At 42.5% G+C, this 72,089-nt stretch overlaps 1 protein-coding gene and 1 non-coding gene across 2 annotated transcripts; both read left to right on the forward strand.

Annotated features, from left to right (window-relative positions):
* The first annotated feature begins 14,311 nt into the window (after positions 1 to 14,311).
* On the forward strand, positions 14,312 to 14,383 carry TRNAY-GUA (transfer RNA tyrosine (anticodon GUA)). Its single transcript has one exon. It is a non-coding gene; the product is annotated as a tRNA-Tyr (tRNA).
* Positions 14,384 to 14,558: 175 nt separating this feature from the next.
* LOC128052799 (60S ribosomal protein L9-like) lies at positions 14,559 to 15,128 on the forward strand. Its single transcript, XM_052645357.1, has one exon. It carries the CDS (start codon positions 14,580 to 14,582, stop codon positions 15,126 to 15,128), a length of 549 nt encoding a protein of 182 aa, XP_052501317.1. The 5' UTR covers positions 14,559 to 14,579.
* The last annotated feature ends 56,961 nt before the right edge of the window (positions 15,129 to 72,089 follow it).

A 72,089-nucleotide genomic window follows, 5' to 3' on the forward strand; every position in this document is an offset into this window, starting at 1 on the left:
TTTCTTTATGAGTTTCCTTTAATACCCATATTTCTACCAATGGTCTTTTCAGGCCAATCTAGGTTTCTTTCTATCATGTACCCTAAGATTCTTCACCCATTACCCAATTCCAAAGCTACTTTCATATTTTCAGGTGTTTGTATAGCGGCTCCTCAGTTATAGGTAACAAAATGTACATTAGTTTTTTAAAGCTGCCATAACAATCTGGGTGGCTTAAACAACAGAAGTTTATTATTTCACAGTTCTAGAGGCTAGAAATTTGAAATCAAGGTGCTGGCAGGGCTGGTTCCTCCTGGGGCCTATGAAAACGTGATCTATTCCAGGTTTTGTTCTTTCGCCTGTAGAGGACTGTGTCCTGTGTCTTCATGCAGCTCTCTCCTTGTCTGCATATGTGTGTCCAGATTTCCTTTCTGATAAGGACACTAGTCCTGCAGGATTAGGTTCTCACCCTACTCCAGCATGACCTCATCTTATCTTAACAAATCACTGCAATGACCTACCTCCAAATAAGGTCACATTCTGAAGGTCATAGGACTTCAACATATGAATTGTGAGGGCATGCAATTTGACCTACAATCCCTATTTCATTCTGGTACCAGCTGATTGGGCCAGGATTACTATTTACAGTTGGTCACATTTGTCTAGAATGTTGCTTATATGGAAATTTCACTCTTGGGTATTTGGCTTGTGAGATAATCTATCTAGAGATAATCAGGCAGTTTGCAGGAAGAGCTGAACATAAAAGAAACACACAGAGAGTCCCTGAGGCAGCAGGGGCCCCCGAGCAAGCCAGTTACATGAGGGCAGCTGCTCTGACTTTAGAATAAGCCGAGTTCTCTGGTTAGAATAAGAATATAGGGCAGAGAGATGCCAGACACGGGGACTCAATAAGCCAGACAAGAAGAGCAGGAAGAGAGAGCAGTGGAACTCTGGGAAGGTGGAGGACTAGAGAAAAAATGAATGAGACCTTTCTGCTGAGATCCCCAAGGACAGCTAGGATTTGGGTCCAGGCTTCATGAGACCACGTCTTGCTGTGGCTCTTGGAGTCCTGTTTGGTCTCTGCCTCCATCTTATTTCCTGCCTGCCTTCCTCCCCAACCCACAAAAACCTAAAGCTAAAAAAACAAAAGCTACCTGACCCAGTTCAGTTCAGTTCAGTTCAGTCGCTCAGTCGTGTCTGACTCTTTGTGATCCCATGAATCGCAGCACGCCAGGCCTCCCTGTCCATCACCAACTCCCGGAGTTCACTCAGACTCACGCCCATCGAGTCACTGATGCCATCCAGCCGTCTCATCCTCTGTCGTCCCCTTCTCCTCCTGCCCCCAATCCCTCCCAGCATCAGAATCTTTTCCAATGAGTCAGCTCTTCGCATGAGGTGGCCAAAGTACTGGAGTTTCAGCTTTAGCATCATTCCTTCCAAAGAAATCCAGGGCTGATCTCCTTCAGAATGGACTGGTTGGATCTCCTTGCAGTCAGCCCAGGTCCAATTCTAAAAGCCCAATTAAACTAGCACCCAGTTAAGGCATGGCACAAAGTTGGTCCTCAGCACTGCAGTTTCCATTCTTCTCCATCAGCCAATAACTGGGTCAAGATCCTGGGGGCACAAAGATAGCAGGCTAATTGAGCAATGGACCTTCCAGAATTACTGGTGCCTGGACCTCTTTTGCTGCTATATGGGTTTTGATGAGTTAAGACATCGTTAGAACTTAACTTCTTTTAGTAACAATCCTTCTGATTGTACAAACCTTGGTGCCAGCATTACAGACCATCACATTTCAACAACCCTCATTTTCCTGTTTATGAACGGAGAAGAGGAGGTCATCGTAGAGCAGCAGCTCTCCTTCCCTTTAGTTTGAATGCAAAGGTGGGAGAGGAAACTAATGAGAGAAAGGAGATGGCTGACTGTTGCTAAGCAACCTTTGTTGGCAAGATATACAAAAGCAAGACTCAGAGAACCTCTAATTGGGCAAATATCTTAGAGAATATTTATAATTCCTGAGAGATTTGTTTTCAGACCATCCCTTTTATAATTGAAGCACTTAATCACTTATTTTAGAGATGATTGTCATAATTACATAAAATTTTATCACTTAAAGCTAATTTTGGAGTGTCACTGATTGAGTTCCAAGTATTTGAAGGAGATGCTTTACATATCTTTAATTTAAATAAGCCTCAGAGTGTATATAGTATACACATGAATGCCATGGCTCTCCATATCTGTAGCCAAATAAAGCATCTCCCTGGAGTTAGAATAACACTGGAAATGGAAGCATGGCCCCTAAGCTAACTATTGACATAATTATGGTCTCTGACCACTATAATGGCTCAGACTGTAAAGAATCTGCCTGTAATGCAGGAGACCCAGATTCAGTCCCTGGGTCAGGAAGATGCCCTGGAAAAGGGAATGGCAACCCAGTCCAGTATTCTTGCCTGGAGAATCCCATGGACAGAGGACCCTGGCAGGCTACAGTCCATGGAGTCGCAAAAAGTCAGACACAGCTGAATGACAACACTTTCATGGTCTCTGACCAATTCATCTTGAGTTGCCCAGAGTTTTCCAATTTTGGTAGTGAAAGTTTTATGTCTCAGGGACTCCTTTAGTCCTAGGCACACCGTGGTAGTTGGCCAGCCTCTCTCTGATTTTATTATCTCACCAGAGATGGTTGGATCACATTTAGGCTGGACACTGGGGCTAGAATGGTCTTGGAAGATGTTTTCTGGGCATAGATGACCTTCATATCTGGGTGTTCCCCTGGGAAGTTGGCTGGTTTGGACTTGGTGGGGTGTTAATCAGCTTAGTGGACTCCCAAGAGAGGGGAGTTTGGTAAAATGCATTGAAATTCCTTGGCAGTAAAGGGAAAGTAACCTCTTTCTCCTCCATTTCAGTTTTTAAGATATTTTCTTGGCCCATATTCTAGTATTTCAAATTCTTTTAGACCCCCAGATGGTTTATGTATGTAAGAAGTTCCCATCCGTGAAAGTGAAAGTCTCTTAGTCATGTCTGACTCTTTGAAACCTGCCATTATACAAAGTGATTCCAAGTGGCATGGATGTAGTGAGGGTTTGGCATGAAGGAGGGGCAGCAGTAGAGTGTGTGTGATGCGGAAGAGAAACCCCCCTGGGATGTTCTTGTATAGTTCCCAGGGAAGGGCAACTATTCCCTCAATGGGGCAGTTACATTCTTTCACACAAATATTAAGAATTCTACAAAACCACCTTGGCCTCTGATGACATGCACAGTAAGTTGACCATTTATCTACCTATTCCTGAGAGTCCAGGTATATAGTTTAGTTGGCTATGTGACCAACTGACCTGTGTCCCATTGTTTAGATCACAGACTTTGAGGTAGCCATTTGCTTATGGATCGCTGCAGATCAAGTGCGGCATGGAGGCCCTTGAAAGAGGTATCCACGGTGAATAAATGGAAGAGAAATAAAACAGCCAGCACAGGGGTAATCTAACCTAGTGAAAACAAGACTGAAGGGTCATAATCAGTGCTCATGTAGATAAGGATTCTCTCAGGTAAGGGTCATCTCTTTCACTGAAAGAAAACAAACAGGAAAAATTGTGTGTAATCCAAATACACCAAATTAGGTGAGATATCCTGACATCCAACATGTAACGATGCTATTGCATGCCATCTGGCAATATGGAGATGCACCTTGTCTGAGATTAACAAAGGATTACCCAAGGTTGGCCCAAGTTCTTTGCATTATCAGCTTATACACTACATGGAAGAGCCTCGTGAATGTGCCACACATGTGTCCCTCAAACTAATACCCATGGTCACACTCACTCCTTGAATGAATACCAGGAAGATGTATGGTGACGTGTGTGTGTGTGTGTGTGTGTGTGTGCGTGTGTGTGTAAGCTGATGGCTACGAGGTTGATAGATGAAATAAGGATGCAAATTTAGCAGCAACCTAACTACAGTCAGGTTATAAACATGCGAAAGGAAGCGCAGTTGACAGCAATTAATATACCACTCAGTCAAATGAATAAAATTATTTTTTTGACTGGTACTAAAGAGTGACAGTGGTGTTGCATTTTAAAAGAACAAATGCTGAGGGAATTATAAGTGCATTTAAAAGAAGATATGGGGTTTTTGCAGGTGGAAAAATGTAGATAGAAGCTGTGAGAGAAAGAAAATAACAAAGACTCCCCAGCGCATTCTATTCCAGTAAAACAGGATGCCAGCTTTCCAATTGTCTTACGAGTGCAATTCATGTACTGTGTCCCTTATTGCTGAAAGAAGAGATGCTGCTATGAGTACCAAAAAAAAGGTGATAATCAGTGAGTCAAACAAATGCACAGAATTATAAATTTCTGAGTTTAGTTTTTGGGCTCAAGGGATAAGCCTACCCATACACATTGATTCAATAAGGGGTGAGTGTGAGGGTTGGTATGCAGCAGGGGAACTTGGTGGAGATTCAAAAGTAGATTTTCATGCCATCCACCTGTCCCTAGGTTCATCCTCAGACACATGGACTTCACCCTGGATTCTTGGGGGCTGCCTGCTGGTTAAGCACTCAGTCAGCAGAGCCCGGCCCTCCTGACCATCTCCCTCATACCACACATACACACATACACATACACTTGCTCCCTTTAAGCCTTTTCATTACCTGCTCCTCATTCCTCAGGTCCTGACTTTTATCTGATCCCCAGTGTAATAAGCCAGCCATCCTTTGCTCCATGTGAGGCTGCGTGGTGGGGACATGCATCTTCAGATCCTGACTTGGGATGTCCCTACAAATACAGTGCCTCCTAGGACATCCTCTGGGATAAGCTATAACCCCGTCTTGCTAACAGAGAGCTTCTCTCCCAGACTTGAGATACATCAAAGCCTTCGTTCTATCGCTCAGCCTCAGGAGCCACCAGGTTCCAGAAAAGGGAAACGTGTCCTGCCATGAAAGCATTTGAGCTTTATCATGCTTAGTGCGCTTGCTCCTTGGTGCATCAGAGAAGGGAGTTGGAGCCACTGATTCAGGAAGCAAAGGTTTGGGGCAGGGAGGAAGAAAAGGAAAGACGAGCAAGGGAAACAAAGGAGAAGGCAAGACAGCACTTTTTTCTGCTGGGCTGGTGGAATGACTCTACATCACGGGCTGTAAAACAGCGGGGCAGGTGTTATAGAAAGACCTCTCAGGACTTTCGCCATTGCTGTTCCTTAATCTTGGAAAGCTCTTCCACCAGATTCATGTGACCTGCTCCCTTGCTCTCTTTAGCCTCTGTGTATAGAATGCAAGTCCAAGAGTAAAAGCTAATGTAGAATATACACTTTAGCTAATAATAAGATATCAACAGTGACTCATCCATTGCAGCAGATCCACCACTCTAATGCAAGATGGTGCTAACAGAGGAAACTGGATATTGAGTTGGGTTGGAATAAGATTTGGGAATCCTGTGTACTTTTGCTCATTTTTCTATAACTCCAAAACCACTAAAAGAAATAAGCCTATTATTTTAAAGACAAAAACAAAGATCACCTTGCTCAAAGAGACATTTCCTGATGACCTTGGCCCTCTTAGGCGGCTTTATTCTTCATTCTACAGACTTGTCACTGCCTGCCACATTCTGTAGTTATCTGTTTATTGTCAATTTCCATGCCCCAGCCCTGCAGCTGCTGACACTAAAATGCAAACTCAGCATAAGCACAGACTTGCCCATTTTGTTCAGTGATATCCCCAGAGCAGTTCCTGGCAACATCACAGCAGCTCCATAAATATTTGTTGAATGAAAATTAGAGATGTATATTTCTGTGGAGCTTTACTGAAGCCTCTAGGATTCACCCTATTGGCTAAAGCACTCAAGTTGGGGACTGAGGTATTAGGGCTCTGATGTGTGGTCTTCAGCTAAAATAAAAAACATCACAGCTAAGTAAGCCAGGCACCTCATGATTTGTAGACCACCAGATGCTTCCTGGCAGATCCATTTCCTTCCTATTATCATAAGCAATGGAGAACACCTATTGCTTGGAGTGTGAATGACCAAAGGCTGTTCTTTCAGACACTGTGAGCCTTTGGATGGGTAGGAGTTCTTAGAAAACGCTAGTTAGATGCACTTAAGGCAAAGCAACCAGGAGCCCTGTTCTCTGGGCCCCATCCCTTAATATTCATTTCCAGATAAGTGAATGTCTCAGTTTGACTGGTAGCAAAGCACTTTTAAGTTTCTGCAGTAACATGAACAGAAAAGTCTGTGCTCAAAAAGAGCTTTGAGACCCCAAAATAGAGAACAGATGACCCCAAAGCAGACAGAATAGAGAACAGATAAACCAAGATCAGACAAATGAGAGTACAGTTGTGGGAGAGTCAATTAATTCAAGTGGAAAATCCCACTTGGGGGTTTGGTTTCAACTGCAAAACACCTTGCTTGTTCCATCTGCTGTAATTCTCCACCCACCACTCCCCCCCACCCCCAACTACTGCAGAGAACTTGCATTTTATCCAAAATAAATATTCCAATAGATGAAATCCCAGCAGACCACATGAGCACTACAGAGCTGAGTTCTAATGGGTTTCTCCCATGCCGGGATCTGACATTTTGTGATGGAGGAGGAGAGTTGAGAAGGTGGAACTGTATTTTTGAAACAAGCAGCATTCTGTCTCTCTAAATTGATTGTTAATGGATCTACACCTCCAACCCAGTTATGTTAGGCTGAGAAATAAAAATTTTCCTTTCAAATAGTCTTCCCCCACCCCCGACCGCCTGATATAGGAATTTGGGCCTTTTTCTAGCTGGTTGTATCCTTTTTCTACTCTATTTGCACGATTGGATATGCATCTTACCCCTGTCAATAACCTGCAAGATTTTCATGTTTTTTCCTTAAACTTGATGGACACCTGAGGGAGATTGGGTGACTCTGATGCTCTCCCTCTCAAGAAAGTCATGTCTAAGCCAGAGGGGTCACCCAAACCAAAGATGAGCTCAATAGCTGGCAGAGAAAGTCAGTGACTTCAGAATAGCTTCGCATTTTATTTTTAAAAATTTACTCTTTGCGTAGAGTCAAGTGTGTGCTAAATTACTGTTGCGTCTGAATCTTTGCAGGCCCATGGACTGTAGCCCATGGGATTTTCCGGCAAGAACACTGGAGAGGGGTGCCATTTCCTACTCAAGGGGATCTTCCCAATCTAGGGATCAAATCCTCATCTCTTGTGTGTCTTGCCTTGGCAGGAGGATTCTTTACCACTAGTACCACCTGGGAAGCCAAGGTCAAGGAGAAAAGCTGATCTTTCTGTGCAAATCCAGAGCATCCTCTTTGTGCAAAGCCCAAGGACCACAGGACTGAAACATTTCCATCACTGTTTCTGCCCCAGGTTTGAGTTGGAACTTTTCCCTGAGCCCCTGCTCCATGCCTAGGATTCTGTTGTGTGATAGAGGCTGGATTTCAGAGGAAGAGAAGATAGGACACAATCTCTTGACATTTTCCCAGTGGCTTTAGTACGGGGGGACTGCTTATGAATGCCCTAAAATACCTGTTCCCAGCATAGTCTTGCTTCCTCTGATCTGCTCCCCACACAGCAGTACAAACAACCACCAAAAAACAGTTGGATAGGGGCCATCATCCTGCCTGAAACCCTCCAGTGTTCTGTACCATGTAACATAGGATGCAGTCAGACATTTTTTAAAGAATAATTATTTGTTTGTCTGTGCCGGCTGTTAGTTGCAGCATGCAGGACCTTTGATCTTCTTGCAGCTGCAGGATCCTTTTTAGTTGGGACATGTGGGATCTAGTTCCCTGACCAGGGATTGAGCCCGGGCTGTCTGCCTTGGGAGAACAGAGTCTTAGCCACTGGACCACCAGGGAAGTCCCCAGTCCAGCATTTTTAATATGACTTAACCATGACTTCCTCTCCAGCTCCATCTCTCTCCTCTCTCTTGGAGCTCTACCTGTAAGCAACAGTCCACCTTTCTCAAACGCACCTGACCCCTTACTCTCAGACTCTTCAACCTTCATCTCTGGGCCTTTGCATACATTGTTTCCTTTGCCTTGCCCTCCTAACCTACTTCTTCCCTTGCCCTTCATCACCTGAGCAACGCTTTCATTTTTAATTCTTCAGACCAGGTTAGGTCCTCTGCCCTGGGCTTCCATTCAAGACTCTTCAATTCAGATGTGATTGGGTACAGGACAGGTGAGCCACTGGGGACAGGACGTTGGGGACAGGACAGGACAGGACAGGGTGAAACTGGCCACATCTGAGACAATTAGGAGTGGTGGAGAGCGTGGTAAATGGGAGGGCATGCTTTTCTACCAGAATTCCGTGTATGTAGTGCGTATGTATGTATAGGATAGCCACTTCTCAGTTCTAGAAAGTGTTGCCACTGGGGTACACAAGCCTACTTTTGCCATCTTTTCTGAGTTTTAAAGAGAAGTTAGAAATCCAAGTTTTTAATGGGAAATATCCTGATGTTTAACATGCTGTGTGGGTCAAAATGTGGCCTGAGGATCATCAGATGAGGCCCCTGTTGAGTTATCTTAGTCATCTTCTCTGCTGGGCTATCACAGACAAGACCCTATCTTGGGTTTTAAAATTTTATTTTATTGAAGTATCACTGATTTACAGTGTTGTGTTAATTTCTGTTGTACAGCAAAGTCATTCCATTATGGTTTATCACAGGATATTGAATACAGTTCCCTGTGCTATGCAGTAGGATCTTATTTATTCATTCTACATCTAATAGTCTGCATCTGCTAATCTCAAACTTTCAGTTGATCTCTTCCCCTCCTTTGAAACCGCACGTACGTTCTCTATGTCTGTGAATTTGTTTCTGTTTCATAGATAAATTCCTCTGTGTCATATTTTAGGTTCCACATATTAGTGATGTCATATTTGTCTTTCTCTTTCTGACTTCACTTTGTATGAAAACCCCTAGGTCCATCTATCTTGCTGCAAATGAGCCTATCTTGTTAATTGCTCCACAGAGCTTACAATGCCTAGCCTGGGATCTAGCATATAATAGGCACTCAAAAACTGCTGGTTGAATGAACAAATGGCTAAACTGAAATGTCAGATCTGGTCTCTTTTGCAAGCTGCTGCCTCTCCAGTCGCAATCCCAGCACCAAGGATCTGTCTGGAAGAAGTTGAGAGGAACTGACCCCTTCTACTACCACCACTCCCTCCCAAATTCCCTCTTGTTTTCATTTTCTGGAAGTGACATTTATCCCTGACTCACTGCACGGCACTGACTTAGGTACAATTGTACGGGTCTAAGGAATTGTATCTTCACTTCTGACCAATTTAGATTTTCCCAGAATCAACTTTCCAAGGAAAGAGGTAGAAATTTCATAGCAGACTGAAGCTCAGGAGATGAACTGTGGGCAGAACAGGGATCCCTTGGCTCCTCCTGAGCTTTCCTCTCCTGGGTCTCCATGTCAAGGCATCTCCATATTCATGAAGGCATGCACACCTGGGTGGTAAAAAAAAAAAAAACAAAGTCTTCTTACATGAACAGGTTGGAGTCTAGCTGGAAGATAGCCCTGTAGGGGATTCCACACTGAAGATGAGGAAACCACCTTTTATAAACCAGATTATTTAGTTGTAAACTGCTGCTGCTGCTGCTTAGTCAGTTCAGTCGTGTCCGACTCTGTGCGACCCTTTGGACTGCAGCCTGCCAGGCTCCTCTGTCCATGGGATTCTCCAGGCAAGAATACTGGAGTGGGTTGCCATGCCCTCCTCCAGGGGATCTTCCTGACCCAGGGATTCAAAGCCAGGTCTCCGGCATTTCAGCAAATTCTTTACCAAATTTCAGCAAATTCAACTAAATGTTGCAAGCTATTCTCTGCTTGTTTACTTTTTTCCTTCCCAAAGCCTTTAGCACAGCCTTGTTGAAATGTTCCAGCCTTGTTTGGAAGGGGAGATGTGAGTAAAAGCAATAAATGGGGACTAGCACCTCTAAAAGGCTACCCAGTGGCAACAGCAACAATGAGGAAGGGCATCTGAAGTGTGGTCCTGCAGGTACTTGTTAGAAGAGCAGATGCCCAGGCATTCTGCCCTTCCCCAGACTCCCCCTCAGTCCCAGAGGAACGAGGAGTGAGGCCTGAATCTATGCATTTTGAAGATGAGCTCACTACAGTTTGAGAAACACTGCCTAAAGGGAAGGGTTAAGCAGAGTTAGAGCTTTCCCTCCTTCATGGCTACCTTGCCTGCTCAGGGTTTGATCTGATTAAAAAGATGGCAGTTTCCTTTCCAAGGCACAGGTAATATCTGTTTCCTGATTGTGTTATCTTTCGTGGCATGGTTTAATGAAGACGCATCTGTCTAAACATTTCCAATGAGTGGGACCTTTGCCATAGCCACCACTTCAGCTCAACTCTGCTCTCCTGAGGCTCTAGCGGGCTTATTTTTGTCCATGAAGACATGGATCAAACCCCTTTAAGGGACTAGTTTACAGTCATCCCTCTTGCCTGTTGTCCTAGAAGCCAGCTGCTGGAACGGACTGTTCAAGAGCATGAAAAGAGACACAGAGTGACACTCAGCAGGGAAGCAGGTCTTGTCTAAATAGGCAGCCTCATTGTTTCCCTGCTCTGTGTTGTGTTTACAGCGTGGGAAGCTGACTAGCTCAGCTGACTCAGAAATAGAAAGAAAGAGGAAGGACCGGGGAGCTGGGAAGTTGGCCCTGTTCCTGACTCGCTGCATGGTCTGTGGTGAAATTATCAGCAGCCCCACCGCCTCCCAACTCCCATAAACAGAAGGAACCCACAGGACCCAACTCTGTCAGCCGAGGATGATAGAATCTCAGATTCTGGTTGCTCAAAAGCAGTTTGCAGGTTCCAAAGTGGGATGTGTCTGCTGTTTGGGAGTGGAGGCAAAGAAGGGGCCATGGGCTGCTGTTGAGCCACCTGTGATACTGTCGGAAAATACTGCCCTGGAGTCAGACCAAGTTTTCAGTCTTGGCTTTGATATCAGCTTAACTGTGTGATGCTAAGCAAGTCACCTGATCTCAGGGAGGCCATCTGACCTTGGACAATCACCTGCCTTGGGCAAAGCACCCAATCTCACTGCCCCTCACTTTCCTTAATGCTAAATGAGGGAGGGATGTCAGATGACCTCTAGGGGCCTCTTGATGGTTCCAGCCCTGTCTCTGAGTTAATGAGAGGAAATCCACCTTTGCTCAGAAGCACCATTTCTTGCTCTGACTTTCTTCAAGGGCCTGTCAGAGGTGGGTTAGCCTCTGAGAAGACATCACACAGCAGGACTGGCTGGACTAACCTCTCTGGTGTGCCTTCACAGATAATTTAAAATGAAAACACTATGAAACTATAAAGCAAATTTAAGAAGTGCAATTAAGTTCTCATTTTTCCTACAATGACTGTTGACATTTTTTTTGGAAATAGTAACCAAATTCTTTAAAAACATTTTTTTTTTAATGCCCTTGACTTGCAGGAGGCAAGAATGTGTTGATTCTGCTTCCTGGTTAACTCAACAGTAGAAAGATGGACTTGCTATTTCTGCAAAGATCCTGCTGGTAATAGATCCTTCCACAAAGAGATAACTCTGCTCAGGGGAAAGGAATTGGGATGTGAGGTGTGGTGTAAAAAGGAATTCTGAGGAAAAAAAACAGTAACCACAAACACCCAATGGTAAACTGAACCCCATGGTCCCAGCTCGAGTTCGGATATCCTGTGCTTGTTTGGATCCAGGCCACTGGGAAGGAACAGTCATCTAACTCATGGGCTCTCTTAGTCCTCGCCCAAACCCAAACTGGCTGATTAACAAGGTGTTCTGAACTGTGATGAGAAGAATTCTGAGTTTCAGGGATGCTTCTGTCCTCACTAGGAGCATTCTGATCTATTAGGATGCAGGATTCTTTGGAGGAACAGAACAGAGCAAGGAAGGCTGTCTGTTCACTGGAGACCCACCCTTTCAGATATAGCCTCCGAGTTCCTCTCCTCTTCCCCTTGTCTTTCTCTTCCCTTGGAAGGTGTGTCACTGCCTGCCCCGGCTCCTCTGCCTCCTGGCTGGGGGCCCCACCCTGCCCTCCTAAGCAGAGAACAAGCTGCAGCTCAGCCCTCTGCCAAGACCCAACCAATGGCCAAGAACTTGTCACTTCATTATGTTCCTAGTTTCTACTGTTTAGAAACAAGGGACAAAGGGTCAGATGATCTCCCCCAAGTGATGACACAAATTATATTGATTATTTGTTAAGTCTGGGTGGTGAGCTGGGACCAGGGGTATGGAAAGCTTTCTCTTTTTCTTGGAATGGAGACACATTGAATAGTTTTAAACAGGAAGATAGAAGATCAGATTGTGTTTTAGAAAAATCACACAGTGATCAAAACATTACAAGGCATCAAAGTGATGGTGGGGAGATGTAATGGTGGCTGGAACTTAGTAATGGGAGTGAGAATGGAGAGAAGCATACAGGCTGAGAGCGGGCGTTGACCGGTCTTGGTGTTCTATTGGACGTGGGGGGCTGGGAATATGGGAGAGGGAGGAAAAGCTGGGTTTCTGGTTTGGATAAATGGTTGATACTGAAACCATCCACTTAAATTGGGAACACAGATGGAGGAACAGTTTTTTGGGGGGAAGGGCAGGAGAAGGAGGAGGCATTGAAATGATGGATTTAATTTTGAGTAAATGATTCGAAGGTATCTATGGGACATTCAGATTCAGATGTTTATTAGACAGTAGCATATATTTGTCTGAAATTTAGGAAAGAGGTTAGAGCTAGAGCAAACTATGGGGACAGTTGAGATTGTCTGGGGAGGGGATGCAAGTGAAGAATAACAGAGGTCCCAGGACTACACCTTAGGAGCTCATGCTGGAGGAAGTAAACTGAGAAGGCTGAGTCTGAGAGGGAAGAAGAGAATCGGGAGATTTTGAAGGAGGAGTGCGTAACAGTATCAAGTGTGGCTAAAAAGGTAAGAAGGATGCAAGTGAAGAGCAGCAGAAAGAGAGCTGTGGCCTTCTTTAAAGGCAGTTTTATAGGTTTGGCAGGGCTGAAACTCCAGTGTGGGTTGAGGAAGGGGTGAAGTAGAACACATAAGGGAATGACTGTTTCAAAAAATTCGGTTACAAAGAGGAGGGAGATGGGAAAGGCTGTGAAGTCAAAGCAGGTTTATTCATCTATTTATTTTGTTTCATTGTATAGTCACTTAAGGTGAAAGATTGGTTTAGTAGTGGAAGAGAAAAGAAAGAAAAATAGCCATCATATACATGTAGCAACATAAATGAATTTCAAAAGCATCATGCTAAATGAAAGAAGCCAGATATGATAGACTTCAAATGGTTTGATTCTATTTATGTGAAATTCTAGAAGAGGCAAACCTATAGTGACAGAGAGCAGATCAGTGTTTGCCGGGACCTGGGGGTTGGGGTGGGCATGAACTACAGATGGGTATCAGGGAGCTATCTGGGGGGGGGTTGGAAATGTTCAATACAGGCAGTCCTCAATGTGTGTGCTTTCAGTGATCACCATTTAGTTAAAAAACACCAGACTCCATTAGCTTCCCATGTGGCTCAGTGGTAAAGAAGCCACCTGCCAAAGCAGGAGATGCAGTTTTGATCCCTGGATTGGGAAGATCCTCTGGAGAAGGAAACGGCAACCCACTTCAGTATTCTTGACTAGAATATCGCATGGACAGAGGAGCCTGGCAGGCTACAGTCCATGGGGTCACAAAAGAGTTGGACACCACTGAGTGACTGAACAACAACTCCGCAACAGAGTTCAAATTTCAGTATCTTAACTGTAAGTGCTTAAGTTAAAACTTTGGCAGCTAGCTCCCCAGTCCACAGACCACGATGTGAGAAGCAGGAATGCATTGTGATCAGTGATGGACCACATCGCTCCTTTCAGTCTGCTGATTGTTGGTCACCAGCTACCTGTTCTCCAGTTCACAGACACCTTTGTGTTCCTGCCTTGTCTCCCAGTGATAACCCACGTGACATTTACCAAAGTGGATGATGGAGAGAAGGAACTGGCCAACAAAGATGTGCAGCAGATAAATGAAAAATGATAATGTTGGAAGTGAAATTGAAATCAAATGAAAATCAAGTTATAAAAGAAATAGGCAAACAGGGGAATGCTGACATGGCCACCATTCAAGAGATTCTAGATGAACAGTGGAGAAACTCAGTGAAGGTGAACTTATTGTGCACATAAATGAGGAAAATGGCTGTGATTAAAAGGATGAAGAGGCGTGACAGTGGTAAGAAAAAAAACCCACATTAACCCTGTCACTCTCAGAGAGATGGTTCATGAGCTGTGTGATACTGAAAGTGGGGAAGATTCAACACTGGAAGCTGATCCAGACTTAGAAAGGAGCACAACGATCTGCCAAGGTGTAGAAAAGATGCTCACTCTGCATTAAACTGGCTTCCCTGGTGGCTCAGAGGTTAAAGCATCTGCCTGTAATGCGGGAGACCCAGGTTCGATCCCTGGGTCGGGAAGATCCCCTGGAGAAGGAAATGCCAACCAACTCCATTACTCTTGCCTGGAAAAATCCCATGGAGGGAGGAGCTCGCTAGGCTACAGTCCATGGGATCGCAAAGAGTCGGACATGACTGAGTGACTTCACTTTCACTTTCTGCATTAAACTACACAACAAGAAAAGGGCAAGCTCTCTTTGCTGCATCTACTGCGAGAATGAAGACCATTCTCAGCAATCAGACTGTCGACATCCCAGAAAATGTCAACATTAACTTGAAGGGACGGACAGTTATTGTGAAGGGCCCCAGAGGCACCCTGCGGAGGGACTTCAATCACATCAATGTAGAACTCAGTCTCCTTGGAAAGAAAAAGAAGAGGCTCCGTGTTGACAAATGGTGGGGAAACAGAAAGGAACTGGCCGCTGTTCGCACAATCTGTAGTCACGTACAGAACATGATCAAGGGTGTTACACTGGGCTTCCGTTACAAGATGAGGTCGGTGTATGCCCACTTCCCCATCAACGTTGTTATTCAGGAGAATGGTTCTCTTGTGGAAATCCGAAATTTTTTGGGTGAAAAATACATACGCAGGGTTCGAATGAGGCCAGGGGTTGCCTGTTCAGTATCTCAAGCCCAGAAAGATGAGTTGATTCTTGAAGGAAATGACATTGAACTTGTGTCAAATTCAGCTGCTTTGATTCAGCAAGCCACCACAGTTAAAAACAAGGATATCAGAAAATTTTTGGATGGTATCTATAAAGAATAAAATACTTAGAAATATATCTACCCAAAGAAACTAAAGACCTATATATAGAAAACTATAAAACACTGATGAAAGAAATCAAAGAGGACACTAATAGATGGAGAAATATACCATGTTCATGGATCGGAAGAATCAATATAGTGAAAATGAGTATACTACACAAAGCAATTTACAAATTCAATGCAATCCCTATCAAGCTACCAGCCATATTTTTCACAGAACTAGAACAAATCATTTCAAGATTTGTATGGAAATACAAAAAACCTCGAATTGCCAAAGCAATCTTGAGAAAGAAGAATGGAACTGGAGGAATCAACTTGCCTGACTTCAGGCTCTACTACAAAGCCACAGTCATCAAAACAGTATGGTACTGGCACAAAGACAGACATATAGATCAATGGAACAAAATAGAAAGCCCAGAGATAAATCCACACACATATGGACAGCTTATCTTTGACAAAGGAGGCAAGAATATACAATGGAGTAAAGACAATCTCTTTAACAAGTGGTGCTGGGAAAACTGGTCAACCACTTGTAAAAGAATGAAACTAGATCACTTTCTAACACCACACACAAAAATAAACTCAAAATGGATTAAAGATCTAAATGTAAGACCAGAAACTATAAAACTCCTAGAGGAGAACATAGGCAAAACACTCTCAGACATAAATCACAGCAGGATCCTCTATGATCCACCTCCCAGAATTCTGGAAATAAAAGCAAAAATAAACAAATGGGATCTAATTAAAATTAAAAGCTTCTGCACAACAAAGGAAAATATCAGCAAGGTGAAAAGACAGCCTTCTGAATGGGAGAAAATAATAGCAAATGAAGCAACTGACAAACAACTAATCTCAAAAATATACAAGCAACTTATGCAGCTCAATTCCAGAAAAATAAACGACCCAATCAAAAAATGGGCCAAAGAACTAAATAGACATTTCTCCAAAGAAGACATACGGATGGCTAACAAACACATGAAAAGATGCTCAACATCACTCATTATCAGAGAAATGCAAATCAAAACCTCAATGAGGTACCACTTCACACCAGTCAGAATGGCCGCGATCCAAAAATCTGCAAGCAATAAATGCTGGAGAGGGTGTGGAGAAAAGGGAACCCTCCTACACTGTTGGTGGGAATGCAAACTAGTACAGCCACTATGGAGAACAGTGTGGAGATTCCTTAAAAAATTGCAAATAGAACTCCCTTATGACCCAGCAATCCCACTGCTGGGCATACACACCGAGGAAACCAGAATTGAAAGAGACACATGTACCCCAATGTTCATCACAGCACTGTTTATAATAGCCAGGACATGGAAACAACCTAGATGTCCATCAGCAGATGAATGGATAAGGAAGCTGTGGTACATATACACAATGGAGTATTACTCAGCCGTTAAAAAGAATTCATTTGAATCAGTTCTGATGAGATGGACGAAACTGGAGCCGATTATACAGAGTGAAGTAAGCCAGAAAGAAAAACACCAATACAGTATACTAACACATATATATGGAATTTAGAAAGATGGCAATGACGACCCTGTATGCAAGACAGGAAAAAAGACGCAGCTGTCTATAACGGACTTTTGGACTCAGAGGGAGAGGGAGAGGGTGGGATGATATGGGAGAATGGCATTCTATCATGTATACTATCATGTAAGAATTGAATCGCTAGTCTATGTCTGACACAGGATACAGCATGCTTGGGGCTGGTGCATGGGGATGACCCACAGAGATGTTATGGGGAGGGAGGTGGGAGGGGGGTTCATGTTTGGGAACACATGTAAGAATTAAAGATTTTAAAATTAAAAAATAAAAAAAAAATTAAAAAAAAAAAAGAAAGAAAAGGGCAAGTGCTGTTCAAACTACTCTTGATAAGCTTTGTAAGAGTAAATAAAAACCTTAGTTCTCAATTTCTTAGATATTTAAAATTACAGAGTACAAAGCATTTCTTTTACTGTTTTTCTAAATTTCTCTATTCATTTATAACTGATAGCAAGATAGTTTTTTAAAAAATATTTTGCAAACGTTTTTGAAGGTCATGGGATAATCAAAATCTTCCCCATTTTTTTAATTAAGATTACTTTGCACAGTCATTTTTTTAGTTCCATATTACTGTGGAAAGCAAGGACTACCTAAGTCATGATTGAGGGGTGGTTACAAGGCTATATATAATTGTTAAAACTCATCAGATTTTACATTTAAAAGAGATGACATTAAATAAAATGATTTGGAATCATTCAGTGAAACTGTTATAAATAGCTGTTATATATTGAAATTGCTGTTTAACTGACATTTGACACATATGGAATCTTGCAGCAACCCTGCAGGTAGTTACTTTTATCCCAACTTACAGATAAAAGAATGAAGCCTCAGAAAAATGGTGTGACTTACCCAGGCCGTTCAGGAGGCAAGTACCAGAGCTATCACCAAGCCCTCCCTGTACCAGTGGTTCTCAAACTTAACTGCTAATTTTTAGAATCACTGGAGGAGATTTTTTAAAAGTCTTGATGTCTACGCCACCCCTTCCCCAGGTTGGGGAACCAATGCTTATATCATTCTTGTCTTCCATCGGCCAGCAGAAGACAATATGTGATGACTTGTTACATGAAAATACACATATTTTTTAGTGGGGGGGAGTATCTAATATCTGTAAAAAATAAATAGTGATGGTTCAATACAGTGTTCCTATATAGAGACACAAACTACAAACTGAACTTTATTTATACAATTTATAATGTTCTCTAGTGTTAGTCGCTCCATCGAGTCCAACTTTTTGTGACCCCATGGACTTTAGCCCCCAGGCTCCTCTGTCCATGGGATTTTCCAGGCAAGAATACTGGAACGGGTTGCCATTTCCTTCTCCAGGGGATCTTCCCAACCCAGGGATCAAACTTGTGTCTCCTGCATTGCAGGCAGATTCTTTACCATCTGAGCCACCAGACTGACCAAAAACAAAAATAGGTATAATTGAGATCTTCTTTGCAGGTAGGAGATCTGGGGTCTGAAAGACTTTTTGGTTGCAGTTAAGACTTTATGTTTTACAGTAGTTTTAAGTCGACAGCAAAATGGAGCAGAAGGTACAGAGATTCCCCACATATCCCCTACCCCCACACATCCCTAGCCTCCCCCAAGATCAACATCCCCACCAGAGTGGTCCATTATTTACAGTTGTTGAACCTACATTGACATATCCTTATCAAGGAGAGTCCATAGTTTATATAACAATTCACTCTTGGTGTTGTAGTAAAAGTCTGTTAAATCTCAGTTTTAGCTGATTTTTCAGTCCTGCATTTTCAGCAGTTACTGAGTGCCTATTCTGGGCTGGGCAGTTGTGAAGGGCTTTTTTTATATCATTTCATTTGTTCCTCAAATAACCCCATTATCCTCGTTTTACAGTTGAGATTCAGATTAGTTAATTTATTCAAGGTCTTACAGTTAGAAAGTAGAAAAGCCTAGATCTAAACCCACATCTGACTCTGAAGCCTGTGCTTTTCTGGGCCTTTCTTGCTAAGTCTGTGTCTGACTCTTTGAGACTCCATTGGACTATATCCTGCCATGCTCCTCTGTCCATGGGATTTTCCAGGCTAGCTTACTGGAGTGGGTTGCCTTTTCCTTCTCTGGGAGATCTTCCTGATCCAGGGATATAACTCGAGTCTCCTGCTTGGCAGGCGGATTCTTTACCACTGAGCCGCCAGGGAAGCCCTCTTTCTGTGCTTTGTATGTGTGTGCACGCACTCAGCCATAGTCTGATTCTTTGCGACCCCATGGCCTATAACTCACCAAGCTGTTAAACTGTTAATATGTTATATTACCTAGACAATCTGTCTAGAAAGTTTCTTGGTGCATAGACAGAGCTCAGCAACCATGAATCCCCTTCCCTGAGGATTCTGTCATCAATGTTGGGAGGAATTTCCTGGGGCCCAGCAGGTAGAAACCTCAGGTGGCCTGAACACTGCAGGTTGTGAGTGGGACTCCAGGCAAGTGACAGTGAGGCAGGTGAAGAAGTCTGTGCCTTTGATGGCTAAGGGGCAGGCTGGGCTGGTGGGAAATGATCATGTGACGTGAGTCTACATGCTGGGCTTATGGTAGGCTTCACTAGGCTGACACCTAGGTAGGCAAAAGGCAGGATGCCCATTGAACTGTTAGGATGCACAGGATAGCTGCTTAGCTTAGGTTTGTTTTCTTTGGGAAAAGCCTCTTTGAAGTAGGTTGATATTTGTTTCTTAAAGATTTCACTGGCCATAAATCATATGAGTTAAAAGCCTGGTGGTGAAATGCATGTGCTTCGGCGTCAAGCGTACCTGAGGCTGAATCCAGACCTGACCACTTATTAACTGCGTGACCTTGATGAAGTTGTCATCTTACTTGTAAAAAGGAGACAAAATGCCTAGGACTTAACTTTATTGTAATAATTGAGTTGGTGAATGTAAAGCAGTTAACACAATGCATAGCATACAGGAAGTTCTCAATAAGCGTTAGCTATTTTTTTCAGTTTTATTGAGATATAAGTGACATATATTAGTTTTAGGCGTGCAATGTGATGATTTAATATGGATATATATTGCAAAATGATTACCACCACAAGTTTTGTTATCATCCATCACCTCATATAGTTATACTTTTTTTCTTGTGATAAGAACTTTTAAGATCTAGTCTCTCAGCAATTGTCAAATACATGACATATTATTAGTAGCTATTATCACTGATGAAACACACAAGCAGTTAAGAGGATAATGCTCTTTTATCTCTTGTTTTCTTTCTGTACAATTGTTCTTTTTTGAAGGTCAACTATTAGAGTATAATGAGATGACAGCTGACATTCACAGTAAATTCTAAGATAGACCATTCATACCTTTCCCTACATGTTCCTTAAAGCACGATTCATGTGTTAACTTATCTGCAACGCAGTTCTTCCTTGCTTTATGGTTCCTTAGCTTGCTTTAAAAATTTTATTTCACCTTTATTGTGACACTTCACATGCTGTTTCCTGCAAAAATAATAGTATTGGGACCTATATTAAGCTTCAAGGGGCATATGCTTATCCTTGGAGAAAGTATTGGTTCTAGCATCTTTAAAAACATGAATATTTAAATAAACAAATTGAAAGTGACATCCTAAGTTTGTTAATGCCAGAATAAACCAACTATGTTCCTCACCATTTGGAATAGGCGACCATAAATAAATCAGAAAAAAGTTTAATCGAAACTGGAAATAATACCTAATGCAACTCCCCAGACTACAAGCTATGAAATGAGAGAATAATAGAAAACAGTTGTGGTTTGAATAAGGGTCAATAGCAATTTGCAGAATCCAGGATGGGACCAAAAATGAAGAAATGAATACATATTAATCTTCTGTAGTGTATATAGAAAATAATATCCAATTATTAAGGAGGGGTTGATCTAAATATTGAAGAGTATCAAGATGTTGGATATGGTCGGGTTAAGAAAAACAAAATTAAAAAGAAAATATAACAAACAGGAGAAGGGACAAGAAGAATGAGATGAGGAGAGAAAGGGAGAGAGTTGGATTTTAGATTTTACATAAAGAAGAATTCCCCCAGAGAAGAGGATAAAGTTTGTGAAACGGATGGAACTATCTCCTTGACTGCTTTGAAGGTCAAGTTCAAAATTAAGCATGGATATAAAAGGACCTCAGTTGCTTCGAGTGCTATAATTCCATGAGACTCGGCTTTCTGGCTTGCGCCCCTGGACTCACTGTGTTTCTAAAAATCAAAACCTTAAACTTTGCAGCTTACATGGCTGGTGCATCATTCAGGGAACTCAAATCAGATTTCTGGCTTTCTCATTCTGTGGTTATCAACTCAATTACATCTGTTAAGCAGCCAACCAGACCCTGTAAGAGTAGAAACAATGGGTCAGCTGAAATAGAAACAAAGATCTCTACAACCAGTTAAGACTTCACATCAGGTTCCAGATGATTTGGAGGGTAATCTGTGCACAGCGGAAGATGCTCTGCTTGTTGTTCTGCTGCTTCTTTACAGGAGCCCAAGGATGTACGTTCACCTTAAAGTTTTGTGTGGCATTATCTTTCATTCTATCTGTGTCCAATGAGTAGCCCCCGATGGGCCCCAGGACAGAATACTGGGATGGGAGCACATAACCAGTGTGAGGAATGGGACATGACTCAGTTGTGAGATGTTGAAGGGTCAATATTTCTGGCTAGGGATGGTTCCTGCATCCTTGGAATGGGAAGTACGATTTACTGGCACATCTTGGGAGGAAAACTTACAGAAACGAAGTTGCAGGATTGGATTCATAATTACCCGCTTGTTTTATTAGAATGGATGGTCCCACACTGCATGCCCAGGTACCAGCAGTGCCAATGAGGTCATAAAGAAATCTAGCATGTTATCTTCAACAACACCCCTAGGGTGCAATGCAACAACCCAAGGCACTGTGCTTCTGAAAAAACGTGATTCCAGCTGTGACTGAGAAGTTGCTGCCACATAAAAACTTCCCTGATATTAATTGAAAAAATAATCTGTAACCCCACTCGGTAAAATTGTATTAAAAAAAAAATTTCCGCTGTGCTTTGGCCACCTGATGCGAAGAGTTGACTCATTGGAAAAGACTCTGATGCTGGGAGGGATTGGGGGCAGGAGAAGGGGATGACCCAGGATGAGATGGCTGGATGGCATCACGGACTCGATGGACGTGAGTCTGAGTGAACTGCGGGAGATGGTGATGGACAGGGAGGCCTGGCGTGATGCGATTCATCGGGTTGCAAAGAGTTGGACACGACTGAGTGACTGAACTGAACTGAACTGTGCTTAAGAATCTCATTTTCCTGCTACCAAGCTCAGGAGTTGCCTTCCCTCTTGTTCTCTTCATCTGCACCTCTTTCCCCGGCCCCACAACTTCACAAATACCATTTTCCTTTACCAGCGGCTCCATGGTTTCATTGAGCCTCAATTCATGGCTCTCATTTCCTTTGGTGGTCTCACTACCTTCCCAGTGAAGCTCCCCATTTCACTAACAGCCAAGCTTAAAATGATTTGGAAGCCCCACCCCCAAAAAAATGGTTTTCCACAAGGGCAATATGCTTGTTGAAAAAAACCATGTAAGTCTGGGTCTCTTTGAAGAATACTTTTCCAAAAAAATATGATAGATTTATGTTTAATTAATTTACATTAATCTTATATCCTACCCAAATATATTTAAAATTTTGTATCTCATATGTTATTAGATGCCCATAGGACACTTAGAAAAACTGGCAAAAAGATAAACATCACTCAGTTTCAAAAAGCAGAATTCTTCTGTGTGTGTGTGATTCTGTTATACATATACTATTTTTGAAATTATTTTCTATATCTTGGATTGCAAGGAGATCCAACCAGTCCACCCTAAAGGAAATCAGTCCTGAATATTCATTGGAAGGACTGATGTTGAAGCTGAAACTCCAATACTTTGGCTACCTGATTCATTTAAAAAGTCCCTGATGCTGGGAAAGATTGAAAGCAGGAGGAGAAGGGGATGACTGAGGATGAGGTGGTTGGGTGGCATTACTGACTCAATGGACACAAGTTTGAGTAAACTCTGGGAGTTGGTGATAGATAGGGAGGCCTGGTGTGCCGCAGTCCATGGGGTCACAAAGAGTCGGACACGACTGAGCAACTGAACTGAACTGATAGGTTATTATAAGATATTGACTACAGTTCCCTTTGCTATACAGCAAGCCTTTGTTGCTTGCCGCATATTTATTTCTTTAAATTAGAAATCTAGCATTCTATTCATACTAAGCCAAGCAAATAGAATCAAAATATCATAAAGTTTTAGGCAAAAAGTCATGTTTTCTAAAATATATATATTATACATATTACTTACATATATGTGTACAAAAGCTTTCCTACTACACTTGATAAAGGTGTGAGAAAGAACATTAAAAAAAAGAGAGATGAAATTGGAAAATATAAATGAAATGGAAGCACTGAACATGAAATAGAAAAAGTGAAACAAACTAGATAAAAGTAAAAAAGATCCTCATATAATCCAGTTTGAAGAATACTTTTTACTAAGTGGTTAGAGTGATTCTTACTTCCTGCCTAAGGTCAAGGACAAAGAATCTCTTGGGATGTTGCCTCCCCACCTCTGTTTTTCTACCTAATGTGAAAATAATAGCCCATCCCTAGAGTATTTCTCGCTGGTGTCTGTTTGCAGGTGGTCATCAATTCCCCTTGCTTTTCAGCTCCATGGTGACATATTTAGCTTTGTGTGCTGGTGCTAAAAGCTATTTTCCTAAGGAGAAATGCAGCAGCACAGAGTGGACTGCAACAGCAGCTTTATTTAAACTTTATTTATTGACTGCGACACTTTATTTCTAGGAAGATCCTATGATCAGTATTCAAGTCATTCTCTGCATATACCAGAGAAATAGGAAGGCAAATCTGTTTCTCTCTGAGCTTATCAGTGTGGGATCTGGACAAGATGCTGAACCCCAGTGAGCTTTGTTTTCCTCATCTGGAAAGTGGAGGTAATAGTAAACTTTATGTGTGTGTGTGTTAGTCACTCAGTCGTATCCGACTCTTTGTGACCCCATGGACTGTATGTAGCTCCCCAGGCTCCTCTGTCCATGGAATTCTCCAGGCAGGAATACTGGCTTGGGGTGCCATTCCCTTCTCCAGGGGATCTTCCCAACCCAGTTTCCCCCAATGAGGGAAGATTCTTTATAGTCAGAGACACCAGCAAAGCTGTATTTTATACCATGTGAAAATTAAATATGTGTTTGAAGTCTTTGAGAGGTCTTCATAATGCAGAGTAAGAGCACAAACTGGGGCTGTACTGTCCTTTGAAATTCCCCATCAGGCTCTCACTGTATGTGTAATTTAGGGCAAGGCAAATTACCCTGTGCCCTGGTTTGCCAATCTGTAAAATGGGACGATAATTGAATCTATCTTATAGGATGTTGTAAGATTAAACAAACTAATGAAAACTGCTCAGCAAAGTGTACATGACAAATACCACGCATGTGTTTGCTATTATTATCAGAAAATATTAGCATTATTAGAGCTATTGAAATAATTTGTGGCTTTGAAAATGTTGTCCTGAAAAACTGATAAAATCAAAGTGAAGCTGCAAAGGTTTAATCTTCAGTTATACAAAGAGTAAGATGTTTCATTTTTCAATTTGACAAAAAGATTCAGGGATGGCATTGTCTTGGAGAGACCATCTGGGAAAGGAAGAATTCCCAGATAATCTGTTATCTTCACATTCCTCAGGAAGCCCTGGTCCCCAGATGACTTGTACAAAGTGGGGAACTCTGACCTCATTATTGAACAAATCTGCTCTTTAAACCTGGAAAGAGAGCTAAAGGGGTGATTATGATGGATAATATTTCCCTTCAGGGAAAGAACTTAATATAGTTGGAGGTCACAGGAGACAGTCCTCAGTACTCACTAACAAATTAATATTTGCTTGTTTTAAGAAGGGTGGTGATCAGTTCAAAGCAGGTTGGGAAATTATATGTTGAGACCAATATAACACTTGTTGATAAGGTTTGAAAGACCACATGTAACTACTTTATGCCCTTTTTGAGTCCTTTGTTGGGCTTCCCAATTGGGGCTAGTGGTAAAGAACCTGCCTACCAATGCAGGAGACTTAAGAGACTCAGGTCCGATTCCTGAGTCAGGGAGATCCCCTTGAGGAGGGCACGGCAGCCCACTCCAATATTCTTGCCTGGAGAATCCCATGGACAGAGGAGCCTGGCAGGCTACAGTCCATAGGGTGGCAAAGAACTGGACTTGACTGAAGCCACTTAGCACAAATGCAAGGCCTCTGTTAACTTTCATCTGCACCAATTATTTTGTTTTTCACTGTTTTTAAAACTCTTGGAAGAACCTGTGAGTGAGTGCATTGCTGAGAGATGTATGAGCCATTTAATGTGAATGAATGGTGAAAAGCTGTTTTTCTAAACCTAGGTGTGTTTTGTGTACCATTTTAAAACAGGTGTCCAAAAGAACCATCATACAGAGCAGTGTCAAGTAAACACTGAATGAAGAGTCTTCTAGGTGAAGTGACCTTGGACAAATCACTTCTTTGAATTTTAGTTTCTATTTCTCCTGCTTGTCCCTGAGGATTTCTGTGGATGCCAAACAAGATGAAGAATGTGAGGAAACTCTTTTTAAGTGCAAAAGTGGTATTAATGAAAAGACCTTATAAATGTAAATTTATAAAGCTGAGATTAGGAGAAGCAGAATGAGAAGGGGAGACAGGCATTAATGGGAAGAAAAAGAATGTGAGAAGTGAGCAAAAAATTGATTTTCAAGACATTAACCTCAGGCACAAAAACAAAGCAGTTTGGAAGTTAAAAACACTTGACAAATGAAACAAGAGAAGGAAGTTAAAAATAAGTCACATATAAGTATAAGATAGTGTGCCAGCTGGTCGCAGCCTCCTGCGCTTAGTGAGCTGGCCAGGTCAGGAAAGGCGGCGGTGAGGAGACACCCCTCATCCAAGGTAAGAAGCAGCGGCTGTGCTTTGCTGGAGTAGCTGTGAAGAGATACCCCAGGCCCAAGGTAAGAGAAACCCAAGTAAGATGGTAGGTGTTGCAAGAGGGCATCAGACGGCAGACACAGAAACCATACTCACAGAAAACTAATCAATCTAATCACACTAGGACCACAGCCTGGTCTAACTCAATGAAACTAAGCCATGCCTGCGGGGTAACCCAAGATGGGCAGGTCATGGTGGAGAGGTCTGACAGAATGTGATCCACTGGAGAAGGGAATGGCAAACCACTTCAGTGTTCTTGCCTTGAGAACCCCATGAACAGTATGAAAAGGCAAAATGATAGGATACTGAAAGAGGAATGCCCCAGGTCAGTAGGTGCCCAATATGCTACTGGAGATCAGAGGAGAAATAACTCTTGAAAGAATGAAGGGATGGAGCCAAAGCAAAAACAATACCCAGCTGTGGATGTGACTGGTGATAGAAGCAAGGTCCAATGCTGTGAACAGCAATACTGCATAGGAACCTGGAATGTCAGATCCATGAATCAAGGCAAATTGGAAGTGGTCAAACAAGAGATGGCAAGAGTGAATGTCAACATTCTAGGAATCAGCGAACTAAAATGGACTGGAATGGGTGAATTTAACTCAGATGACCATTATATCTACTACTGCGGGCAGGAATCCCTCAGAAGAAATGGAGTAGCCATCATGGTCAACAAAAGAGTCTGAAATGCAGTACTTGGATGCAATCTCAAAAATGACAGAATGATCTCTGTTCATCTCCAAGGCAAACCATTCAATATCACGGTAATCCAAGTCTATGCCCTAACCAGTAAAGCTGAAGAGCTGAAGTTAAACGGTTCTATGAAGACCTACAAGACCTTTTAGAACTAACACCCAAAAAAGATGTCCTTTTCATTATAGGGGACTGGAATGCAAAAGTAGGAAGTCAAGAAACACCTAGAGTCACAGGCAAATTTGGCCTTGGAATGCGGAATGAAGCAGGGCAAAGACTAATAGAGTTTTGCCAAGAAAATGCACTGGTCATAGCAAACACCCTCTTCCAACAACACAAGAGAAGACTCTACACATGGACATCACCAGACGGTCAACACTGAAATCAGATTGATTATATTCTTTGCAGCCAAAGATGGAGAAGTTCTATACAGTCAACAAAAACAAGGCCAGGAGCTGACTGTGGCTCAGATCATGAACTCCTTATTACCAAATTCAGACTCAAACTGAAGAAAGTAGGGAAAACCACTAGACCATTCAGGTATGACCTAAATCAATCCCTTATGATTATATAATGGTAGTGAGAAATAGATTTAAGGGCCTAGATCTGATAGATAGAGTGCCTGATGAACTATGGAATGACGTTCGTGACATTGTACAGGAGACAGGGATCAAGACAATCCCCATGGAAAAGAAATGCAAAGAAGCAAAATGGCTGCCTGGGGAGGCCTTACAAATAGCTGTGAAAAGAAGAGAGGCGAAAAGCAAAGGAGAAAAGGAAAGATATAAGCATCTGAATGCAGAGTTCCAAAGAATAGCAAGAAGAGATAAGAAAGCCTTCTTCAGCAATCAGTGCAAAGAATAGAGGAAAAGAACAGAATGGGAAAGACTAGAGATCTCTTCAAGAAAATCAGAGATACCAAGGGAACATTTCATGCAAAGATGGGCTCGATAAAGGACGGAAATGAGATGGATCTAACAGAAGCAGAAGATATTAAGAAGAGGTGGCAAGAATACATAGAAGAACTGTACAAAAAAGATCTTCACGACCTGGATAATCACAATGGTGTGATCACTCATCTAGAGCCAGACATCCTGGAATGTGAAGTGAAGTGGGCCTTAGAAAGCATCACTATGAACAAAGCTAGTGGAGGTGATGGAATTCCAGTTGAGCTGTTTCAAATCCTGAAAGGTGATGCTGTGAAAGTGCTGCACTCAATATGCCAGCAAATTTGGAAAACTCAGCAGTGGCCACAGGACTGGAAAAGGTCAGTGTTCATTCCAATCCCAAAGAAAGGTAATGCCAAGGAATGCTCAAACTACTGCACAATTGCACTCACCTCACATGCCAGTAAAGTAATGCTCAATATTCTCCAAGCCAGGCTTCAGCAATACGTGAACGGTGAACTCCCTGATGTTCAAGCTGGTTTTAGAAAAGGCAGAGGAACCAGAGATCAAATTGCCAACATCTGCTGGATCATGGAAAAAGCAAGAGAGTTCTAGAAAAACATCTACTTCTGCTTTATTGACTATTCCAAAGCCTTTGACTGTGTGGATCACAAGAAACTGTGGAAAATTCTGAAAGAGATGGGAATACCAGACCACCTGACCTGCCTCTTGAGAAACCTATATGCAAGTCAGGAAGCAACAGTTAGAACTGGACATGGAACAACAGACTGGTTCCAAATAGGAAAAGGAACGCGTAAAGGCTGTATATTGTCACCCTGCTTATTTAACTTATATGCAGAGTACCTCATGAAAAACGCTGGACTGGAAGAAACACAAGCTGGAATCAAGATTGCCGGGAGAAATATCAATAACCTCAGATATGCAGATGACACCACCCTTATGGCAGAAAGTGAAGAGGAACTCAAAAGCCTCTTGATGAAAGTGAAAGAGGAGAGTGAAAAAGTTGGCTTAAAGTGCAACATTCAGAAAAAGAAGATCATGGCATTCGGTCCCATCACTTCATTGGAAATAGATGGGGAAACAGTGGAAACAGTGTCAGACTTTATTTTTTGGGGCTCCAAAATCACTGCAGATGGTGACTGCACCCATGAAATTAAAAGACGCTTACTCCTTGGAAGGAAAGTTATGACCAACCTAGATAGCATATTGAAAAGCAGAGACATTACCTTGCTGACTAAGGTCCATCTAGTCAAAGCTATGGTTTTTCCAGTGGTCATGTATGGATGTGAGAGTTGGACTGTGAAGAAGGCTGAGCTCTGAAGAATTGATCCTTTTGAACTGTGGTTTTGGAGAAGACTCTTGAGAGTCCCTTGGACTGCAAGGAGATCCATCCAGTGCATTCTGAAGGAGATCAGCCCTGGGATTTCTTTGGAAGGAAAGGTGTTAAAGCTGAAACTCCAGTACTTTGGCCACCTCATGTGAAGAGTTGACTCATTGGAAAAGATTCTGATGCTGGGAGGGATTGGGGGCAGGAGGAGAAGGGGACGACAGTGGATGAGATGGCTGGATGGCATCACTGACTCGATGGATGTGAGTCTGAGTGAACTCCGGGAGTTGGTGCTGGACAGAGAGGCCTGGGGTGCTGCGATTCATGGGGTCGCAAAGAGTCGGACACGACTGAGCGACTGAACTGAACTGAACTGAAGTATAAGATGGGCTGTTATACTTATAATGCTGACCCCAGAACAGAGCACCATGGTGCATGAATGTAGAGAATAAAGCTGATTGTATAAGAATAGAATCAAAAAAAGTTGGAAACAAGTATGGTAAAATTAGTTCCCTCGGTTGTTGCTGTTCAGTCACTAAGTCATGTCTGATTCTTGGCAACCCTATGGACTGCAGCATGTCAAGCTTCCCTGCCCTTCACTATCTTCTGGATGTTGCTCAAACTCATGTACATTGAATAGGTGATGCCACCCGAGCATCTCACTTTCTGTTGCTTCCTTCTCCTGCTCTCAATTGTTCGCAGCATCAGGGTCTTTTCCAATGAGTTGGCTATTTGCATCAGGTGGCCAAAGTATTGGAGCTTCAGCTTCAGCATCAGCCCTTCCAATGTATATTCATTCAGGTTTGATTTCCGTTAAGACTGACTGGTTTGGTCTCCTTTCTGTCCAAGGGAGGCTCAAGAGTCTTCTCTATCACCACAGTTTGAAAGCATCAATTCTTTGGTGTTCAGCCTTCTTTATGGTCCTACTCTCACATCTGTACATGACTCCTGGAAAAACCAGAGTTTTGACTATATGGACCTTTGTCGGCAAAGTGATGTCTCTGCTTTTTAATAGGTTTTTTAGTTGCCTCTGAAGGAGATCAGCCCTGGGATTTCTTTGGAAGGAATGATGCTGAAGCTGAAACTCCAGTACTGTGGCCACCTCATGCGAAGAGTTGACTCATTGGAAAAGACTCTGATGCTGGGAGGGATTGGGGGCAGGAGGAGAAAGGGGACGACAGAGGATGAGATGGCTGGATGGCATCACTGACTCGGTGGACGTGAGTCTGAGTGAACTCCGGGAGTTGGTGATGGACAGAGAGGCCTGGCGTGCTGCGATTCATGGTGTCGCAAAGAGTCGGACATGACTGAGCGACTGAACTGAACTGAACTGAACTGAAGAAGTGAGCAATTAGAGGAGATTATTTTTATGTTTTTATTTTTTCTGAGAATTAATGTTTTCTTTAGTAATCATGAATTGATTTTTTAAATAAACTAAGTAACCACAAAGCTGTGAGAAGGGCTAGATCAAGGAGGTTCTCTGATTAAAAGAGCATCAGCAAACATCCTGAAACTACTTTGGGCCTAAATGTGGGGTTTGTACTCGGAAGATCAAATTGAGTACCTTGTTACTCCGCTGGCCAGCAATCTAGTGTGCTGACAATGACAGCATCAGCAACAGCAACAGCTTTCAAATGTATGCTTCTTATTTAGAGCCAGAAATCACTGAAAGTTTTATAAGTAGCAACTCACTGAGTCCTGACAGATACCCCATCGCATCCTTTTGCTAGAGCTTGTGACTTAGCATGCACACATGCTATAACAAAATACCACAACCAAAGTGGTTTAGATGACAAAAATTTATTATCTTATAGTTCTGGAGGCTCAAAGTCCTAAATTAAAGTGTCAGCAAGGTTGGTCCCTTCTAAGACTGTGAGTGTGGGTCTGTTCCAGGTCTCGCTCCTTGGTTCACGCATGGCTGTCTTCTTTCCCTCTGTCTCCTCACAGCATCCCGCCTCTGTTTATCTTTCTTTTCACATGGTGTTCTTTCCATAAGGACATTCGTCATATTGGATTAGGGGCTTACTCTCCTCCAGTGTGACATTATCCAATTGCTTCTGCAGTGACCCCATTTCCAAATAAAGTCACATACTTGTGGGGGCGGCTAGGAATTTATCATATGAATTTTGAAGGGACCCAATTCAACTCATAACATCCATGAAGAAGACAGGATGTTTGTGTCCCACTTTACAGATGTAGAAAGCGAGGCACAGAGATGTTAAGTGACTTTCCAAGGTCCCAGAGCTACTAAGGGGTGGAGATGGAATTCTAAGACCAGCAGTCTGACTCTAGAGTCCCTGTGATTGTATGGTCTGCAGCCTCTCTGGAGAGCTAGAGGAGAAACACATGGAAATTTCCATTTTCTTACATAGGCAGGCAAGAAAACAGTGGGAAAACTGAGTCTGACGCTTTGCTCCTGTGGAGTCTTAAAAATTGCTTTCTAAAGTAAATTAGGCTGGATTCATTTTTGCAAGGATTACCTGAGAAGTCTACCTGTCTATGTCTAGTTTATACCCCAAGATGTCCCTTGCCCTATAGGTTTTGCCCCTCTAAAATACTAGTTTTGTGTGCTCTAACCTGGACAGAACTGACTCAAAGCTTGTCTATACTCATTTCAATCTGAAAACTGATTTAGATACTAAGCATGCAGAAGTTTCAGATCTGCTGGCAAGAAAAGAGAAGAGTTTTAATTTGTGAAGAAAATGCAAAGTCAACACATTAATACAACTCTCTTGTTTTCATTTAAGGTAGCAAGAAAGTCAGAGTTCATCAGCAGAGTGCTTTCATTGTGGCCATTTATTTATGATTAGCAGTTTCTTGGTATTTGGGGTTTGCATATCTAATTCCTCCAGAAGTTTCTTATGGGAAGAAGACAACAAAAGTTGAATGAAATGATAACTGTGGCACTGTATGTATATCTTTTCAAAGTGCTGAGACTCTCCAGGACAATTTATCCCTATAGTATATTCAGAAGAGGGAACGATAAGAAAAATGCACAGATATATGTGTTTATATTTTATGTATACAATATCAATATGATCTATTGTAATATATACATATATGTGTGTATGAATATACATACAAATATATACATTGCAGGTCTTCCAGTGGCTCAGCAGTAAAGAAGTCGCCTAAAATGCAGGAGACGCAGGAGTAGAGCAGAGAGCAGGTATACGTATGTGAACACGTGTGGATGCGCTCAGTCGCTTCAGTCATGTCCAACTCTTTGTGACCTTGTGAATTGTAGCCCACCAGGCTCCTCTGTCCATGGGATTCTCTAGGCAAGTATACTGGAGTGGGTTACCATGCTCTTCCCCAGGGGAATTCTCCCAGTGGCGGGATTGAACCCGCATTTTCTGCCTTGTAGGAGGATTCTTTACCAGCTGAGCTATGAGGCAAGCCCCTATATATGTGTATACCTTGCTTACTTTTGCAAAGGATGAGTAGTTATCATTGCTCCCCACATTGATTTATTATTTGCCCTTGACAGTGTATGTGTAGTTAATCGAATGCTATCAACAAATTCTGAAGAAGACGAGTAATAGGAAAAAGAATTCGGTAACATTTGTTGATGATTTGAAATCCCCACTTCTGCTTGGTGATATGTCACAACCTCTTTCCAGTTGACTCAGGAATCACGGGCCATTTTCCCCACTTGTTCTCTACGTCACAAGCATCTCAGTCACTATGTTGTTATTTCTATGGCCACAACTAAAATCTTGCTACCCTACCAAGTTGAAAGAATTATGGAGATCTTATTTTTGTCTTAATCCAAGAGCTTTGGGTTGTTCATTATATTCCTGTGAGTCATTCTGAAACTCAGGATGCTGCTTGGGACCTGAAATTGCAGTGAGTTAATACTCTATTGTTCTTTTTTTTCCACATGGAGAACAGATTCTAATGTGGATCTAATTGAGTTAATATAATAAGTGCACTTTTCATGTGAGCAAATCCCTGGTGGGCTGCTGCTTTCTCTTTGAACATGAATCACAGGTTAGGAAATCTATAAATACCAAAGCAAATTTGCTTCTGCATTTAAAGGAGGAAAGATACCTTGTCATATCTTATTTTATATTCAAAATTCCTTTTCATATTTACCTTCTAAATCTTTGAGGAGTAGTAGATTTTTCAGTACTTTCTCCAAGTAGAAAGTAAGATAAGTAAGCAAAACAGATGACAAAATAATGATTATATGAACCAGTTTTGAGTCTCAGCCAAATGGTGTTTTCAAAGCATCACACAGGGGTTTACATTTCACATTGATTTTTATGTTTTTACATTAATGGTTTGCTCGCTCCTGAGTCTTGCTTGTTCACATTGAATAGACAGCAGTGACAAGGCAGGAGTGACTCTCTCATCTTCTAAAAATGGCTCCAGGCAAACATCTCATTCTTCTGCTTTCCAGATGAAGTCTGAGACTGGGATAACACCTGTTTCAATAGGAAGGCAGCAGCTTGAGGTTTCTGGCAGAGCCCACTCACCCTGATTTGAATCTATGTTAATCAGGGGTCTTGCAGGGTATCAGGAGCTCCTGACAATTACCACCTAGCTTTTTCCGATCTTCTACTTGATCACCATGCTGCTTTCACTAAGCTGCTGATGTCGCTCTACCACTATGCACTGATTTGTTAACCAACATTTAGTAAGTGATGTTAAGTGCCAGACATTCCCCCAGGTGATGGGAACCCTAACATATTCTCCTTGTTCTCAAGGATAAACTTTGTTGATTTCTTAATCCCTCAAGGCTCCTAGAACACTTAGGTTTTAGCTAGCCCATCCTGGGTCCCATAGAACTGAAAACTCTAAAGTAATGAATGCTTTAATCAGATTTATATCTTCTAATCTGGCTTTGTGGACACAAGGGACATTTGGAAGGGGAGTAGAGGGAACACCAATATTCCATGGCCCAGTTCCTTTACATAATCCACAAAAGCCTTATCTGCGGGTGTCACAGCATTTGGGAATGGCTATGGCAACCCACTCCAGTACTCTTGCCTGGAAAATCCCATGGGTGGAGGAGCCTGGTAGGCTGCAGTCCATGGGGTCGCACAGAGTCGGACACGACTGAGCCACTTCACTTTCACTTTTCACTTTCATGCATTGGAGAAGGAAATGGCAACCCACTCCAGTGTTCTTGCCTGGAGAATCCCAGGGACGGGGGAGCCTAATGGGCTGCCATCTATGGGGTCGCACAGAGTTGGACACGACTGAAGCGACTTAGCAGCAGCAGCAGCAGCAGCAGTGTCATTTTGAATCTGAGATGTTTATGTTGCTCTGTAAACCTAAATCTTCATGTCTCCTCAGCTGTATCATCAACAACTGGAGAAAGAAGGATGCCTTTTATTTCTCTGAAATCTGCATATGGTATCAGGTACCCGGTAGGTTCTAAATACATGCTCTTTAAAGGCATACAAATGCATGTCACTGATTCATCACCAAGCTTGCTCTCAGTGAGAATGTACAGATTGGCAGTAGAACCAGCTGCTAGGAGAAGAGCATCCTCATTGCTCTCTAAATGGCTCCTATAAACACTAGCCCATCCAACCCCAGGTCTCTCTCTTTCACACATTCAACACATCATGGTCATCTGTGATAGCATGTTTACTTCATCAGAGCTACAATAATCTTTGGGGTAATTTGAAAATTCTGAGCAAACCGCCACTAAGCACAAGGCTGGGCACTCAATACATGTTTATAAAATATTTGGAGTTGAAACCACCAATGTTCAGAGACCTCTTAGGAGGTCTTTTAAGGCCCTGTGAATATGACTTATTCTAGGCTGCCTCTAAAATACACCCCAACACTGTTCTCTTTCCTCCTCTTCCCCATGTTGCCCTGGAGGACACGGGCATGCTCACTTCTGTATCCTGAGTGACTGAAGTTTACCTTCCTGGTAAGAGTCCCTGGAGCTGTTTGAAGCAGATGAAAATGAGTATGTGCGGCCAGGAGGCCAGCCAAGGGGTGGTCCCATGTGTTGTTTACAGGTTCACACAAACCTGTCTGAGATCAGGCTCCCTGGCTTCAAACTCAGACTCTGGGGTCAGGCTCTCACTTGCCAGTTTTGTGACTTTGGACCAATTATGGACCTTCCTTAATGCTCATTTCCTGATCTATAAAGTTGGGGAAATGATAGTGCAGACCTCATCGGTTTATCGTGAGGATTAACGGATGAAATGAGTGCCAAGTGTTTAGCAGACAGACTGGCACAGAGCAAGACTGTAAATACAGTTTCTCCAAGAGCATTCTGCTGAGGCATTCTTTTCCTGGGTTCCATCCTGGCTTTTTCAACTTCTCATTGTTTCTAGAATCCCTGTTCTTGAGGGTTTTCTCTGTTTGACTGTCTGGCACTTCTCTTTCTCACCCATAGCTCTAACTGGAAGGTAGAGACTCTACAGTACCCCAGCCCGAAGCTCTAGCTCCCAGGAATGAGTGTTTCCAACCTGCACTTCATGGGCAGATAGCTTTTCAGGAAGACATCAGAGTCAGTAGTCTCCTTGACCCATCCCTTTTTCTCCACCCAGCTCCCATTGGCTGGTTAAAGGTGGTTTATGGCTTGAACGAGTTACACCATAAAGAATAATTTTGTTTGATGACAAGTTAAAAATATGAGGTTTTGAAATTTTTTTATTAGTTGGAGGATAATTGCTTTACAATATTATGGTTTCTGCCATACATCAACATGAGTCAGCCATAAGCAGACATATGTCCCCTCCCTCTTGAACCTCTCTCTCACCTTCCACCCCATCCCACCCCTCTAGGTTATCACAGAGCACCAGATTTTGAATTAATAGTTATCAAGATGTTTGTGGAACTTCCCAGTGGTAAAGAATCCTCCTGCCAATGAAGGGGATGCAGGAGATGTGGGTTCCATCCCTGGGTCAGGAAGATCCCTTGGAGAAGGAAATGGCAACACACTCCAGTATTCTTGCCTAGAAAATCCCATGGACAGAGGAACCTGGTGGGCTACAGTCCACACAGTCACAAAGAGTCAAACACAACTTAGCGACTGAGCACGCACGCATGCAAGATGTTTGTAGATATTTGTCTCATGACTGAGCTGTTTACTGAGAGCATGTTATAAGCAAAGGTTAGTGGTAGGAACTGTAGAAAAGGCATAGACAAATATAATTCCATTTCTGCTGAAAAAATTTAGAATTTAGTAAGCATTTACATAAATATTAAGATAGTGACTACTGTTTTGTTATACATTTTGTACACAAGGTTCAAAATATAGTAACTTAAACCCTTGAAACTAGTCTTTCTCACCTTGTAAAATGCATATAACCTTTTTATTTTTATTCTTTGATGTGGACCGTTTTTAAAATCTTCATTGAATTTGTTGCAATATTGCTTCTGTCTTATGTTTTGATTTTCTGGCCACAAGGCATATGGGATATTAGCGCCTGGGCCAGGGATCAAACTCATGTCCCTTGCATTGGAAGGCAAAATCTTAACCACTTGGCAGCCAGGGAAGCTTCATATAGAACACTTTTAAAGAAAAAAACCCATTACGGGTCACTAGCATTCACATAAAACTCTGTCCTTCAAAAGTAACCATTAAAAGAGTAAAGAAGCAAGGCATAGAAGAGGGAAAATACTGGTAACACGTGTAACTGTTGTATCAACACAGGGGAAATACAGGCAAAGATCTGAAAGGGTACTTTCTTTTTAAAAGTTATCCAAATATCCAAAAATGTGTGCAAGGTCCTGAATTAGTGTTCATGTGAAAGCAAATTAAAAGCATATATCTAAGTTTTTGGTGAAAATCAATAAAATTGATGATGCCAAATTTTGGTGAGGATTTAAAACTGTGGGAACTGATATATTGCTCATGGGAGTATTAAGTAGGGCAAACACTTTGGAGAACAGTTTGACACTTCTTACTGAAGTGGAAGATACATGCACTTTCTTACTCAGAAATTTCACTCTTAGGAACATCCCCCAAAGAATTGTGTGCACATACATCCAAACACGTGTACAAAGATGTTCATAGCAGCATTATTCATACTGAAAGTGAAGTGTTAATCGCTCAGTCATGTCCCACTCTTTGTGACCCCATAGAGTATAGCCTACCAGGCTCCTCTGTCCATGGGATTCTCCAGGCAAGAATACTGGAGTGTGTTGCCATTTTCTTCTCCAGGGCATCCTCCCGACCCAGGGATTGAACCCAGGTCTCCTGCATTGCAGGTGGATTCTTTACAATCTGAGCCATCTATTACCTCTATCTGAAAACAACCCAAGAGGCCATCAACAGTAGAGTGGATAAATACATTGTAGCATATGTTGTGGGATACTGTAAGAGCAATAAAAATGAATGAACTACAGCTAAATGCAAGGAAACAGATGAATCTCACAAATATCATGCTGAGTAAAGGAAGCCAGATCCAAAGATGTATATACTGTGTGGTTCCATTTATACAAACTTCAAAAACAGGCAAAACAAACTACTAAGGGATGCACACTAATGGTGAAATAATAAGCAAAAGCCAACAAGTAACTGACATAAAAGTCAAGATAGTGTTTGTCTCTGGAGGGTGGGATATAAATTGAAACAGCCACAGCCCACTTCTCTGAGGCTGACACTGATTAATTTCTTACCCTGGCAAGTGATTACATGGCATCAGTTCATCAAGCTGTGTATTTATGTGGTATGTACATATTGTATGCATATGCTATTTAAGAGTTTTTTAAAGTTTAAAAGTTTTTTCTTAAGAGAAAGATTAAAACTTACAGATATTTCTTTGTGGGGTTTAGGTGGATAATAGCAGAGCTATCTTGGCTTTGTGGGTTATTTACTGTTAACCTTTGAGAAAGAAGTTTCATAAAAATGTGTGAGAAGTAGCCACACTTTTTAAGGTTTAGGGAAAAAACAGATTTTAAAGAAATGGAAGCTGATAGTAAAAACTTGCGAAAAATGCCCTAATGAAAGGAAAGGATACGATGAAGTAGCTTAATTGGGCAGAAAGTTTACATTTTACAATTTCACAATTGTAAAAGTTTACATTTTTACAATTTCACATTTTATTTCTAAAATTACATTTCTATTTTATTTGTAAGACTTTCAGAGACTTTATGAAGACACAAAGAAAGGAAGATAATCGATGGATTAAGTCTAGCACTATGAATCATTGGCGGCAAGATTGCCTGTAACTGGGATTAACAGGGAAGGGGTTACTTCCTCAATGATGGGCATAAGGGTGAAGGCCCAGAGGAATGGAAAGGAGAGGATCAAAGAGAACCAGCTGAGAATCAAAGCCCACCCCTGCCCTTCTGCTCAGTAGGAGATACTAAAGAAGCTGCGGAGACCTGAGACAGTTGGACCTGCCCTAGGCAGATACCACGGTTTGTGGACAGCCATCCAAGTCCAGCTGAAGTTAGTAGTAAGAATGTGGGCAGGTTCAATCAGCAAGGCTTTGGGGGTTCTCTGGCAGACACAATACTTTGAGATTAATAACAGTAAATGTAAATGGAACAGTGCCATTTATCATGGTCTGCATGTTGATGGCGGAGCAGGCATTACTATAGGTATATTTGCAGGGAAATTTCAGAAAACTGAAGGGGTCAGAAAAATACTGCTTCCTTGTTTTTCTCAATAACAAAACAGACACAAATGTTTTCTAGGCGTGGAGCGATGAAGATCTTAAAGAAAATGGAGAAAATTGGGAAAAGCCATTGAGGTCAATAGAGGAGGGAGCTGATCAAAGTCAAGAGCAACACTGAGATAATTTTATGGTTACCTGAGGGGTATGGGTGTGAGGGATAAATTGGGAGACTGAACTGGCACATATACACGGCTATATATAAAATAGATAACTAATAAGGACATAAGATATATCCCAGGGAACTCTACTCAATATTCTGTGATGGCTATAAGGGGAAGAGATGTATAACATTCACTTTGCTGTACATCTAACACAACACTATAAATCAATTATACCCCAATAAAATTTTAAAAATAAGAGGGCAACACTGAGAGCCTGACTGAGGTTCTAAGCCATGGGTTTTCTGTTGCACGAATCTGTGGTTGCAGGATTTTTTCCACCAGCACTTAACTTCTTGGAGAAAGAAAAAGAAAACTGCAGTGCGAAATCAGGTGCCATATTTTGCTGGGTAGGTGTAGCAAGAGACAGGGCAAATGAATAGTCACCAGGAATCTGAAGGTGCTGGCAAAGAGTGGTTTAGACTCTCGCCATGGGGTCCCGTGTTGGAAAGAAAAGCCAAGAAAGGAACTTCTGGATAGAATGGAAGTGCCATGGTCCAAGATTAAGGGCAGAAAAAATGGAGTCATGAGAGCTTTGGAAAGACTGATGGTTGTCCCTTGGAAGGTTGATTAAAAAAGACATCTATTTCACCTCATGACAATTTCTAGGGTGAGGGTAGGGGCTGAACTGGAGAAGAGGTCATTAAAATAAGGAGCTTTAGAAATTTCAGGGCTAAGTTATTGGATGAATCTCCTAAATGAATGCTGAAATCTTCATAGGATGGTAACGAGTTTTCAGATTTTATGCCAGACATGACTGAATGAATATTCTGTCTGCCTGGATAGCTATTTCAACTCATGACAGTTTCTAGGCCAATTTAAGGGTCAGATAGAAAAAAATACCATGATAGATTAGCGATGTTTGTCCATAAGAGGAGGAAAGAGTGATAAATGTGCCATACTTTTTTTTTTTGTGATACCTGTTCAAATATTATGACAGGATTTAAGCTTGAGAAGAAAACTGAGAGATGACCCAGGAGCTCAAAGAGTGGGAGATAGTGCCTAGTGCAAAATTAAATGCACGCAGTAAGTATTAATAGCCAAGTTGGTTTCTTTTTCTTTCTAAACAGGCTTTAGATCCTCCTTCCTTCATCTCTCCTCAACTAGCTACTATCATGAATCCAAGCCTTCATCCATTTTAAAGCTGGCCTAAAGTCTCCCTTCACCAGCATTTTGGAGGTTTGGCTAATCAAAGGTCATCCAGTGGAAATCTGCACGGCTGTGTTCATACACATTTAAGGAATTCCAAACTGCTCTGGCAAAACCCCACTGGGCCCTGAGGAATACTCCCAGAGATTTTTAGAAGGGAAAGAAAGCAAACTGGATCATTTATAGAAGACATATTTTATTATCTGTGAAATCAAAATGGCTGTTTAGAGTATGACTGCTTTGTACTAATGGAATAGTGGAATGAGAGTCCAAATTATAGCTCCACTTTATTGATCATGCATATTATCCCAATTAATATTTATGAGGGCCCCATGCATCAGATATTCTTCATTGGGTGTTTTGTTATTTCAAATTACTTTTTAAATTACAAGAAAATGCATCTTCCTTGAAACAGAATGTGAAGATATGCATAGTATAAATCAAAAATCTCATTGTTAACACATGTCATCTCTCACCCTTGCTGTTTTGCTGATAGAGACAGTGGCAGAGGCAGTAATGAAAGCCAGATTTGTCTAACTGAAGGCACTTTCATCTCTGTTTTATTACTTAAACACTACTGCCTAGTTCTGGTCTTTTCAGGAGGGTATCACAGTAGACAGAAAAGATCACCAGCAGCGATCCTGTGGACTACTTTTTGTCCATTATTAGCTAAACAGGAAAATGAGGCAACACCAAGAAAGTGAAACCTGCTGTGAATAAAGAAGTTTTATCAAGGCAGGATGATCTACACTGGCCCCATGTGGGGTTTTGGACTTGCTCATGAAAGCAAGTGAACTGCCAGTGCAGTAAATAAAACAGGTTTTACCCCCCCCCCCCTTCTGGGAAAAATAAAGTAAAAAGGAAAACCCACCAAAAAAACTAGATAGAATATAAGAAACAACCAGAACAAAGAACTTGGAGATCAGCAATGAAAGAGAGTGAATACTATGGAGAGGAAGTTTCTGCCTGCAGAGAATGTCCAAGCTGGGTCTGTGACAGAGGGAACACAGGTGGGCCCAGTGGCCCCTCTGAGTGAAGGAGATGAAGTGGGGAATCTGGGATAGCCAAGGTAGCTGGTGTTCCCAGGAAAGAGTGGGAGAGAGGTGAAAGTCGCACACAGAGAACTTCAGATATCACAGGGCCCTGCTGTATCTCCAGCTTCATACTGATTGGCACATGAAACTACGTGGGGCTAATAAATGAACCAACCAAAAGGATTATGGAGATCATAGCTGGGGCTCATATAGAGCAGCGTACAGTTTCTGATCCCATCAGCTAGAGTGGAAAACCTCATAATCCACATCAGAGAGAGGACTCTACAATAAATGCTGCTCTGGTTCCATCTGAAACACATTAAAATCAAGACCCAGAAGAGTCAAAGTGTGTCTAGGTAACTTAATTTTATAATGGTGCAAATCTTCTGAATGCTTACAGGTACCCCTAAATATCCATCACTCAAGGTGAAATTGCCAATGTCTAACAACCAGAAAGAAATCAGCCAGCATGCCTCTTCCTCAAACCATGTCCTCAGTTCTGGTCATTCTGTTCCACGTTATGGCCACGTGTACATTAGATGAAAGAGAAAGTGTTAATTACTCAGTTGTGTCTGTCTCTGAGACCCCATGGACTATAGCCTGGCAGGCTTTTCTGTCTACGGAATTTTCAAGGCACGAATACTGACGTGGGCAGCCATTCCCTTTTCCAGGGGATCTTCCTGACCCAGGGATCAAACCTGGGTCTCCTGCATTGCAGGCAAACCATTTGAGCCAACAGGCCCTTTACCACCTGAGCCACAAGGGATGCCCACCTTAGAGGGCAGGTGTTAATTGTATCCTTCACTCATGTCTGCCACGTTCTCTGAGAGCTCAGCAGCTCCTATTTGTCACTAGACCTTTTCTCCTCTGGGAGAATTCCAGGTCTCACTTTCTCTCTGGTTGTCCAAAGCCACCTTTTAGAAGAAAGGAAAAAAAAAAAAAAAATCTCTAACGGCCCCCATCTATTTCTCTATAATTCATTTACTCAGAGCTGCCACTTTGGGAGTGAGTGATACACTTTGACAACTTCTTGATGTTATAATGTCACTCAGTACAAAACCCAGGAAACCATAGCTTTAATAAATAATGTAGCAGTTTAATGATGGGAATATTTGCATCCTGGATCCTCTTCTAGGCAAACCTCCTCAAAGATACAAGAAGCTTCAAGTTTAAAGGCAGAAAATAGGAAAAGCTTAAAATGTGAATTATCCAGGAAAATAGGACCAAAAACATAAAATTCAAAACACACATTCTAAAAATGACCACATCTTCTTATGTAGCATACCTGCCTTGTGTAATTAAGCCATGTATTTTGGAAAGAATTTGATTTCCTTCTTGAAGAAGAGCTAATAAATTCCACAATGTGTGCATTGCCTAATCTCAGTCTCCTTATTAAAAGTAATAATACATCAAAAAAAAAAAACCCAAAAACCAGCACTGAAAAGATTTGAAAATGTAGTGAATTGCAATAAACTCCTCCTTTCCAGATGAAGGTCTCAAAGGCTGGGGATAGACTTATGGATTCACCTGGAAACACTTGGTATCTTTGAAATGTCCTCTTAGACAACCAAAGGGACAAATATTCAAGTATTCCTCACATTCCTACCATTTGCCTGACTGTGTTGGATGCTAAAGGCTTGGAATAAAATGAAGCTAAGACTCAGTCCCTCACTTAGTGATGTACTTATTTGGGTAGTTTTGATTCAGCCTCTGCTGACAGTTTACTCTGTATTGTTGTCGTTTAGTCGCTAAATCATCTGACTCTTTTGCAACCCCACGGACTGCAGCCCACCAGGCTCCTCTGTCCATGGGATTTCCCAGGCAAGAATACTGGAGTGGGTTGTCATTTTCTTCTGCAGGGCACCTTCCTGACCCGAAGATTGAACTCATGTCTCCTGCTTAGCAGGCAGACTCTTTACCACTGAGCCACCTGGGAAGCCCTTATTCCATATTACCTAATGGTTAAAAGCCCTTATTTTGGAGTCAGGGCATCTTTCTGTGGTTACCAGGAGAAGGCAAGACTGTGAAGGAGGGGGAACAAACTTCATTTCTCTCCTCTCCCTCTCCTCCTTTCATACCCTCTGTCAGGGCTGTGGTGGGTAGAGGACCTTGGTGTTACCAGCCTTAGTTGTAAATTGTCCTGCTTTGCCCAGCTCCTTCTCTAAGCACTGCTCTCCACTCTGTCTCCTCATGAGTAAGCCTCACCCCTGCCTAGCTCTACACATTCTCAGAGTTCAAAACTCACTTTGGAGGACTTCCCTGGTGGTCCAGTGGTTAAGACTTTGTGCTTCCTATGCAGGAGTGCAGATTCGATCCCTGGTTAGGGAACTGGGACCCCACATGATGCAAGATGCAGCCAAGAACTAAATATAAATAAATAAACAATTTTTTAAAAAACTCACTTTGGAATATTTTGGCTTCAACCTAAGGCTGACTTCTTCTGGCCCAGCCAAACTGGGAATCAAATCTACCTTCTGCAAGGAATGACATCACTGTTTGGCAAGCCTTTGGACTCTGTGTTGGGGATTACCTTGGCAATCAGCCCCTGCTGGTCTGGTTTGTGAATGGCTTGTGCATTAATGTTCAAGACCCAGCCTGGTTGCTGAAATTCCTCCCGATGAATTGTACTCAGCAGTGTCCTGTTCCTTCCCACGTCCAGTCTTTGTGCATAATGTTCCTTCTCCCTGAAGCTCTTCTCTCACCATCCTGTCTTACTGCTCCAGTTTTCACCTAGTCGATGCCATTCTTTCAAGTGCTACTTCCCAGTCTTTTGGGTTAGGTAATGTTTGGTTGAATTGTGGCCCCCAAATTGATATGTTGAAGCCCTCATCCCCAGTATGTTATAACATGATCTTACTTAGAGATAAGTTCTTGGTGGCTCAACTGGTAAAGAATCCACCTGCAATGTGACAGACCTGGGTTCAATCCTTGGGTCGGGAAGATCCCCTGGAGAAGGGAAAGGCTACCCACTCCAGTATTCTGGCCTGGAGAATTCCATGGACTGTATAGTCCACGGGGTCGCAAAGAGTCGGACATGACTGAGCGACATTCATTTTCACTTCTTTACAAAGGAAATCAAGTTAACATGAGAACTTTAATTTGGGCCCTAATTCAATCAGATTGGTATCCTTATCAAAAGGAGAAATCTGGACGGAAATACAGAGAGAAGACAATACGGAAACTCATAAGGAGAAGATGAACTGTCTGCAAGACAAGGAGAGAGGCCCTTGGCCCTCAGAAGAAACCAATCCTGCTGACTTTTTGATCTCAGACTTCTAGCCTCCACAACTCTGAGGCAATGCGTTCCTCTTGTTGAAGCCACTCAGCTCAAGGTAGTTTGTTATAGCAGTCTTTGCAAACAAATTTTGCTTTTCCAGGAAAACAGAATCTGAAATGAAGATCTGGAGTAAAAAAGTTCACTGGGAGTGCCTTCAGGATCAGCACCTGTGGCGGGAAGACAGAAGGAGACCAGGCAGAGAGAGGCGTTGAAGTACAATGAATTTGCTATCCAGAGCTCAGCTGAGTCCAAGGTCATCCTGAAGCTGGTAGCCCTTCAGTGTTGTCCGTCTTGAGCATAAGGAAGTCAGGAGGGGAGGCCAGATCTTTATGGCTAACCCCTCCCTCCTTCCAACAGGGATCAGTCATTGGATGTGGGAGGGGACACCTTGGCTTAGGAGATTTCCTTTGACTGAATGCAATTCCTGCAGACGGACTCAGCAAAGATCCTGCAACACCAAACCCAGCAGCTGAGGAATGAGTCATCTGTCCTGCAGTGGGGAGCTGAGAAGCATCACAGCATCGGCTACCACCTCCTGGACCAGGTTTGCCTTGCTACACTCCCATCACACCACTGACCTCTGCCTCTGCTCCACAGCCTCACCACAGGGGTAGTAAATTTGTACTGTATTGTACCTTTTTCATTTATAAACTGAAACTTTCATTTGTAAACTTAATACTTAGAGTAAGAGTTGGACAGTAACTGTGCCAAGACCTGGCTTGTTTTTGTTCAGTTTTACATTATCTATGGGCTTCTTGGTAGTTCAGATGGTAAAGAGCCTGCCTGCAATGCAGGAGACCCTGGTTTGATCCCTAGGTCGGGAAGGTCCTCATCACATTATCTATGTCTAGAAAAAATTGTCTGGACTTCTCAATGATAGGCATGTAATACATTTTTGTGGCCAAATGAATGAATTATCACTATCCTTGTCCTGAGTATCACATGCTTATCACACCAAATGCCCCTGAGCTCTGGAATTCCCTACACCTTCAATTTACCACCTACCATCTCTTCTGCATCATTAGTAAATGAAAACAGATAAAGATGCTTTGAAATTGGAGTGAAAGGACTCGAGTGTGGATCCTTGTGCTGAGTGGATCCTTTGGTGTTATGGACTGAATTATTCACCCCACCTTCATATATTGAAGTCCTAATGCAAGACTGGTTCCAAATAGGAAAAGGAGTACGTCAAGGCTGTATATCATCACCCTGCTTATTTAACTTCTATGCAGAGTAATCATGAGAAACGCTGGGCTGGAGAAAGCACAAGCTGGAATCAAGATTGCCGGGAGAAATATCAATAACCTCAGATATGCAGATGACACCACCCTTATGGCAGAACATGAAGAAGAACGAAAGAGCCTCTTGATGAAAGTGAAAGAGGAGAGCAAAAAAGTTGGCTTAAAGCTCAACATTCAGAAAACGAAGATCATGGCATCCGGTCCCATCATTTCATGGCAAATAGATGGGGAGACAGTGGAAACAGTGGCTGACTTTATTTTTCTGGGCTCCAAAATCACTGCAGATAGTGATTGCAGCCATGAAATTAAAAGACGCTTACTGCTTGGAAGGAAAGTTAAAAACCAACCTAGACAGCATATTGAAAAGCAGAGACATTACTTTGCCAACAAAGGCCCATCTAGTAAAGGCTATGGTTTTTCCATGTATGGATGTGAGAGTTGGACTATAAAGAGCTGAGCACTGAAGAATTGATGCTTTTGAACTGTGGTGTTGGAGAAGACTCTTGAGAGTCCCTTGGACTGCAAGGAGATCCAACCGGTCCATCCTAAGGGAGATCAGTCCTGGGTGTTCATTGGAAGGACTGATGTTGAAGCTGAAACTCCAATACTTTGGCCACCTAATGTGAAGAGTTGACTCATTTGAAAAGACCCTGATGCTGGGAAAGATTGAGGGCAGGAGGAGGAGGGGACAACAGAGGATGAGATGGTTAGATGGCATCACTGACTCAATGGGCATGGGTTTGGGTGGACTCCAGGAGTTGATGATGGACAGGGAGGCCTGGTGTGCTGCAGTTCATGGGGTCGCAATGAGTTGGACACGACTGAGTGACTGAACTGAACTGAGTGCCAGCACCTTAGAATAAGACTGTATTTGGAGAGAGAGCCTTTAACGAAATAGTTAAGGTTAAATGTGGTCACATGAATGGGTCTTAATCCAGTAAGACTAGCGTCCCTGCAAGAAGAGAGAGACACTAGGGATTCAGGTGCACAGAGAAAAGATGATGTGAGGACACGGACCAAAGGCAGCCATCTGCAAGCCAAGGGGAGGGGCCCCAGGAGGAACCAACATTGCTGGCACGTTGATCTTGGATTTCCAGCCTCCAGAACTGTGAGAAAATTAATTTCTGTTTATTTATCACTCTATCTATTAATAGTCACCCTATCCATGATGCTTTGTTCTGGAACCCCTCACTTGGCCACCCTGAGTCTGAGTTTCCTCATCTGTTAATTAGGAGTAATAATTTCCATTGTACAGAGGGAAGGGAGAATTGAATGAGATAATATGTGCAACTCCTGGATGGATGAGAGTGTCATTCACAGTGTGGGGGACAGACTGGCATATCTGTGCAGCAGCAGAGAATGAGTTCAATTCAGGACTCACTGATTACTGGGGTGGCAGTGGGACATCCAGGTGGGCAAATGTACATATGGTGCTAGATAAGTGTTAAGCTGATATTGATCAACCCTTTTGTTCTCCCTGCCCCCAATTTTTCCTCTCCCTCCTTTTCATACGTTTCATAAGCCACCAAGTCTGGCTTTCTCCACCCAGCCTCTCCACCTCCACTCTACTCTCTCCCACTCCTTATAACCCAGCAGCATAAAACGACTATCTGCCTGCCTCAGGTCACTGGGGAGTCATTTGCTTTATGGAAAAATATAAATAATGGAAATGCATGAAGTGTATGAGAGATAAGTAGAAAGTTTCAGAGTGGAATAGGCTCCTTTTGTGTTACAAAGATGAGACTTGGTGGCACAGAATGATTTATGAGGTTTTTGATAGCACTTTCCATGAGAAGAGACCCAGGAAGGCAGGCAACCCTATTTATTAATATGAACTACTTCCTTTAAAAATTGTATATGGAGACATGTAAACAGAGATGCCCGGGGCATGGATTCTCTGCACTTTAGTTGTTTCTGTGCTGTAGAGAAATAAATTTAGAGTGCATTAAATGGTTATATCTGGGAAACTGTATCTTATTGTTTATGTCTGAAATGAGGAAGAGTGAAAAGTGAAGTCGCTCAGTCGTGTCTGACTCTTTGCAACCCCATGAACTGTAGGCCTACCAGGTTCCCCTGTCCATGGGATTTTCCCAGGATACTGGAGTGGGTTGCTATTTCCCTCTCCATGGGATCTTCCCAACCCAGGGATTGAACCCAGGCCTACCCACATTGTGGACAGATGCTTTACCGTCTGAGCCATTAGGGAAACCTATATTGAAATGAGGAAAGGTCTGTCCTAAGCTCAACGTGTGTATATGTATACATGTGTGCTTGGATAAGAGAGTGCACAGAGGGAGAAAGGAAAGTGAAGTCACTCAGTCGTGTCCGACTCTTTGCAACCCCATGGACTGTAGCCTACAGGCTCCTCCGTCCATGGGATTTTCCAGGCAAGAGTACTGGAGTGGGGTGCCATTCCCTTCTCCAGGAGATCTTCCTGACCCAGGGATTGAACCCGGGTCTCCCGCAGTGTAGGCAGACGCTTTAACGTCTGAGCCACCAGGGAAGTCGCACAAAGGGAGAAGTGAAGTGAAGTCACTCAGCCGTGTCCGACTCTTTGCGACCTCATGGACTGTAGCCTGCTAGGCTCCTCCGTCCATGGGATTTTCCAGGCAATAGTACTGGAGTGGATTGCCATTTCCTTCTCCAACCAAATGTTTGTTTATATTTGCTAGTTTTTATCTTATCTCAAGCTGTAATCTTTCTTTCTCTGGATACCCGTACGTGCTAAGTCGCTTCAGTTGTGTTTGACTCTTTGCGAGTTGATGGGCTGTAACCTGCCAGGCTCCTCTGTCTGTGGGATTCTCCAGTCAAGAATGCTGGAGTGGGTTGCCGTGCCCTCCTCCAAGGGGTCTTCCCAACCCAGGAATCAAAGCTATGTCTCTTACGTCTCCTGCATTGGCAGGTGGGCTCCTTACCACTAGTGCCACCTGGGAAGGCTGTAGCCCTCTGATTACAAGTGTAAGGTAGGACCCAACAAAATGGCCAGAAAGAAGAAAATAGAAAATAAAGCTACCCAGAGAGAAGCCCAGACTAGACTTTCCTGTCTGACCCACTCCCTGACTTATTTTCATTCACTGAATTATAAGTCACAGCATGGTATAACCAGGAAGGGACACCAAGGTCATCTGGTCCACTTCCCTCATTTCAAAGAATAGGAGGAAGAGAAGCTGAGTGACCTGACAAACGGCCTGAGGAACAGCCAGTGGAAAAACCCCACACAAGCCTGGGCAGGTTTCCATGCTGCAAGGCCACTGACTGTGTGATCCACATGAGAGTCGAGGTCAGGGATGACAGGTTTTTGAAAGGGCAGTGCTAGAGTAGGGCTTTTTAATTTACAAAATTGAAGCCTATTTTGCAATAAGCAGCTCATCGGCTGTGGGGCATAGGGTGCCTTTGTGAAAATTAGGCAAATGCACCTCCTCCATGTTCATGATGCAGGGAAAGAAATGTGCCTTTGAATAAAACAGGAAACTCTCCCTGCCCCACCCTGAGTAGGCACAGTCTGTTCACAGCTCCTGGTTGGAGTGTGGAATACAGGAGGATTTCAGCTCCTACTTGCCCCTCTGTTGGCCTCTCTTCTGCCCTGGGATGTCCCAGGCAGCCTCTGGCAGAGCTCTGCCCGTTCTGGGACTGGGGGATGGCAGAGTGCTTGGGTACTCTGGGCTTCTCTAAGCTGTTCCACCTTCCTGCTGCTTCCTGCCTCCTTCCTGTCCCTTCTACTTTATTTCTTCTTTCTTTTCTCGCTGTCAGCTAAAGCGGCTGCCATGGCCTCATCCCAGGAACTAAGATGCTATTCCAGAATAACATACTGAGAACTGTACACTTGTAAGTAACTATGACAGTTATCAGCTCAAGGGAAACTTCGCCCAGACTCTCCCTCGAAATGTCTGTAACCATTTATTTGATAAATGAGAACCATGTTCATGACACACATTAATAGCTTTCTCGGGGCTTTGCCTCTTCACCTTTAACTTATTCAGTAAAACCTAGAAGTTACAGTTTAGGATCATAAATATTAATACATGTTTCAGTTAATCTGTTTCCTTAGTCTATTTTTCATAGCTCTTCTATTTCTCTAGCATGTGGGGTCACCAAAATTAATGCAAATGGAAAATGAAAGGAATTTTTTCCATGTTCCGTTAGAGCTAAAACTAGACAGTGAGAAGTTGAGGGAAAAGCATTATATAAAAGCCAGGAGACCTAATATAAGCCCCCGTTCTGTTACTTCTTCAGTTCAGTTCAGTTCAGTTCATTTCATGCCCAGTCGTGTCCGACTCTTTGTGACCCCATGAATCACAGCACGCCAGGCCTCCCTGTCCATCACCAACTCCCAGAGTTCACTCAAACTCATGTCCATCGAGTCAGTGATGCCATCCAGCCATTTCATCCTCTGTTACTTCTTAGACAAGTGATATTGGGCAAGTCACTTAAATATGCCATGGGTTTTTGTTGTTTTTTTTGGGGGGGGGGAAATGGGAGTGAAAACAAAGTCCAACTTTTTCGAGTAGATGTTTGTAAACACAGTTCTCAAGCACTGCGCAAATATTTGTTATCATTCATTTTTACTGTCCTTGGCTCGTTAAAGATGGCCAAAACTTCTTTGCTACTCCCCCCATAAAGAGGTGGTGTCTTCTTCCTCTCCCACATGAACTCTAGACCAGCCTTGTGACTTGCTATGGCCAATGGAGTGTGTGCGTGTAGTCACAGTTGCTCAGCTGTGCTCAGCTGCTCAGTTGTGTCGACTCTTTGCACCCCCATGGACTGTAGCCTGTCAGGCTCCTCTGTCTATGGAATTCTCCAGGCAAGCATACTGGAGTGGGTTGACATTTCCTTCCCGAGGGGATCTTTCCAGCCCAGGGATCAAACCTGAGTCTCCTGCATTCCAGGCGGATTATTTACCACTGCGCCACCTGGTCGAAGAGAGCTGTGGGGTAAACCTGGTAACAAGGACTGCATGTCTATCATGTTAATACATAGAACTTTGGGGTTTGTTTCCCCAACCTAATACAATCTTTAGGACACTGCTGCATACCCCAGAGAAGAGAAGATGAGGATCTGGACTGCTGATGGGGCCATAGGGGAGAGAATAGCTAAAGTAAGATAGGGTAAAGTAAGGTAAAACCCCCAGGAACTTTCCCCATCAGAGAAGATGGTGCGGCGTTAAGGAGTTGAGTATCCTCTGGGATCCAGTGAAAGCTCTACTGTCTGGAAGGAATGAGCAGCAGGATCTTCAAGCAAGTAGACAAATGTAATGAAGCTGATGGTGGAGGGATCCTTTGGAAAAGTAGTAGCCATGGCAACAGACATCCAGCAATGCCATGGAGAAGCTGGAACACAGAGTGACCTGGCAATAGAAGAGGCTGTGTTGAAGCAGCCTGAACCTTCTGGGCAAAGCAGATGGGTGGGGGATCCTGGGTTTAGCTTGCTGAGTATATCCTGAGTTTAGCTTGCTGAGTATGTCCAAGGCAAGGGGTTGCCTTGACATGCTTATAAAGCTTTGAGGGATTCAGGTTATAGAGGGAGCAGAGAAAGACAAGGAGGTCCCCTCTGTTCTGTCGTCTTCCTAAGAACTCGCCTGAAGAACTAACTTCTTAAGATCTTTCCTGGCTGTTCCCTAGGAGCCGGGGAGCCCAGACTGCACAGACTAAGATTCCTGAGATGAATGGAGCCCAATATACTTGCTAATAAGCCATTTTAGAAGTTTATGTGGAGCGTGGGGGTAGAGGAAAACAGCCCATTAGAGGGATAACTGATGATTTGGGCGGGTCTCAGAGGCAATTGCTTTGAGACGTTATTTATCCTATTTTCCGCCTTCGCCTACCTCAGCCTAGTTTCTCAGATCCTCAACTAAGTGATTAAGAAACCCATGTGTTCTTCCATCTCTTCTCCAATCTATTTTCTTTTGCTGCCAGAGTCTCTATTTCCACTTCGACATTCCCCCGTAGATTTGGATGCAGCAAATCCTGTGAAAACCTAATTGAACTTTTTTTTTTCCAATGTGAGGATTTAAAGCAGAATGAAGCTGAATGGATGTGGTACAGAGGGTAGATTTTAATTCAGCAGAGCATTCTTTTTATGTGCTGGGAAAGACATGACATTCCTTAAAGGATAATTTTCCAAAAAAGGCAGAATCATAATTCTCATAGAGCTATAAAATGAGCACATGTTAAAGATTTTATTTGACTCATTAATTGAGAGAACCAGGCAGCTGTTATAACTAGATTAAGAAGAATCAAAGAAGCACAGATTTATACCCCAAATTCATACCAACTAAAAGAATGTTGAAATAAATGTGCAAATGGGGGCAAAACCGCCTTTTTCTTGAATTAAGGGAAGAGCTATCCCTCCCATGCAGAGAATTCATTCTCATGTTTATAAAAAGAGTTGGTTTGCATTGCTATCAGTTATCTACAGTACTCAGATGAAAATAGCTCCCATGGAATCAGAGTCAGACAGCCCAGAAGCATATGCTTTAGACAAGGCAGAGTTTTTCACTGAAGCATACATTTTTTCTTACACATTTAGACTAGTCCTTCCAGCTCAGGAAATTCACTCATTGACTTCCTCCATGGATGACTTGGGCTACCTCAGAAAAAGCAGATTACAATTAACATCTTAAATTGGTGCAATCTAGGTTGAACTAATAATAATTTAGGTTCAATAGTATACAAAAACTCTGCTCCTAACAAGCTCCATTGCCCTTTTGTTGTTTTTGTCTCAAATTACATTTTTTTCACATTGTGTTAGGAAGAAAACATAAGTCTAATTGCAATTTGCTTGGCAGGTGCCGTACAAATAACCCAAATCTAAGCTTGACTCTGTCTAATTTTCATGGAAGGACATTAAACTGTATCTCATATTGATTAAATAACCAATATGGAATTTAACGATCATAGAAAGAGTCAGGGACCTGAGATCAAGTCCCAGCTTTCTGGCTAAAGTGAAGTGAAGTCTCTCAGTCGTGTCTGACTCTTTGTGACCCTGTGGACTGTAGCCCACCAGGCTCCTCTGTCCATGGGATTCTCCAGGCAAGAGTACTGGAGTGGGTTGCCATTTCCTTTTCCAGGGGATCTTTCTGACCCAGGGATTGAACCCAGGTCTCCCGCATTGCAGGCAGAGGCTTTAACCTCTGAGCCACCAGGGAAGCCCAAGGAGGTGTGTAATCGCTGAGCCTGGTTTTCTTACCTGCAAGGTGAAAGAGGACAGACTAGATGTTCTCAAAAGTTCCTTTTTGTTCTTAGTTCCTAAGACTCTACTTCTCACATCAGTGGGCTGTTTGCTGTTTTATATTATTGTGATGATTAAATTTGTGTCTTAAATTAGTGAGACTATAGTGTGTCTCACCATAGTCTGAGAAGGAAATGGCAACCCACTCCAGTACTCTTGCCTGGAGAATCTCATGGAGGGAGGAGCCTGGTAGGCTACAGTCCATGGGGTCGCAAAAAGTCGGATATGACTGAGCGACTTCATTCACTATGCTGTGTAGATATTTTTGAGAATTTTTTTAATTGGAGGATAATTGCTTTCCAATTTTTGTGTTGGTTTCTGCTGTACAGAAATGTAAATCACCCATAAATATTCATATATCCCCTCCCTCTTGAACCTTTCTCCCACCCCAACCCCACCCTTCCCCTCTAGGTTGTCACAGAGCACTGGGCTGAGCTCCCTGCGTTATACAGCAACTTCCCTCTAGCTATCTGTTTTACATATGGTAACGTATATGGTTCAATGCTACTCTCTCAATATGTCTCACCCTCTCTTCCCCCACTGTGTCTACAAGTACATTCTCTATGTCTACGTCTCTATTCCTGCCTTGCAAATAGATTCATCAGCACCACTTTTCTAGGTTCCATATGTATGCATTAATAGATGATATATGTTTTCCTCTTTCTGGCTTACTTTACTCTATAACAGGCTCTAGGTTCATCCACCTCAGTTCAACGGACTCAAATTCATTCCTTTTTATGGCTGAATAATATTTCATTGTATATATGTACCACAACTTCTTTATCCAATCATCTGTCAAAAGACATCTAGGTTGCTTCTGTGTTCTGGCTATTGTAAATAAGGCATGCAGATATTTGATCAGACATTATTCTGGATGCTTCTGTGAAGACTTTTTGGGATGAGATTAACATTTAAATTGAGGGACTTTGAGTAAAGCAAATTACTTTCCATAATGGGGGTGGGCCTCATACAATCAGTTGAGATTTTAACAGAACAAAAACTAACCTCCCCCAAACAAAACAAGAATTCTGCAGAAGACTGCCTTTGGACTCGAACTACAACTCTTCCCTGAGTCTCCAGCCTGCCAGCCCACCTCATCGGTATTTGAATGACTCACCAAACCTCCATAATGGTGTGAGCCATTTCCTTAATATCTATCTATCAATTATAACATATATAGAGAGAGATCCAACAGAATATGGAATGAGTACACACACACACATTCCTGTTGGTTCTCTATATTTTCCTCTGAAGAATCCTGACTAATACAATTACTATGAGGAAAGAAAGATGGAGTTGCTGGAAATGGATAGTTATAGACTCCTCTGAAATACATTGAAACCGGTATTTTTTTGCCCATACTCAGGACAGAAGAACAAAGTTCTGCATACTCACGTCTACCTATTCAAAGGAACACCCAGACTTCTTTCATAAAATCCAGCACATTTCTTAAGTAGAAAGAAGAAAAGAGCATGCTTGAAAGTGAGAACCCAGTTCCCTAATCATGGTGGTTTCACAGTCTAACCGTCAAGTGGAGTGGGCAGCTTTCATGTAAATGACTCAGAGGGTCTGGAGCCTGTAAGTCCCTCCCCAGCTTCCCAGTGGAGTCTGGCTTCCTCCCCAGGAACCAGAGGGGAGTGTTACTAGCCTTGATTTTTCACTACCATGCTCACATGACACATGATTAGACTCACCAAGTCACATTCATATTTGACCCCTGAGTTTATTAAAGCCAAGGACAAACAGATGGGATCAGACTGAAGACGCTGGTTGGGAACCAAGGGCTTATTCCATACTGGCGACACATCAAGACCGTTTTGCTAACGACACCAACTGTGCCAGTAACCCATTATGGAATGAGTGATTCTTGTAGCACTGACTGTTAAGCATAAAATATGCCAAAATGATACTGGGTTCTTTTCATACATTAGTGCTAATACAATATCTTTATATCCGTTCCTATCTAATTATCCTTTTCTTTTTTTCTTTTTTTTTTTTTTAATAAATAAGAAAATTGAAGGGGCAGTCAAGTCAAGTAACTCACCCAAGGCTACAAAGGTAGTTAGGAGTGGAGACAGATCTAACTCAGCTCCTCTGGTTGTCAGCTCTTTCTTTTTCCATTGCATTCATAGCACCTCTCCTGTGGCCCATTCTTTCCCCACTACCCCTCCTACTGAGAGGCCACGGACTAGTGCCTCAAGCAGAGTGCCAAAGGTGAGAAGCTAATACTGCAGTGAAAAAGAAGGAAAATAAACACCACCTCTCAATGCAGCAGTCATTGGCAAGGGAAGCAATGTTGCTGTGAAAACATGGTGCCCATAATGCGTTATCAACAGAAAGGTAGGGGTCATCACACACACACACACACACACACACACACACACACACACACACACACACAACTGGTAGAAGCTAGATTGTGGAACCAACAGAATCACCTCTGTGACTGTTTCTGACTGAGGAAAGTTCCCAAAAGTTTCCTCTCTGAGGTGTGCTTACATATGCCTCCTGTAGAAAAGACTTAAAATTTCACATTATGCATAAGCTTGATGGTGAATGTGTAGGTTTTTAGTCATTCAGTGGAATTTATTAAATGACTACTAGGGTCAAGACCCTGACCGCAAAGAAGCAAGAGAGGAATGCCAACATAGAATTCCTGGGTTCGCCCCTCCAGGATCTTTCTACCTAAACGTGCCAAGGAAGATTATAAAGTTAGAGCCAGAGAGACATACCACCAATTGAGATGCTTTATAAAGTAGATGGCATCTGAGCTGGACCTTAAAGGCTGAGAGCAACTTCCAGTTGGCAGGAAATGGAGAGAACTGAATATTCAACTAAGGAAACAGACATGGACATGTGAGAGTGTGGTGGTTAGGGGACAGAAGGCCAGAGGACAGACAAAATGAGGGATGTGGAGGGACATGAAACTGAATTTTCAGTGGCTTTTTTTGGTTTGTTTTTGTTTTTTGGCCGTGCTTCTCAGGTTGCAGTTTCCCCAGTCAGGGTCAAACCCAGGCCCACAGTACTGAAAGTGCTGTGTTCTAACCATTGGACTGCCAGGAAATTCCTCCTAAGGATTTTGAATGCTATAATAAGGAATGTGTGTTATATTTTATTGTGGTTCCTGGCTCTCTACTCTTTCTTCCTGCAAGAGAAGTACACATCCCCATTCATTGCCCTGGGATTTTCAGTGTCTCCAATAGAAGGAGTATACATTTCTGCCCCACTGACATTGGGCTTGGTCATGTGACTTGCCTGGACCCTGACATATAGACCACGTATGTTATATGTGAGCAGAAACCTTAAGAGTCTTTGTTTCCAATAGCTCTGTTGCTTTTCCCCCTCTGCACCAGATTGGCTTATTCCATAGAGGACCTACTTCTTCAGCTGAGTTCTGGAATGAAGGTGATCCACGGAGTAGAACCACAGCTGACCCCACAATGACCCATGACTAACATGAAACATAAGAGAAAAAAGCAGTTGCTTTGCTGTTGTAACTGAAATTTGGAGGATGTTTGTTGCCACAACAAAACTGAGCAATGATACTTTCTTTAAACTTTATTCTGAAAGCAATAGGTTTTAGAAAAGACAACAAAATTTTTCCTTTCTCCTCTTCCTGGTGGTCCCATGAATTTCAGTGGTGAACAAAATGTTTTAATTCCTGACTCTATTCAGATTCAATTACTTCAGTGTCAGAGACATTGGGGGTGGAGGAGGATAAAATAGCAATTAGCTTAATACTCACTCTTCATAGCCACTGGATCAGAGTCACCTGGAATCTAAGTGAATCTGATAAATTGCACTGTGAGCATCCAACACTTTGTAGCTGATGGCAGCAAAAACATCACTTCTTTCCAGATTGTTAAGAATAGCACCAACTTGCCAGATAGGAATAAAGATTTCGAATTTAAACTTGAAGCTTTACTCTCCAGTGATGGAATGTTCCATTCAGCGTCAACAAAGAAATAAATGGACAGATGTTTCATGCTGAGATAACTGCCAGAGAAATCCTGTCAACAACACGGAAATTATGCTGCTACCGATGTAAGCAAGCTTAAGAGATGTTTAACTTTCACTAGATTATTGAGCAGGATTTTAGGATATATCTGTTAGCACCACTATTTCTCATGTATCATTTCATTAAGTACTGACAAAGACCCTCATAGAGGGCTTCCCTGGTGGCTCAGATGGTAAAGAATTTGCCTTTAATGCAGGAGACCCAAGTTTGATCCCTAGGTTGGGAAGATCCCCTGGGAGAAGGCTACTCACTCCAGTATTCTTGTCTGGAGAATTCCATGGACAGAGAAGCCTGATGGGTTACAGTCCATGGGGTCCCCAAGAGTCAGACACGACTGAGCAACTAACACTTTCAAGGATCCTCATTCATCATGTAGTGTGAGAAGGAGGATGACAGGAAGAGAGGTCAGGAGTGTGAATAGCACTGGTAATAGTGATGATGATTTAAAAAATAAGAAAGAGAATGGGCTCTGGATACAGCTAAACCTCAGCTGCAAGAATGGCTTGCAACTTATAGGATCTGGGAAAAATACCTGAAACAAAGTTTCCTCATTTAAAAAATAGATGTAATAAAAGCTCTCTGCTACAGTGATCATGAGAATGACGTGAGATGATGAATAAAGTACTTGGCATATGTAGTAGATGCTCATACACGTTGCTGATATTTTCTGTCTTCAACTTTTAATATTTATCTGCTTCTCACCTGAATGCTTTTCCTTAACCTCATCAAAATTCTACCCATCCTTCAGTGTCTGGATTTATCCTCTCATCAAGGCATTCTCTGACTTCAGTGTGTGGTACTCTACCTCCTCTGAAACATCAGTAGAGGCCATGGATGTTCATTTTAAAAAAATTTTTAATTAATTAGTCATTTATTCAGCAAGTATTTCCAGGGTGCCCTATTCTGCAACAGGCACTGTTATAGGTGCTGGAAATACAGCTGTGAATAAAGTCTTGCTCTTACTGAGCTCACATTATAGTAGGAGGAGAGTGATAACAATAGACAAATAAATAAACATGTAGTAAGTGAAATAATGATAAGTGCTTTGAAGAAAAACAAACTAGGAAGATACCAGAGTGGGATGGATACTTTTTTATATCAGATGGTCAGAAAGGCCTCACTGAGGCAATATTGGAGTAGAGAGAAGGAGCCATGAGGAACCTGTGGGATGACATTTCAGGGTAAAGGGTCTAGCCAGTGCAAAGGCCCTGAGGCAGGAGAAATCTTGGCATGTTTTGGGAAGGACACTAGTGTGCGAGCAGAGTAAGCCAGGGAGAGTGGTGGGAGATAAGGTCAGGAAGGCAGGATCTGGTAGGTGATGGGAAGGACTTTGATTTTTAGTCTCAATGAGTTGGGAATCCATGGGAGGCTTTTTGAGCAGAGAAGTTACATAATTTTACTTATATTTTTAAAAGGCTCACTCCATATGCTGTGTTGGAAATAGATTTCAGAGGAATAAGCACAGAAGAAAAGACAAAGTTAAGGGGCTTTTGCAGTAAGAGGTGAGAGGCAATGGTGACTTAGACAAGATGTAATAATGGAAGTGTGAGAAACCTGGAGCCTGGTTATATTTTGAAGAAGGAATAAAAAGACTTTCTGATGGATTGAATGTGATGGGAGAGAAAGAAAGGAGTCAGGAATGACTCCCAGTTCTCTGGTCTTCATAACTGGGAGCACGAGGAATATTGGGAGGAGTAGATTTTGGGTGGAAGGAGATTCATGCTCATTCTGGCATCTGTTGAGTAGTTATTTATTCAATATCCAAGTAGTTATTTATTCAATACCTATTAGGCAGATGGATGTGTAAGTCTGGAGTTAGAGGAAGACATCCAGGCTTGAAATACAAATCTGAGAATGAAAAGCATGTAAATAGACTTTAAAAAGCTGTGAGACTGGAGGTTATGGCAAGAGTGTTCAGGGATTGGGAAAAATAAGAAGGAACAAGGAAAGGAAACAGAGAAGGAGCAACCAGGGACAAAACTGAGAGTGATGCCTTGGAAGCCAAGTGGTGGGAATGAAAAGAAAGTGGTCAACTGTAAAATGCTGCCAATAAGATGAATAAGGTGAATGCAGGTGATCAAAGACATACATCCACCTTAACATCTTTGAGGACCCCAAAGCAGCCTAGTTGCTATCTGCTCTGATCTTCTTCCATAGCTAAATTAGTTAGCAAAAAGTAATCTCACTATCCATATGGGTTTTTCCTTTTACCCCTTGTATCACATAAAACATAGATTTTCTTTCCTCAAAAGCATCCCTCACAGAATATATAAAGTAGACTAGATGAAGAATCTAAGATAACAGGGAGAGCTGGGTCACCTCAAACCTCTAATTTCTGCACTTAAATAATGCTTTGACTATTCTGCCAGCTGAAGATGCAGGCTTCCACCAAAATATTAAGCCCTCTCTTCCTCTCTGCCTCCTTCTCTGTGCTCCATCACAAATCTCTGTCCATTCCTTTGAAGAACTCAGCTCTGGAATTCCACTGAATACTTAAAGTCTCTGCTGAGCTGGGTTCTCACACCTTCCTCTCTCACCCACTCATCCATGTCAGGAGAACAAAGCCTCCCTCCCCTCCAAAAAAAATAAAAAAGATGTATAAGCTGAAGACCGAGAATCAGCCATTTAATGTAAGATGGAGTTTGCTGAAGATCTTGATAAGAGCAGTTTTAGGGAAACAATTTTGAGAATGAAATCCTGACTGAAATGTATTTAGTAAAGAATGGAATGGGAATTGTTGGGTCTAGAAGGCTCATCCAAGGGGATTTGCTGTAAAGGAGACCAATAGTTAGAGGGGAGGGTGGGATCAAGGCAGATTTTGCTTAATTTTTGTAAGATGAGTGATAATTCAGCATGTTTGTATGCTACTGGGAATGACTCCATAGAAAAAGAAACATTATTGATCAGGAAAGAGAAGCGATGGTTGCTGGAACTATGCGAAGAGTTGACTCATTGGAAAAGACTCTGATGCTGGGAGGGGTTGGGGGCAGGAGGAGAAGGGGATGATGGAGGATGAGATGGCTGGATGGCATCACCGACTCGACGGACATGAGTTTGTGTGAACTTCGGGAGTTGGTGATGGACAGGGAGGCCTGGCGTGCTGCAGTTCATGGGATCGCAAAGTGTCGGACATGACTGAGCGACTGAACTGAACTGAACTGAGACGGGAAGCAATCAAGAACACGGTGGAGGGTTTGGCTTCACTTAGGAACCCAACTAAGTCATCCAGGGAAACAAGCGGAAAGCAGATACAGTGGGAGAAGTAGGAGCTGGGAGAACAGAGAAGTTCTCTTCTGGAACTCTCTATTTTTTTTTTCCCTCTAATAAAATAGAGGTTAAAAAATCGAGGAGATCCTGGAGGCGCAAAGAGAGAAGAGAGCATGTGAAATAGTGATCTGAGGAAGTAGAAGATGGAGTGGAACTTGACAACATAGAAGGACTGCCAGTTCCACACACCCAGTGAGGTCGGGAATCATGAATATAAAATGAGACTTGTCACTGTGGCTGTGGAGGTTCTCTCCAGCACAATCAGCAGCTGGGTGCAAGTGAACAGTGGACAGGAGTTGAATGAAGCATGATTTTACCAGGCATAAGGCAAGAAGGCAGAGAAGGCAAAGGCATCCCATTCCAGTACTCTTGCCTGGGGAATCCCATGGACAGAGGACCCTGGTGGGCTGCAGTCCATGGGGTCACTAATAGTCAGACATGACTGAGCAACTTCACTTTCACTTTCCTGCATTGGAGAAGGAAATGGCAACCCACTCGTGTGTTCTTGCCTGGAGGATCCCAGGGACGGGGGAGCCTGGTAGGCTGCCGTCTATGGGGTCGCACAGAGGCAGACATGACTGAAGTGACTTAGCAGCAGCAGGGCAAGAAGGAAAAGTGACTGTAAGGGACTGGGAATAAGGACAGGGACCACAAGCAAACAGTTGATGGGTGTGGAATGTAAGCAGAGTAGGAGGGAGGAAAGGATAGATCTTAGACAAGAGATAGTGATGGGGGGGACTCAACCTGGTGAGACTGAATGTTTGCTGGACTTAGAGTTTTTTAGAGAAAGTGGCCTGAAAAGACGTTCAGCAGGTAAGAGTGGGATGCACAGAATGGCCAGGTATAGGGCATGGCTATGCAGTAAGTGACTGAGGATGAGATGGTTGGATGGCTGCTGCTGCTGCTGCTAAGTCACTTCAGTCATGTCCAACTCTGTGCAACCCCATAGACGGCAGCCCACTAGGCTCCCCCGTACCTGGGATTCTCCAGGCAAGAACACTGGAGTGGGTTGCCATTTCCTTCTCCAAGGCAGGAAAGTGAAAAGTGAAAGTGAAGTCGCTCAGTCGTGTCCAGCTCTCAGCAACCCCATGGACTGCAGACCACCAGGCTCCTCCATCCATGGGATTTTCCAGGCAAGAGTACTGGAGTGGGGTGCCACTGGTTGGATGGCATCACCGACTCAATGGACATGAGTTTGAGCAAGCTCCAGGAGTTGGTGATGGACAGGGAAGCCTGGTGTGCTGCAGTCCATGGTGTCACAAAGAGTCAGATACAACTGAGTGACTGAACTGAACTGAGGTAACTGAGGAGAGACAGGACAACCGCTCATCAGTATTACCGGGGGCTAATGTCCCCAACAAACCTTAGAGAAGACTAGCTATGTCTTACAGGTCTTTCTCCCTGAGCACCCAGCACAGGGCTGTGGGTTTAGCAGGGACTTCATTTATGTTTATAAATGTGTTCCATGAAAGTTCAGTCATTGAGGAATACAGAAAAATTGAGGCAAGACTCAGATTTTCTATTATAAACTACACCCCCCTACACACACACACACACACACACACACACACACACACACACACACACACACACAATTATTGCTAAGCCATTGGGATAACTAAAGAGAATCGCTGACCCTAGAGGTATTTAAGTCATGGTTTCAATTAGTCAACCCAATCATAGAATTCCATGGCAAGAGATCATTTGTAATTTGTGAAGGCAAGAATTTGGACTTTATGGTTTGGAGTCTTAGCTGGTGAGTGAGACTAGACAGCTACTTAATGTCTAGTGTGGTCATATTATTTTATAGCTATTATCAGTTCTGTGGGCTTTCTCTGAAGGGAAGAAAATATATTATTTGTAAAAATTCCCTAAAATCAAAAGCTGTATTTTCCTTGGGGAATCCACAGAGGCATCTGCATACAAACCTCAAAGCTGAGAAAGCAAGCAAATTTCACATCCATTTTATTTAAACAGACTCACTGCTTTAATCTGTATATCAGCATGTTGCTAAATACTGAGGCCAAAAAGTACCAGGCACTGGGGGAAATTATCATCAGCCAAAACTAGCATCTGCGGCAAACTCAGGGAAGCAAAGACGAAAAAAAAAACCTTTTGCAGTCATGGGCTGGGAGAATGAAAATAAACAAGATTTTTAAAGAATTCACCTTGTCAGATAAAATGTACTGCCCTGTTCAGCAGTGGATGGATAATTGGAAGTCTGAGGCTTATAGTAATCAATCAAATCTGAGCACATAGCAGAAAGAGAGTGGGGTGTAATTTAACGTTTGGGAAGAGCCTGCTCCCTTTCCACTCACCCTGCCCAGGAAAACAAGGTCCTCAGAGGCGTAACAGTGACCCCATCCTCACCCCTACACAGTCCTCACCTCCTTGTGGTTCTCTGCAATCCACAAATCTCACTGAATGAATTCCCACAACCACCCTAGACAATAAATAGAGTCTCACTTTGAGGATGTGAGTTGGAGGTTCAGAGAGTCCAGGTGATCTGCTGCTACTGGCGGAGCAGTGATTCAAACAAACCCCATCTTCTCCATCCAGGTCAGGCCATTCTCATACCCTAACCAGACCTAGATTGGTAAGAATCCAGCCTGAGGGGCATTTTGTCAGCTCACATGGGACATTTGCCCTGGCTCACTGTCAGTACATTTCAATCAGGATTCCCAGTTGGGAGGCAAGAACATCCCGGAAGCAGGTTTTCAACCTTACCTTTAAGAGGACCATGACTTCCTTCTTTACAGCCCCTATTTCTTCCCCTTTTCAGTCCCACTGCCCTCCATTACTTCATATCAAGTTATTATGTCTAAGCTGAACGTTCTGCCACTTGTGTCTGTTCCTTCCAAATCAGTTTTCTCATCGGTGTTGATTAATTTTCCTAAGATGCCCGCTTCATTACTGATTTTAAATGTTCACTGGCTGCTGTTGTTAGGACAAGGTACAGATTCCTTGACTTGGTACTCAAGGCCTTCGTAATTTGGCCCCACGCTGTTTCGAAATCTGTCCCACTCCTCTGCTCTTTGTCACCCCAGAGCATGCATTTTCCCGAATTGGAACCTTGATGTCCTGTGTTCACTCTGAATACAGTGTCCTCATCCCTCCTCTTGCACCTGTACATTATTCTACTTCCATTTTTCCAGAGAAGGTCCATCTTTTCCTCCTTGCAGCCAAGACACAGCAGCACACAGCAGTTCTTTCAGGGCTAGCCTGTGGTTTGCCCCTCCAGATCCACGTTCCATCCTCTCCACCCTGCTCATTGCCCCAGGAGGTGAGTGGCATGGGCTGGCTCCCTTACTCCCCCAATACTGCACTCTGTGTGGTTTTCCCCTTTACAAACACTCCCCTTTATAAATAGTCTTTTTAAAAAGTTAAAGTCTCCTCAAATTCCTAGTTTAAATCTGACATCCGCTTCCTGCCAGGACATTGACTGATATCTTTCCCTTCTGCTATTTACTAGCCAGCTTTATTTATTGCTTTAAGCCTTCGTATACCATATCAAATGCTGTCTTGAATTAATAGCTATTTTCCTCTGTGATTATACATTCCCAACCTCACTTAAGTTTCCTGAAGGAAAGAAATATGTATTAGACTCATACATATGCTTTATTATCCCCCTTACCACTGCTGTTGCAATCAGACTTAGCACATATTTTTTTTTTGGTTATGTGTCCCTATGTAAAGATGACTAAATGGATTACCAAAAGGAGATCTGTTTAGAACCTAAGCAAATATATGCTTGAATGTATCTAATTATAAAGAAACAAATGATTGAAGAGAGTTGATAATGATATATTGATAATGATACTATCCTCTCTAAGTAATCGGTTCCACTTTAATCCTGCTCAGGATTAAGTAAATCATTACAATAACTCAGAGTCATTTCCACTGGCTTCACTTTACTTACTTCCTGGCCAGTGGCAGCAGCTACAAAGGATGGTACCAACTTCAAGCACCTGACAAGCTTTCTGTCCCTTAAAAATGGCTTCTAAAAGGGCCGGGTAAAAATTTTCCAGAAAACAAGGAAATGATAAAAGGTAAATTTACCTCTCATAACTTTTGTGAAAACTAAAGGAATAAATATAAAATACCTAGCTCAGTACCTGGAACATGGTATTATTCAATGAGGTAGCTCTCTTCCTCCTTATATTCAGATGCAAATATATCATATATATAATTATATTTAAAATGTAGAGTTTTATATACAGAGTACACATAGGTTTAATTATAAATATGTTGCATACATTATATGTAGTATTAACATAATACAGATTGTGCTTTTGGAAACTTAAACTGAGAACAAAATATATAAGCTTTTAACTATAGTAAATATGGCAAACATTAAGAGAAATTACCATTTTCCAAAATTCATAAGCAAGAGAATCACTACCTAAGACAATTTGCTGAAAATTAAATGTGATCTGTACAGTGTCTTTGTGGCTATTGTGAAATGCAAATATGGAAATGTTTTGATCATTTTAACTGCCCTAGGTATTATAATTAGCTATAAATTCAATCTAAGTTTTTTAAAGATGCTTTAAAAAGAAAGACCACTGAATCCATTGACAAGAAAAGAGTTACAAAGAACCAGCTAAAAAGTATCTTTATTTTCTTGTAAAAAATCTCATAAATAACGGGAAATTGAATCCCAGCTCTGGATTGGAGTGAGATGGGTTTCTGCATACAACCTCCGTATCTGCTTCCTTCTCTTCTTGCTTTTCTTATTCCTCTGATACTTGTCCAGGACACCTGGACAGAAGTAGCATAGCCAGAACTAATTAGGAGATATTTGTGGTTTCCACCACATGACTCAACATCCCAAAGATAGTAAGGATTCCTAAAAGACCACCGGGGAAGCAATTAACAGATGGGCTCCAGTCTAACACTATGGAAACAGAATTGAAAGTCGAATACGTGCTAAAACACAATGCTTGGAGCATGTATTGTACATTTAAAGAACATGGGTAGCAACCATGATTCAGTGGTAATTGAGTATGGTTTCTATAGCAATATGATTTATTTCCAGTAGAATTTGTCAACCTAAAATAGTAGGTTTCCCCTCATTAAGAGAAACAAATATAAAGGGCATCAATATTTGTTTTTCCATTATGCAAAGATTATAATGTTTGCTTATGGCAAAGAGATGATAAGTCACATCACAGAACCAACATGCAATAAGGTCACCGCTGTTTTTCTGGAACTAAATGGATGCTCATTGTTCTTGGGGAGCTGCAGCAAAGGACACCAGGTGCTGGCTGTGTCAAGTCAAGGCTGGAAGTTGCTACAGTGCCTGCAAGAGTCCTCGAATACCCTTGAGTGTACACTGGCTTTCCTTAAGTGCAAACAGAATTTCAAGAGATAGAAGGATTTTCTCCAGGAAGGAGCATTCAGCCTTGAGCAGAGCAAGGAGGTGTAGAACTAGAAGAAAACAATAGGAATGAAAACTAACATTTTCTGTCTTCCTCCCTGTCAGACACCACTCCAGGTGCCTCCTACAAACGATCTCAGTTTCTTTTCCCAGCAACCCCATGGGGTAGGTACTACTACTATCCCTGAAATCCATGTGTGAAGACCAATGCACAAGCCATTCAGTGTCTTGCCCAGGGGTACACAGTTGGGAATGGTGACGGAAAATTTGAGTTCTGGAAGTCTGGCCCCAAACCCTGCACTTTTAACCACTTTCCTATGTAGGCAAGGAAGTGAAAAAGGGAACATTGCTTGCCCAAAATCCCACAGTGACTTAAGGGACCAAACTTAAGACCTTAGACTGCAGGTTCACTGGCATTTCCTTCATGCCAGGCTGGCTCTTCATGCCCAGGCTAGAGTACTAGGAGAATGAAGAGATTCATGACAAGCAGAGTGATAGAAGTACCAAAGGCACCTGTTCTTCCTCATGCCTTTTATTTATTTATTTGGCTGCCCTGGGTCTTCATTGCATTGTGCAAGTTTCTCTGGTTGTGGTGCACAGGCTTAGTTTCCCCGAGGTATGTGGGATATTAGTTGCCTTTTTCTTTTTTCAGCTGCTAAGTCATGTCCAACTCTATTGCAGCCCCTTGGACCGTAGCCAGCCAAGCTCTTCTGTCCTTGGGATTTCCCAGGCAAGACTATTGGAGTGGGTTGCCATTTCCTTCTCCAGAGAGGCTTTCTGACTCAGGGATCGAATCTGAGTCTCCTGCTCTGCAGGCAGAGCCTTTACCACTGGGGGACCAGGGAAGCCCAAGGATCAAACCTGCATCCCTTAAACTGGAAGGCGGATTCTTCACCCCTGGACCACCAGGGAAGTCCCTCTCATGCATTCTAATAAACACATGCATCCTACTACTTTCAAACAGTTCTCTCCAAGACTCCCTTGACAGCTCAAACTCTGCTAGAGCTACTCTAAGTGTGTGCCATAGTTCTGGTGGAGTTGCAGTTTGAGTATCTGATAATTATCAAGCCTCAGATTTTAACTGGAAATTTCCCTGCCACACAGTGAGTATTGTGTTTGGAGGAAAGGGGTTTGCTCTGCAGTCCTCTTAGTCAGAGAGTGATGATATCATATAATAGTTGCATTCCATACTCCAGCTATCTTTGCTGATCTTGCAGATAAAAATAACTTGATTATAAACAGGGACACTGGCTGCTACCTGCTGAGACAGAAACCCCAAAGAGTTTGTCTATGAGCTTGACTGTGAAGATAAACATGGGGGAAGCAGTGTTGCATAGTGATAAATAATGTCACATCTGCAAATGGGTCTGAGCTCAGCTCTAACATCTACTAAGTCAGTAATCCTGAGCAAGTTATATAATCCACCAAGCCTCAGTTTTCTCATCTATTAAATGAGGTTAACAATACCACCCTCATAGTGTTATCAAAATTAGTCAAGATAATCAATATAAAGCTGTTCTAACAGCATCTGTCTCATGCTAAGCCTCACTCCCTGCTCCCCTTGGCACTTCAGCAATACTGAACTTCTCTTAGTTCCTCCAAACACCTTGTTCTCTAAGCCTTTTACTCTGCCTGGAAGGCTCTTCCTCTGTTTGTCCTCTGGAAAAATCTCTCTTAATTCTTCAAGTTTCACTCAAGTGCTTCATGACTCACCAATACATTCTTATGAATCTCTTCCATCCTTCTACCATTTCTATTCATCCGTCATTATAACTCACTAAATTGTGACGATTTCTTAATGTGTCTTTTCAATCTACTTCCTGAGTGCACATTAATTCTTAGTGCCCAGTGCAGAACCTGGCACATTATGGGTATTTAATAAACAGTTGTTGAGTCATGAACAGGCAAGTACTGAGTTTTAGAATAAAGTCCAGACTTACGTTCAATAAAATAAGAATGTCTTCTAGAGATATTAACAGCCTAATATAATAAATCAGGAAGGCTCTAACCATAAAATATAAAGTGCATTCTCATTTTGGTTTTAATAGAAATCTGAAGCTTTAGAAACTACATTCCAAACATAATTGGATCTGAAAGAGATTAAAGATCACTTTATGACAGAAGGAGACTCACAAAGCCAGCGGGAGGAGCCTGAGATCATGACCCAACCTGCATGAGAAAAGTTCCAGGATTCAAATTCATGTCCCAAATGGCAAATTATCATTGATTTTTTGCCACCTAGTAAGTGTTCTGAATAATAATTCACTGAAATATGAGTACATAAAACATCAAGAACAACTAACTAGGAATTATCCCGCACACTAAAATCAAGGTCTATGGAAACAGTTGTATTCCTTTCATCACTCCAAAGGGATATCCAGCCCTTGGACAGTTTCACTGTGATGGAAATAGAGTGAAGTCCAGAAATCAGCTCATTCACACAGTTCAAAGCTACTCTGGTCTAGACTGCTCTCACAGGCAGGATACTAGCAGATTTATAAGGGCAGAAGATTTCCACATTTTCTAAATAAAAACTGAGGAAATACACATTAAAAAAAAGAAACCCTGTACAAACTCACTGCAGAATGCTACCTCTCGTGTAGCCTGCTGACCAGCCAATGTGAAGCATCAGCTCACAATCCATGAAGAGAGGGAAAGTCAGCAGTATCAGGATAAAGGCCAGGTACCCCAGAGACTTATGGGGGAAAGGCCCCGCAGAGAAGGACAGGTAAAGCTTTCAATGAGACAGGTCCCACAAGAATTTTTCACTTGTCTCAGGCTTGAAGGGGACTCTGAAGTTCCATAATCGCTTTTGTAGAATGCATTTGCTTTTGTAGACACCATCTGCAGTGTTGTGGTTGGAAGGTGTGCATGTGTGTGCATGCAGAAGAAACACCACCATATATTCCTAAAGATACAGGACAATCTGATAGCTTTAAAAAACATCAATACTGAGGGCTAGCTATATAGTTCAAGCTAAACAGTTGAAGTACAGTTGTGCCTTTTGCAAGACTAAAATTACGGCAGATTCAAAAATTGATCCCTATTCCATTTCACCGATTTTAAAAAATATTTCAACTCATACTCTCATAGGTAGAATGAATTGTGTACTGGCCATGTGTGGAGGTTTTGCTTTGATGCTTTTACGCTTCAAGCTATGATCTAACACACTCCAGCTGTGAAAGCAACATATGGATTCTAAATTCTCTGTACCTCATCTGTTAATTCCCCCTGCTAATGTCAACGCAATGTGAGAAGCTAATGGAGAAGCTAATTCAACTCAATGTGACACTCACCTTGCACAAAAAAGAATCCAGTTAACATTTCTCATCACTTTCCCACGTGGTTGTTATTAGGTTTTCATAGGATAGTGGTCATTCACTTCCTTGTGGTGGGCACTCAATGTGAGTCATTATGCTTTTCCTATCTGCTCCCTCACTCATTACCCACCAAAGTGGAATCAAAGCCCTTATCAGGGGCTTTGGGAGAGGAATCAGGCAATAGGAACTCAGTCCTTTCTTCTCTCCTTCATCTAGGAAGTCAGCTGCTCCTAGATAGCAAGCGTTCTGAATCTCTGTGTTCCAAGTTTTTTAGTAGGAGAGCTCCATATGGTGGGTGGCAGGCGGGAGGGCTATTGGCTGTCCAGATGAGCTTGTGGCCACGTGGTTAAGTCTGCTTGAGTCCAGGGTTCGGGACTGGAAGCCTGTTCTGGCTGCTCTTTAACCACATTCACCATCTAGTCTTTATCAGCAAGAGGGATGATGTTGATACACTGGACTCCATCTGCCTGACTGTTTTGTATATTCCAACTGGTTCAAAACTGGGTCAGGGGAAAGGAGTGTATCTACAGGCTCCCTAAAACCTCAGTAGGTTTGCACTGAGGTTGCTATCACCTGCGTGTTATCATCTTGTCTTTGCCACAGCAGACAGACGGCAGTGTCTACAGGGCAGCCTCTGGTCTTTCAGCCTGTCACCCAGTAATCAATTGGATGTCCGTCCAGGGGAAAATCCATCTGCAGTAAAATCTTCGGTGTTGACTGATTTCCGTGGTGCAGACACCCACACGATTGCTGCTTTCAAATGATACTCGAGACATCATTGAACAGAGTTGGGAGGAGACAGACACAATCTGCTCTCCACACCAGCAAGGTGCCAACTCAGCCAACTCGCTGCACCTCTCTGGAGCCAGGGCAAACATCCTCCAGAGAGGCAGATGGCTGCAGTGAACAGCTAGATGCACCCCTCTCAGCTGGACTTCCTGTTTGGGGATTACTTGCTACCTTGAGAACTGGCCCAAAGGCCAAACCTTTGTGCCATATTCAGTGGCAAGTCCACTGTCAGTTCAATTTACAATGAAAAGAAACAGGATGAGAACAAGGTCACCTGGCAAGTGACCACACCAGGAGTCAGCCCAGCATGGATTAGGAGGACTGTCTTCCTAAATTCCTGCAGTTACACATTCCCTGGTCTTATTCTAGAGTTTAGTTAATTACTTCCCCATCACGTAGGTAAGGTCATTTTTCTGTCCCTAGCTCTGATTTCCTTAGCAATGGAAATACAAGAGTTTGCATTCTATTGAGTGATGGTAGGCTGGTTGCTTACACCATCTTGATTCTTACTTTCCCTATTTGAAAAAAGTAGAGATTGTGATATTTTCCTAGAAGGTTGTTAGAGATATTATGAATGATATTTCTAAAGCAGCTAGGATGGTGTGTCGCGTGCGGTCAGTTCAGTTCAGTTCAGTTCAGTCGCTCAGTCGTGTCCGACTCTTTGCGACCCCATGAATCACAGCACGCCAGGCCTCCCTGTCCATCACCATCTCCCGGAGTTCACTCAGACTCACGTCCATCGAGTCCGTGATGCCATCCAGCCATCTCATCCTCTGTCGTCCCCTTCTCCTCCTGCCCTCATTCTCTCCCAGCAATAAATGATAGATACGTAATCTCTCCTGTGTTGTGGCAGGGGTGCAGACCCAGCCCAAGGAGATGAAGTGGTAAGTGGAGCTCCCTAAATGCAGTTTGTTCTGTTTGCCTTCCCATTTCCTCAATTTGGAATGTTTGCACCCGTTTTATCCATGTTGCAGACCACATATGCGTCCTTCTTCCAACAGCACCTTCTTCTGGCCCCCCTCTCAGAAGTCATCACTCTTACGGAACTAAGGAGACTGTAAACAGAAGTGTGTGGAGGCAGGGCCTTTCCTCCCAGCAGTGGGTAAAGGTAAAATGCATTCATATGCCTGTATTATTAGCATTTTTCACATTTTAAAATAGGCATTTTAAGTGCATGCATAATATTCCATTTAGTAGATACACCATATTTTGTGATAATTTCCTTAACTAGATCTTCAGTTAGGTTGTTTTCAATATTTCACTATTATAAAAAATACTTCTTCAAATATCTATGTGCAAAAATGCTTACCTACATTCAGGTTACATCTTTAACAGATTATATTTGTTACAGTGTTTTTACATACAGCGAGCAGGAAATGCATGCCTAATAAGAAACACCTTTGAAGCCGTTTCAAGCCCTACCTGAGGAAAGCTGTGCAGTTTTCTTCACAGGCAACCTGCAATGATCGTCTAGATCCCTCCCCAACCCCCTGCTGTCCCTCAGTACTTCTTCCATATTTTTGATATAACTTCCTAAAATAATCCATTAACTTCAGAACAAAAATTTCCCTCAGAGTCTTGGTAAATTGATTTCTTCAGCCGGGTTCCTCCAAGAAACACCATGAAACAAAGATTCAGGTGCAAGTAGTTTATCTGAAGATGAAGGGGTGGTAAGGAGAGAGAAGAAAGCCAATAAAGGCTGCCTATTGAGCCAGCTGGGCTTCCGAGGTGGCGCTAGTGGCAAAGAATCCGCCTGCCAATGCAGGACACGCAAGAGCCGAGGATTCAATCCCTGGGTGGGGAAAACACCCCTGGAGTGGGAAATGGCACCCCACTCCAGTATTCTTGCCTGGAAAATTCCATGGGCAGAGGAGCCTGGCGGGCTACAGTCCATGGGGCCACAAAGAGTCAGACATGACTGAGCACACACACAGACTGAGCCAGTTATCACTGTGGTTGACTGGGACTTAGGCCCCTGAGAGAACCACTTGGAGGCAGTATAAACATGCCTTGGATATCTCCCCCCCTAGGCATAGGGGCCCTAGGGTATTCATTCACCAACTCCTGTTAGTTACTAACTGAGTAGGATAAGATAGAGGATCATTTCCTGGGGAATTTAAGCAGAGCAGCCTTCCAGAGAGGAACCGTGTAATGCTGTCACCCCTGGCTTTGTACGCTGCAAGGTGATGTCACCACAGCTCATGAACAGAGGGGAAGAAACCCTGACGGATGGGCCAGAATGGTTCTGCCCAAGTTTGTGACATTGGGAAAACCTCCTAGACTTCATGGACACAGTCCAGATGCACGAGCTGGGAGGGGAGTTTGGAAAGGAAGGCTCTGCGGGAGGAAACAGATGGCACCGACAACCTTCTCAGAGGAGCCATTGCGTCATCCTCTCCTTTGATTCTGCAGATGTAATTATACCAGCTCCCAAGGATGAGGGAATTTGCCACAGATCAGCAAGCTTTTCCAAAGAATAAAACATCTACATATATATAAGTAAATGTTTTACCCTCTGGAAATTTATTTTTTGTGTATATAACACCAGTTTTAAGAAGACGAATGAGTATTACAAATTCTGATTTTTTCATTATGAGAAATACTAAATAGAATGTATTGTTTGTGTATACATGCTTATGTGCCTAGAGATTTAGGATTTTACATAACCTGAAATTTTTTTTTCCCTTTCAGATACATCCAAATGTTTTTAGTCTATGCAAAGTAATACGTAGTAATGATGGACATAGTAATGAATGGGGTCAAGCCTTATAAATGAAGCCTGTTATGAACAAGTTCTGCAGAAGACTAACAGCAACCCCATGGTTAAGCTTGCTAGATTCCTGGATCAGGCTTTCTAAATGAAGGTCAATGCATGCTGCATTATTTCAACTGATTTGCAAGATGTAGAAATATAAAAGAGTTTTTGAAACATAACTATTTCAAAATTTGTGTTTTTTTTTTTTTAATCGCACTTGGAAAATTATTTTTCTATTATTTTGCTCTTTGGAGTTAAAATACTGAAACATCAGAAACATAGTTAATCTGGGACAAATCA

Source organism: Budorcas taxicolor, chromosome 1 (genome assembly GCF_023091745.1).
Source record: "Budorcas taxicolor isolate Tak-1 chromosome 1, Takin1.1, whole genome shotgun sequence".
Lineage (NCBI taxonomy): Eukaryota > Metazoa > Chordata > Mammalia > Artiodactyla > Bovidae > Budorcas > Budorcas taxicolor.

What these genes read in the sequence shown, in the direction of transcription:
- LOC128052799 (XM_052645357.1), top strand. Translation starts at nt 14,580, where the DNA reads ATGAAGACCATTCTCAGCAATCAGACTGTCGACATCCCAGAAAATGTC.